The 72,089-nt window shown below is 35.2% G+C and overlaps 3 protein-coding genes and 1 non-coding gene across 4 annotated transcripts in view; 3 read left to right on the plus strand and 1 right to left on the minus strand.

Annotated features, from left to right (window-relative positions):
• Positions 1-513, plus strand: part of LOC107608582 (trans-resveratrol di-O-methyltransferase-like) — a 1,947-nt gene extending 1,434 nt beyond the window's left edge. The window contains exon 2 of the mRNA XM_016310333.3: positions 202-513. Coding sequence (XP_016165819.1) covers positions 202-513 — 312 coding nt within the window. The remainder of the gene's footprint in view (positions 1-201) is intronic.
• A 6,011-nt stretch (positions 514-6,524) lies between these two features.
• LOC148550565 (small nucleolar RNA R71) lies at positions 6,525-6,632 on the plus strand. Its single transcript, XR_015892688.1, has one exon. It is a non-coding gene; the product is annotated as a small nucleolar RNA R71 (small nucleolar RNA).
• A 22,041-nt stretch (positions 6,633-28,673) lies between these two features.
• Positions 28,674-29,504, minus strand: LOC148550566 (uncharacterized). Its single transcript, XM_088494540.1, has one exon. It carries the CDS (start codon positions 29,502-29,504, stop codon positions 28,674-28,676), a length of 831 nt encoding a protein of 276 aa, XP_088350666.1.
• An 11,933-nt stretch (positions 29,505-41,437) lies between these two features.
• LOC110264904 (rac-like GTP-binding protein RAC13) lies at positions 41,438-43,996 on the plus strand. The gene is made up of 6 exons (XM_088494541.1): positions 41,438-41,691; positions 43,226-43,247; positions 43,337-43,400; positions 43,565-43,631; positions 43,767-43,830; positions 43,898-43,996. Exons 1-6 carry the CDS (start codon positions 41,438-41,440, stop codon positions 43,994-43,996), a joined length of 570 nt encoding a protein of 189 aa, XP_088350667.1.
• Positions 43,997-72,089: the final 28,093 nt, after the last annotated feature.

A 72,089-nucleotide genomic window follows, 5' to 3' on the forward strand; every position in this document is an offset into this window, starting at 1 on the left:
CATCATTCTTTGTTAGCCATTAATTGTATTATATATCTGGCTAACTATATATGTAATATTCTACAGTTATATAAAAGTTAAAATAATCCTCACATTATCAGTTTATCACATAATTTTGCTAAGGTATACATGCATGACTGGATTTTTCTTTTATTGTTTTTTTTTTTATCATAACTTTCACTTTGAGTTGTAATACTGTAGTGGATTTTGCATGACTGGGAGGACAAGGAATGTTTGAAGATATTGAGGAAATGCAAGGAGGCAATCATGAATAATGGCAGCAAAGGAGGAAAGGTAATTATCATAGATATAGTGATGATGAAGGATGAGAAGAAAGATGATGATGAATCACTTCAAACACAACTCTTCTTTGACATGCAGATGATGGTGTTACACGCTGGCAAGGAGAAAAATGAAAAAGAATGGGTCAAGCTAATATTTTGTGCTGGTTTTAGTGACTACAAGATAACTCCAATTCTTGGACTCAGGTCTCTCATTGAGATATATCCATAGCAACTTAATGACACAATTCACTACAATAAACGCGGCAAATGACGGCAAATATGCGAGGCGTTGGTAATCGTTTGCTTTTAGCGGCGGTTATGGTTTAACCGCCGCTAAATAAACATAATTGGTGGAAGGAATCCTGATTCAACGTTTACTTTTTAGCGGCGGTTTCAATCCAACCGCCGTCATCTTTACCATTTCTATTAACTTCGATATTCGGATGTTATATCTTTTTAAAGACTAACAGAGTATAAACTACTTAATTTCTCACTAGTTTCTTCACCATTGTAATAGAAAAATGTTGTCTTTCATAAAATTAGAGTTTTCCATTAGTAATTAAATTGAGTTTGCCTGTATTTTAATTTTTGATATATTCTAATAAATTTATTTTGACAAATACGTCTGAGTTATTGTTACCTAAAACCATATCACTCGTTTTACGTTAAAAAATTAATTTAAGGGTATATTTAATTAGTTGAACAATCTTGAAAATGAGATTTTCTCATTTAGTATAAGAACTTCTATGTTTGTATTTGGTATGCGAAATTGCTACTCGGGTTGTGAATTGTTGTTCGAAATTGATTCCCTGGCAATGGCACCAAAAACGGATGCACAGGACCATGGTCTAAACATATCTTCACAACGTCGCATAACTAACCAGCAAGTGCACTGGGTCGTCCAAGTAATACCTTACGTGAGTAAGGGTCGAATCCCACGAAGATTGTCGGTATGAAGCAAGCTATGGTCACCTTGTAAATCTCAGTCAGGCGGATATCAAATGGTTATAGAGTTTTCGAAAATAATATAATAAAATAGGGATAGAAATACTTATGTAATTCATTGGTGAGAATTTCAGATAAGCGAATGGAGATGCATTCGTTCCTCTGAACCTCTGCTTTCCTGCTATCTTCATCCAATCAGTCTTACTCATTTCCATGGCTGGCTTTATGTGATACATCACCACTGTCAATGGCTACTTTCGGTCATCTCTCGGGAAAATGATCCAATGCCCTGTCACGGCACGGCTAATCGTCTGGAGGCATCACCCTTGTCAATGGCTTCATCTTATCCTCTCAGTGAAAATGGTCAACGCACCCTGTCACGGCACGGCTATTCATCTGTCAGTTCTCGATCATGCTGGAATAGGATTTACTATCCTTTTGCGTCTGTCACTAACGCCCAGCAATCGCGAGTTTGGAGCTCGTCACAGTCATTCAATCATTGAATCCTACTCGGAATACCACAGACAAGGTTTAGACCTTTCGGATTCTCTTGAATGCCGCCATCATTCTAGCTTACACCACGAAGATTCTGATTAAGAGATCTAAGAGATACTCATTCAGTCGAAGGTAGAACGGAAGTGGTTGTCAGGCACGCGTTCATAGGGAATGATGATGATTGTCACGTTCATCACATTCAGGTTGAAGTGCGAATGAATATCTTAGAAGCGAAATAAGATGAATTGAATAGAAAACAGTAGTACTTTGCATTAATCTTTGAGGAACAGCAGAGCTCCACACCTTAATCTATGGAGTGTAGAAACTCTACCGTTGAAAATACATAAGTGAAAGGTCCAGGCATGGCCGAGATGGCCAGCCCCCTAAAACGTGATCAAAGGATCATAAGGTAATCCAAAGATGCCTAATACAATAGTAAGAGGTCCTATTTATAATAAACTAGCTACTAGGGTTTACATGAGTAAGTATTTGATGTATAAATCCACTTCCGGGGCCCACTTGGTGTGTGTTTGGGCTGAGCTTAAGTGTTGCACGTACAGAGGCCATTTGTGGAGTTGAACGCCAGTTTTTGTGCCAGTTTGGGCGTTCAACTCTGGTTTTGGATCCTTTTCTGGCGCTGGACGCCAGATTTGGGTAGAAAGCTGGCGTTGAACGCCAGTTTACGTCATCAATTCTTAGCCAAAGTATGGACTATTATATATTGCTGAAAAGCCCTGGATGTCTACTTTCCAACGCAATTGGAAGCGCGCCATTTCGAGTTCTGTAGCTCCAGAAAATCCACTTTGAGTGCAGGGAGGTCAGAATCCAACAGCATCAGCAGTCCTTTTTCAACCTCTAAATCTGATTTCTGCTCAAGTCCCTCAATTTCAGCCAGAAAATACCTGAAATCACAGAAAAACACACAAACTCATAGTAAAGTCCAGAAATGTGAATTTAACACAAAATCTATTAAAAACATCCCTAAAAGTAACTAGATCCTACTAAAAACATACTAAAAACAATGTCAAAAAGCGTATAAATTATCCGCTCATCACAACACCAAACTTAAATTGTTGCTTGTCCCCAAGCAACTGAAAATCAAAATAGGATAAAAAGAATAGAATATACTATAAATTCCAAACTATCAATGAAACAGAGCTTCAATCATATGAGCGGGACTTATAGCTTTTTGCCTCTTGAATAGTTTTGGCATCTCACTTTATCCATTGAGGTTCAGAATGATTGGCATCTATAGGAACTTCAGATTTCGAATAGTGTTATTGACTCTCTTAGTTCAGTATGATGATTCTTGAACACAGCTTCTTTATGAGTCTTGGCCGTGGCCCTAAGCACTTTGTTTTCCAGTATTACCACCGGATGCATAAATGCCACAGACACATAATTGGGTGAACCCTTTCAGATTGTGACTCAGCTTTGCTAAAGTCCCCAATTAGAGGTGTCCAGGGTTCTTAAGCACACTCTTTTTTTTTGCTTTGGACCTTGACTTTAACCGCTCAGTCTCAAGTTTTCACTTGACACCTACACGCCACAAGCACATGGTTAGGGACAGCTTGGTTTAGCCGCTTAGACCAGGATTTTATTCCTTTAGGCCCTCCTATCCACTGATGCTCAAAGCCTTGGGATCCTTTTTATTTCCCTTGCCTTTTGGTTTTAAGGGTTATTGGCTTTTTGCTCTTGCCTCTTGGTTTTAAGAGCTTTGGCTTTTTCTGCTTGCTTTTTCTTTTTCTTTCTATTTTTTTTCGCCTATTTTTTTTTATTTTTTCTGCAAGCTTTGTTCTTTGCTGCTTTTTCTTGCTTCAAGAATCATTTTTATGATTTTTCAGATTATCAAATAACATGTCTCCTAGTCATCATTCTTTCAATAGCCAACATATTTAACATTCTTAAACAACAACTTCAAAAGACATATGCACTGTTCAAGCATACATTCAGAAAACAAGAAGCATTGTCACCACATCAATATAATTAAATTAAGTTCAAGGATAAATTCGAAACTCATGTACTTCTTGTTCTTTTGAATTAAAACATTTTTCATTTAAGAGAGGTGATGGATTCATAGGACATTCATAACTTTAAGACATAGTTACTACTACTAATGATCATGTAATGAAGACACAAACATAGATAAGCACATAACATAGAAAACGAAAAACAGTCGAAATAAGAACAAGGAATGAATCCACCTTAGTGATGGTGGCGTTTCCTTCTTGAGGAACCAATGATGTCCTTGAGCTCTTCTATGTATCTTCCTTGTCTTTGTTGCTCCTCCCTCATTGCTTTTTGATCTTCTCTTATTTCATGAAGCATGATGGAGTGCTCTTGATGTTCCACCCTTAGTTGTCCCATATTGGAACTCAATTCTCCTAGGGAGGTGTTGATTTGCTCCTAATATTTATGTGGAGGGAAGTGCATCCCCTGAGGTATCTCAGGGATCTCTTGATTTGCAGCCACATGTTCTACCACTGAGCTATAGATCCTTTACATAATTGTTTTACCACACCAAACTTAGAATGTTGCTCGCCCTCGAGCAAAAGAAGAAGGAATAGATGAAGAAGATGATGTGGAAAAAAAAACTAGGATTATGAGGAAGGAAGGTGGGGATCCTGTGGGGTCCACAGATCCTGAGATGATCCTGTGAGGTCCACAGATCTTGAGGTGTCAAGGCATTTACATCCCTGCACCAATTTAGGCATGTAAAATGCCCTTGCACACAACTCTGGGCGTTCAGCGCCAGGTTGGTGCCCATTTTGGGCGTTCAACGCCTATTTGTTGCCATTTCTGGCGTTGAACGCCAGAACCATGCTTGTTCTGGGCATTCAGCGCCAGGATGCTGCCCATTTTGGGCGTTCAGCACCAGAACCATGCTCTGTTCTGGCGTTGAACGCCAAGCAGATGCTCCTCCAGGGTGTGATTTTTCTTCTGCTATTTTTGATTCCGTTTTCAATTTTTATATTTATTTTGTGACTCCTCATGATCATGAACCTATAAAGACATATAACTAAGAAAAATATAGTTAGATAAATAAAAATTGGGTTGCCTCCCAACAAGCGCTTCTTTAATGTCAATAGCTTGACAGTGGGCTCTCATGGAGCCTCACAGATGTTCAGAGCATTGTTGAAACTCTCCAACACCAAACTTAGAGTTTGGATATGGGAGTTCAACACCAAACTTAGAGTTTGGTTGTGGCCTCCCAACACCAAACTTAGAGTTTGACTGTGGGGGCTTGGGTTGACTCTGCTTTGAGAGAAGCTTTTCATGCTTCCTCTCCATGGTTGCAGAGGGAGATCCTTGAGTTTTAAACACAAGGGAGTCCTCATTCCATTGAAGGACTAGTTCACCTCTGTCAACATCAATCACAGCTCTTGCTGTGGCCAGGAAAGGTCTTCCTAGGATGATGGATTCATCCTCTTCCTTTCCAGTATCCAGGACTATGAAATCAGCAGGGATGTAAAGGCCTTCAACCTTTACTAACACGTCCTCTACTTGTCCATATGCCTGTTTTCTTGAATTGTCTGCCATCTCTAATGAGATTTTAGCAGCTTGCACCCCATAGATTCCCAGTTTCTCTATTACAGAGAGGGGAATGAGGTTTATTCCTGAACCAAGGTCACACAGAGCCTTAAAGATCATGGTGCCTATGGTACAAGGTATTATGAACTTCCCAGGATCCTGTCTCTTCTGAGGCAATGTCAGTTGATCCAGATCACTTAGTTCATTGATGAACAAGGGAGGTTCAACTTCCCAAGTATCAATGCCAAATAATTTGGCATTTAGCTTCATGATTGCACCAAGAAACTTGGCAGTTTGCTCTTCAGTAACATCCTCATTCTCTTCAGAAGAGGAATACTCATCAGAGCTCATGAAGGGCATAAGGAGGTTCAATGGAATCTCTATGGTCTCTAGATGAGTTTCAGATTCCTTTGGTTCCTCAGAGGGAAGCTCCTTATTGGTCACTGGACGTCCCAGGAGGTCTTCCTCCTTGGGATTCACATCCTCCTCTCCCTCATTGGGTTCGGCCATTTTGCTTATGTCAATGGCCTTGCACTCTCTTTTTGGATTCTTTTCTGTATTGCTTGGGAGAGTACTAGGAGGGATTTTAGTGATCCTCTTACTCAGCTGGCCCACTTGTGCTTCCAAATTTCTAATGGAGGACCTTGTTTCAGTCATGAAACTCACAGTGGCCTTGGACAGATCAGAGACTAAGTTTGCCAAATTAGAAGTATTTTGTTCAGAGTTCTCTGTCTGTTGCTGAGTGGATGATGGAAAAGGTTTATTATTGTTAAACCTGTTTCTTCCACCATTATTAAAGCCTTGTTGAGGCTTTTGATCCTTCCATGAGAAATTTGGATGATTTCTCCATGATGAGTTATAGGTGTTTCCATAAGGTTCACCTAAGTAATTCACCTCTGCTATTGCAGGGTTCTCAGGATCATAAGCTTCTTCTTCAGGAGAAGCCTCTTGAGTACTGTTGGATGCAGCTTGAATTCCATTCAGACTCTGAGAAATCATATTGACTTGCTGAGTCAATATTTTGTTCTTAGCCAATATGGCATTCAGAGTATCAACCTCAAGAACTCCCTTCTTCATAGGCGTCCCATTATTCACAGGATTCCTCTCAGAAGTATACATGAACTGGTTATTAGCAACCATGTCAATGAGTTCTTGAGCTTCTGCAGGCATTTTCTTTAGGTGAATGGATCCACCTGCAGAAGTATCCAATGACATCTTTGATAACTCAGATAAACCATCATAGAATATATCCAGGATGGTCCATTCTGAAAGCATGTCAGAAGGACACTTTTTGGTCAGTCCTTTGTATCTCTCCCAAGCTTCATAGAGGGATTCACCTTCTTTCTGTCTGAAGGTTTGAACATCCACTCTAAGCTTGCTCAGCTTTTGAGGAGGAAAGAACTTGGCTAAGAAAGCCTTGACCAGCTTATCCCAAGAGTTCAGGCTATCTTTAGATTGAGAGTCCAACCATATTCTAGCTCTGTCTCTTACAGCAAAAGGGAAAAGCATGAGCCTGTAGACTTTAGGATCTACTCCATTAGTCTTAACAGTATCACATATCTGCAAGAATTCAGTTAAGAACTGAAAAGGATCTTCAGATGGAAGTCCATGAAACTTGCAGTTCTGCTGCATCAGAGAAACTAATTGAGGTTTCAGCTCAAAGTTGTTTGCTCCAATGGCAGGAATGGAGATGCTTCTTCCATGTAAATTGGAATTAGGTGCAGTAAAGTCACCAAGCATCCTCCTTGCATTATTATTATTTTCGGCTGCCATCTCCTCTTCCTGTTCGAAAATTTCTGAAAGGTTATCTCTAGATTGTTGTAATTTAGCTTCTCTTAATTTTCTCTTCAGAGTCCTTTCAGGTTCTGGATCTGCTTCAACAAGAATATTCTTGTCCTTGCTCCTGCTCATATGACAAAGAAGAGGGCACAGAAAAATAATAATAATAGAGATCTTTTATACCACAGTATAGGGATCCCTTTGTGAGTGGGAGAAAAGAGGGAGACAAAGAATGTAATGTAATGGAAGAAACAGAACTGTGAGGAGGGTAGAGATGTGAGATGAGATGTTAGTAAATGAATAAATAAATAGAATAAGATGGGAGAGGGAGAATTTTCGAAAATAATTTTTGAAAAAGAGTTAGTGATTTTCGAAAATAGTTTTTGAAAAAGGTTAGTATTTTTTCGAAATTTTTTTTTAAAATCAAAAATAAAAATAATTAGTTAATCAAAAAGAAATTTTTGAAAAAGAGGGAAGATATTTTCGAAAATTAGAGAGAGAGAGTTAGTTAGGTGGTTTTGAAAAAGATAAGAAACAAACAAAAAAAAGTTAGTTAGTTAGTTGAAACAATTTTGAAAAGATAAGAAGTTAGGAAGTTAGAAAAGATATTTTGAAATCAAATTTTTGAAAAAGTTAAGATAAGAAGATATTTTTGAAAAGATATGATAGAAGTTAGTTTTTGAAAAAAATATGATTTTTAAAATCACAATTAATGACTTGATTCACAAAAAATCACAAGATATGATTCTAGAACTTAAAGTTTGAATCTTTCTTAACAAGCAAGTAACAAACTTGAAATTTTTGAATTAAAACATTAATTGTTATTGTTATTTTCGAAAATTTGATATAAAAATAAGAAAAAGATTTTTGAAAAATATTTTTGGAATTTTCGAAAATTACTAAGAAGTTTGAAAAAGATTTTATTTTTGAAAAAGATTTTGAAAAAGATAAGATTTTCAAATTGAAAATTTGATTTGACTCATAAGAAACAACTTGATTTTAAAATTTTTTGAAAAAGTTAATCCAAATTTTCGAATTTGAGGAGAGAAAAAGGGAAAGATATTTTTTGATTTTTTTGAATTTTTATGATGAGAGAGAAGAACACTAAAAAGATGCAATGCATGAAATTTTTAGATCAAAACATGTGATGCATGCAAGAATGCTATGAATGTCAAGATGAACACCAAGAACACTATGAAGATCATGATGAATATCAAGAACACATTTTTGAAAAATTTTTAATGCAAAGAAAACATGCAAGACACCAAACTTAGAATTCTTTAATGCTTAGACACTAAGAATTCAAGAATGCATATGAAAAACAAGAAAAGACACAAAACATGCAAATGCAAAGATCAAACAAGAAGACTTACCAAGAACAACTTGAAGATCATGAAGAACACTATGAATGCATGAGAATTTTCGAAAAATGCAAGATGCACATGCAATTGACACCAAACTTATAACATGACTCAAGACTCAAACAAGAACACAAAAATATTTTTGATTTTTATGATTCTATGATTTTTTTGTATTTTCTTTTAATTTTTTTCGAAAATTATTGTGAAAAATAAAAATAAGGATTCCAAAATTTTTAATATGAATTCCAGGAATCTTGCCATGTTAGTCTTAAAGCTCCAAAATCAAAGGGTCAGGCATGGCTTAATAGCCAGCCAAGCTTTAATAAAAATATGAGTGTAATTCAGACATGACAAGCCTAACATGCCCTATCCAGAAGAATTGGGTATGACTCCATTGAGGTGATTAGTTGAAGACCAATCCCAAAGCAGTTTGGGTATGGCTTTACATCCAGATAGGCTTCAACATGCTTCATGAAACACTAGAATTCATTCTTAAAAATTCTGAAGAAAAATAATATTTTTGAAAACATTTTTTTTTCGAAAACAAGTGAGAAATTTTTGAAAGGTTTTTGAAAAATTTTTGAAAGGAAAACAAAAAGAAAATTACCTAATCTAAGCAACAAGATGAACCGTCAGTTGTCCAAACTCGAACAATCCCCGGCAACGGCGCCAAAAACTTGGTATGCGAAATTGCTACTCGGGTTGTGAATTGTTGTTCGAAATTGATTCCCTGGCAATGGCACCAAAAACGGATGCACAGGACCATGGTCTAAACATATCTTCACAACGTCGCATAACTAACCAGCAAGTGCACTGGGTCGTCCAAGTAATACCTTACGTGAGTAAGGGTCGAATCCCACGAAGATTGTCGGTATGAAGCAAGCTATGGTCACCTTGTAAATCTCAGTCAGGCGGATATCAAATGGTTATAGAGTTTTCAAAAATAATATAATAAAATAGGGATAGAAATACTTATGTAATTCATTGGTGAGAATTTCAGATAAGCGAATGGAGATGCTTTCGTTCCTCTGAACCTCTGCTTTCCTGCTATCTTCATCCAATCAGTCTTACTCCTTTCCATGGCTGGCTTTATGTGATACATCACCACTGTCAATGGCTACTTTCGGTCATCTCTCGGGAAAATGATCCAATGCCCTGTCACGGCACGGCTAATCGTCTGGATGCATCACCCTTGTCAATGGCTTCATCTTATCCTCTCAGTGAAAATGGTCAACGCACCCTGTCACGGCATGGCTATTCATCTGTCGGTTCTCGATCATGCTGGAATAGGATTTACTATCCTTTTGCGTCTGTCACTAACGCCCAGCAATCGCGAGTTTGGAGCTCGTCACAGTCATTCAATCATTGAATCCTACTTGGAATACCACAGACAAGGTTTAGACCTTTCGGATTCTCTTGAATGCCGCCATCATTCTAGCTTACACCACGAAGATTCTGATTAAGAGATCTAAGAGATACTCATTCAGTCGAAGGTAGAACGGAAGTGGTTGTCAGGCACGCGTTCATAGGGAATGATGATGATTGTCACGTTCATCACATTCAGGTTGAAGTGAGAATGAATATCTTAGAAGCGAAATAAGATGAATTGAATAGAAAACAGTAGTACTTTGCATTAATCTTTGAGGAACAGCAGAGCTCCACACCTTAATCTATGGAGTGTAGAAACTCTACCGTTGAAAATACATAAGTGAAAGGTCCAGGCATGGCCGAGATGGCCAGCCCCCTAAAACGTGATCAAAGGATCATAAGGTAATCCAAAGATGCCTAATACAATAGTAAGAGGTCCTATTTATAATAAACTAGCTACTAGGGTTTACATGAGTAAGTATTTGATGTATAAATCCATTTCCGGGGCCCACTTGGTGTGTGTTTGGGCTGAGCTTAAGTGTTGCACGTGCAGAGGCCATTTGTGGAGTTGAACGCCAGTTTTTGTGCCAGTTTGGGCGTTCAACTCTGGTTTTGGATCCTTTTCTGGCGCTGGACGCCAGATTTGGGTAGAAAGCTGGCGTTAAACGCCAGTTTACGTCATCAATTCTTGGCCAAAGTATGGACTATTATATATTGCTGGAAAGCCCTGGATGTCTACTTTCCAACGCAATTAGAAGCGCGCCATTTCAAGTTCTGTAGCACCAGAAAATCCACTTTGAGTGCAGGGAGGTCAGAATCCAACAGCATCAGCAGTCCTTTTTCAACCTCTGAATCTGATTTCTGCTCAAGTCCCTCAATTTCAGCCAGAAAATACCTGAAATCACAGAAAAACACACAAACTCATAGTAAAGTCCAGAAATGTGAATTTAACACAAAATCTATTAAAAACATCCCTAAAAGTAACTAGATCCTACTAAAAACATACTAAAAACAATGTCAAAAAGCGTATAAATTATCCGCTCATCAGTATTCAAGCATAAATCTAAAAGAAATACGTAAAATATGTATAAATTAATGCTAATTTCAATTGAGCATATGTTTATAATAGGCTTCTTCGAACTTATACCTTACTAATCATAAATCAATTAATTGTTAAAGTAGTGAAATAGGTAATACTGCAATCCGGACCATTAAATTAAGAGACACAATGTAAATTGTTTAAATAAAAGGCCAAATTTTCTCGTCAACATCATATTGACCTGGCCAGAAATATTCTGTCAGGAATCTACTGGCTTCACGTGGCATAGGATCTGATAGGTTTCTCACCATGACGAATCCAAACAGTGTACCCGGGAGGAAAGGGCCTAAGCAATAGGTGATCGTATACATCTTCTCTTGTTTGCATAAGTTGGAAACCACACTTTGGACACGAACATTTAATCATTCTATCTGACGATGCATTAGTAAAAGCAAAGTCTAAAAAATTATTCACTCCTTGCTTATATTATGTACTATCTCATGACTCTAAAATCCAGCTTTATCCATATCTAGTATATAGTTAAAAAAATTTCACAGTAATTATCAAAACAGACCCGTTATTGAAGAAATAAAGATTTAAGTAAGTAATGACAAAACTTTATCCATGCACCTAATGGTTTTGTAGATATCATGTTTATTTTCAATATTTGACAATGTAATTGAGAAAATTATCTACATTATATTATTAGTATTTAAAATGAGAATCTTACAAGTTAATTAGTTAAAATTTATTTCCTATTTTGAAATGTTTGATTATAGACATATTGACATCATATAGCTATTCAAATTGATTCTCTAAGAAAATTGTTATTTATCTAAGTAATTGTTACGGCCTAGCCCAAACATCACATGGACCGACCCGACCCACGAATCACCCGATCCGAACGGTCGGGTGCGAGGCGTTCAAGTACCGACTCGGACACACGTCCTAGACAGCTATCTACTACAGCTGTATGGAAAAGCTTTGAGGAAGGTGGGTTCTGCCCTTGTGGGACCCGCCTCTGACACGGTATATATAGGGAGGGTCCTACCCCTCCCCCAAGGTACGTCACATACCATTCTCTCACTTTTCGCCTGCACACTTGACTGACTAGAGCGTCGGAGTGTCTTTGAAGGTGACACCCCCTCTCCACACGAAGAGCTTGGGAAGCCGGTTACCCCTCTTCCCATCCAGCAACCCGGAACCAGGCGATTCCCCCTCTCATCAACTGAAGTACCAACCCGAACCGTCCGGTACCCGACATACCGTACATTTGGCGCCGTCCGTGGGGAAGCTTGAATGGACGTTGTACTGGACCCAGGAGGAACAGGCCGCGAGGCCGAGCGCAGAGGGGAAGCCTCCGTGGCTTCCTCCTGGGAGCGCACGAGGTCCCTTCCATGACGAACCTCACGATCTCAAGAAAGACGCCCCTTTGGGGGAACAGGCGACAACAGCGCCAGGATAATGCAAAAACTGTGTCACAGGATGCAGAACCTGGAGTGTCAGCTGGCAGATTAGGAACATCATCGACGAACTCCCGAATCAAGCTACTCCCGGTCTCTTCCGAGAAGTCACTCCCGGCGGACACCGAGCCCACGATCTGAACCCAAAAGTGCCTGGGAGGAAGGACACCCAAGAAGATGTCGCGACCCCATCATATACACCAAACGAGAAAGGAGACGCGACCGGGAGGACGGACGACGGGAAGATGGCAAGGGAAGACCAAGGAGAGCACAAAGACCCGTGATAATGGGCGCAACCCAATTCCATCGTTCCATCCTCGAGGTCCGGCTGCCAAAGCACTTTGACAAGCCAACGGACATGAGGTACGACGGAACACAAGACCCACAGGAAAATCTTACGGCCTTCGTGGCCAGAATGAACCTGGAAGGAGTGGGTGACGAGGTAAGGTGTCGCGCCTTCCCGGTCACTCTCGCGGGACCTGCAATACGGTGGTTTAACAGCCTCCCGCAGGACTCGGTGGCCAGGTTTTCAGATATTAGCCACGCCTTCCTAGCCCATTTTACTACCAGAATCGCAAAAGCAAAGCACCCGATCAATCTGCTCGGGGTGACGCAGAGGTCCGGTGAGCCGACCAGAAAATATCTTGACCGGTTCAACGACGAATGCTTGGAGATCGACGGGCTAACCGATTCGGTAGCTAGTCTGTGTCTGACAAATGGACTCCTGAACGAGGACTTCAGGAAGTATCTTACCATGAAGCCGGTGTGGACGATGCAGGGGATCCAAAGCGTAGCCAGAGAATATATCAACGATGAAGAAGTCAGTCAAGTCGTGGCTGCCAACAAACGGCAGCCCTCCTACAACCAACCTCGGCAGCACGGTGGTGGAGAAAGGCAGAAAGAGCACGCCAGAGATGGCGGACTGGGCAAGACGCCCAGGCCATCCCCTCGAGTCGAGAAGTTCACCAACTACACCCCCCTCACCGTCCCCATCATAGAAGTTTATTAGCAGATAGCCGAGAAGGGAATTTTGTCGAAGCCCCGACCTCTGAAGGACCGAACCGGGGGGAACAAGAGCCTCTATTGTGATTATCATAAGGGCTATGGACATAAGACACGGGACTGTTTCGACCTCAAGGATGCATTAGAACAAGCGATCTGGGACGAAAAACTGGCCGAATTCTCCCATCTCATAAGGGAGCCGAGAAGACGAGATCGCGACCGCGAGGGAGAGGACAAGACCCGCGCAGTAAAATGACGTCACGACCAAGACGACAACGAACAAGGCCTCACCATAGTGAACGTGGTAACAGCAAGAGACGCACTTCCAAGGTCGAAGTCGGCACACAAGAAAGATGCCAAAGTCCTGGCGGATTCCTCATCTTCCGCGCAAAGCCCCAAGAGGTCGAGGTCGCCACCGATCTCATTCAGTCTGGAAGACCAGTGGTTTGACGAAATTGCAGAAAGCCCTCCCATGGTCATCACGGCCAGAGTGGGAACCGGCCTCATCAAGCGCATCCTCGTAGACACCGGGGCTGACTCAAATATCATGTTTCGCAATGTGTTCGATGCCTTGGGTCTGCGGGACACCGACTTAAAGACCCACTAGCACAGTGTTGTAGGATTAGGCGGCCACTTCATCAAGCCAGATGGGATAATCTCCCTACCGATATCAGTAGGACTAGGACGGGAGCAAAGATCGGTAATGGCTGAGTTCGTGGTTCTGCGCGACTCCACAGCCTACAACATCATCCTAGGGAGGAAGACCATCAATGATCTTAGGGCAGTGATCAATACAAAGATGCTGGTAATAAAGTTTGTGGCTGATGACAGATCTGTGGGATCCATAAAAGGAGATTTGGAAACGGCAGTCGCCTGCGACAATGCCAGTCCCTCCTTAAGGAAGAAGTCCAAGGAAGCATCGGGGGTGTTCCTTGCCGACCTAGACGCTAGAGTCGAAGACAAACCCAGACCCGAGCCGGAAGGGAACTTAGAGAAATTCAGAGTCGGCGACACAGAGGAGAAGTTCACTTTTGTGAACAGAAACCTACCACACGACCTGAAGGAGCCCCTAATGGAAATGATCAGGGCTAACGGTGACCTGTTTGCTTGGACGCCAGCCGACATGCCGGGGATAGACCCCCAACTCATGTCACACCACTTGGCCGTCAAGGCGGAGGCTAAACCAATGGCTCAGAGGAGAAGGAAGATGTCACAAGAAAGAGCGGAGGAGGTGGCCAGGCAGATGGCCAGCCTCCATGAAACGGGATTTATTCGAGAACTCGACTACTCAACATGGCTGTCGAATGTAGTTCTAGTGAAAAAACACAATGAAAAATGGAGGATGTGTGTGGATTACTCCGATCTCAACAAAGCATGCCTCAAGGACTGCTACCCCCTACCCAACATTGATGCCCTCGTCGACGTAGCAGCGGGATATCGGTACCTGAGCTTTATGGATGCTTATTCTGGCTACAATCAGATACCGATGCACCGGCCTGATGAAGAGAAAACAGCATTCATAATGCCAGGAGGGATATATTGCTACAAGGTAATGCCGTTCAGCCTGAAGAACGTCGGGGCCACGTACCAAAGGCTAATAAACAAGATATTCAGTGACCTCATAGGCAAAACGGTAGAGGTGTATGTAGATGATATCCTTGCAAAGACCACACGGCATGAGGACCTCATAAGCGACCTGGAAAATGTGTTCGCTTCTCTCCGGCAACACGTCATGAGGCTCAACCCACTCAAGTGTACCTTTGCCATGGAAGCAGGAAAGTTCCTAGGGTTTATGATAACCCAAAGAGGGGTGGAGGCCAACCCTGAAAAGTGCCAAGCAATACTCCAAATGAAGAGCTCAGGCTGTGTCAAGGATGTTCAGAGGTTGTCAGGAAGACTCACCGCCTTATCCCGTTTCCTCGGAGCGTCGGCTGCCAGGGCGCTACCATTTTTCAACCTTATGAAAAAGGGGATAGCGTTTGAATGGACCCGGGCATATGAGGAAGCATTTAAGCATTTCAAAGAGATCCTCGCAACACCACCTGTCCTCAGGAAGCCCAAGGTCGGAGAACCACTCTACCTGTACCTAGCCATAACGGATGAAGCGATGGCAGCGGTTTTGGTACGGGAGAAAGGGAAGGTTCAACAACCAATCTACTTCGTGAGTAAAGCACTGCAAAGGGCAGAATTGAGGTACAACAAATTAGAGAAGTTGGCACTTACGCTCCTAACCTCTTCCCGTAGATTACGACAGTACTTCCAAGGTCATCAGGTAGTCGTGAGGACAGATCACGGAATCTGCCAGATACTCCAGAAACCCAACCTGGTGGGAAGAATGATGACTTGGGCCATCAAGTTGTCCCAATACGACTTGCAATATGAGCCCAGGCATGCGATTAAGGCACATGTCATGGCTGATTTCTTGGTAGAAGTAACAGGGGACCCAGCCGAGGCAACGGGCACACGGTGGAGGCTCCACGTAGATGGGACCTCCAACCAGACGTCCGGAGGTGTCGGGATCATCCTAGAAAGCCCCGCTGGAGTCATATATGAACAGTCGATCAAGTTCGAGTTCCCAATATCAAACAATCAGGTAGAGTACGAGGCCCTTCTGAGCGGTTTAATCTTAGCACGGGAAGTCGGCGCTACCAGGCTAGAAGTATGCAGCGACTCACAGGTCGTCACTTCACATGGGCCGACCCGACCCACGAACCACCCGACCCGAACGGTCGGGTGCGAGGCGTTCAAGTACCGACCTGGACACGTGTCCTAGATAGCTATTTACTACAGCTGTATGGGGAAGCTTCGAGGAAGGTGGGTTCTGCCCTTGTGGGACCCGCCTCTGACACGGTATATATGGAGAGGGTCCTACCCCTCCCCCAAGGTACGTCACATACCATTCTCTCACTTTTTGCCTGCAGACTTGATTGACTAGAGCGTCGGAGTGTCTTTGCAGGTGACACCCCCCTCTCCACACGAAGAGCTCGGGAAGCCGGTTACCCCTCCTCCCATCCAACAACCCGAAACCAGGCGATTCCCCCTCTCATCAACCGAAGTACCAATCCGAACCGTCCGGTACCCGACATACCGTACAATAATTATGTTATTTAATATATTATTATTTATTGTTAATATATTATTATTCTTAATTGGTATTCAACTTTCTGACTTTGAACATCCTGTCACGATTTGTCTTTAACATGTTAATTATGAGGAGAGTTAGGAAATCCCAAACATGTTCTTCCCTAACTTGTCAATTATTTTGTTAAAAATAGATGTAGATGTATTAATGATTTTTAAATCCATATTTATAGTGTGCAAAATTATTTCTATAACCATATATAAGGGAAATAAGAGAGTTTAGTGTCCAATTTCCGGTTTTCCATCTTAATCCTATTAATAAATAGTGTTTAATAATATTGTCGTCTTAAAATTTGGTCAAAAATATAATTATTAGTTAATTTTCTTTTATTCTTTGTATAGTTACCTTTTTATTCTACACATAACTTCTACCCATGCTGTCTTCTTTCTTATTCTATGGAGTACATGTTGTACTCTCTCCTTATCTTTATTTTACTTAATTAAAAAAATAATAATAAATATATATATATGGAGAATAGTAAAGATAATGAAAATAAAAATTAAAAATTTTTAAAAAATAATTGAACAAAAGATGATTTAAGATCTTGAATATAAACTTAAAAGAAAAAAATTTTAACAATTAATATTATGTGAGAAGAAGAGTTCGTTAAATTTAAATTTTTATATCTGCTTCAAATTAAATAAGATTGAAAAAATAAATAAATTTATAAATATTTATAAATTTTTATCTTGATTGTTACATATAATAACAACGTAATAATTTTAGTATTATACTTAAATTAATTTAAATTTTATTATTCTATACATTAAAAAAATTATAAGTAACTTATAAAATTTTTATTTTTATTTTTTGTAACTAATTTATTATTTATTAAAATTTTTTTATCTTAAATTTATAATTTAAAAAACATAAAAATTAATTTCCTAAAAATATTAGAAGAAAAATAACAATATAAAAATTATAATTTTGTGTTGAAATTAAATGAAACTTAAAAATCACAATATAAAAATCTTAAAAATTTTATTAGTTAGAGACATAGAAGTTGACATATTAGATCTAGAGAAAGATTAAGAATTATTACAAATAAGTGTTAAGAGAATAAAATAAGGCAACATAATAATAATGATAAGAGAAAGAATAGTGTATAATATGATGAGATAATATAATCAAAATAAAAATTAATAATCTTAAAAAATAATAAAATTAAAGATAATTAAAGAAGTTCAAGATAAGATTGAAAAAATATATTTTTTTATCTTTTAGAATTATAGATAAAGATAAAGAATGTTTTGGATATAATTTTTTAAATTTGCTTCTAATTAAATAGGATTGAAAAAATAAATAAATTTAATAATATTTATAAATAACTAATCTTTAAATAATATTAGTAAATTTTTATATTGATTTTGTTATACATAATAACAAATTAGTATTTTTTTTTAATTTTATATTTAAAGTTAAATTTGTTTATTTTAACATTTTACATGTTAAATTATTCAAGATATTTTATTTTTTATAATTTATTTTTAATTATTATTAAATTTATAATTTTAAAATAAAAATATAAAATTATTTCCTTAAACTCAATAGAAAAGCGGCTCAACAGGGATAATGCTTGGTGAGCCACTAGTTTTTTTTTAACACTCTTATGACTCATTTTTAAAAATATAAAAAACTTAAGTTTTTTTAATTTGAAATTTAGTTGAGGTTTTGAGTTTTTTGTTTTCAATATTTTTTGTTTATTTAATTTGGTCTCTCTAATGGAATCCATAATCGAAATTATACTAAGTTATGTTGTTATTTTTAATTGAGTTTATGCAGTTAAATTTGGTACCTGTTCATACCCTGGGTCAAGATGTCCGACCCGAGATGTTTAGCGACAAGTCGACCGACCTCTTCAGGTCAGACTATCCGACATCTTCTCAAAGAGCTCGGCCAATGACCGACCTCTTCACAAAGAGCTCGGCCAAAATGCTACAGAGGCCCAATAAGGGCCCAAATAGAGGGACACAGCCCAATCTAAAGGCAGCCAAAGCCTAGAAGGATAAAGGCGGTTCCCCAGAAGATAAGATGACATCACTTAAAGATAAGATAAGATAAGATAACTATCTTATCTCCAGAAAGGTCACTCTACACTACTATAAATACACTGGAGCACCCAGGTATAACTCATACTCTGATTCTACAATAAACCTGCTTAATACCCGTGCTAACTTAAGCATCGGAGTCTCTTGCAGGTACCCCCCACCCTCCGGTGACCAAGGATCAGCAGTGCAGCAAGTCCAACAAGTCGGACACGACAGCTCCGGCCGCCACCAGCCAGCTGGACACACCATCTCCGACCAATACAGAAGATCTCGTCCGAGATCGACCTACAATTTCAGGTAACCCTCGGAACATTGGCGCCGTTGCCGGGGAACCTGGAAGTCATCCCATCACCATGGCGGATGAACAGGACAACGACCACGACTCAGATATAGAGGATAGAACACCGCACAAAAATGCAGACACTACACCTAAGGATACTCCTCAACTTAACAACGAGAAAAATTCTCCAAACGCAGGAGCCATGGAGGCGCTTCAAGAGCGTTTAAAACAACTTGAAAAAGAAGCCCTACATCAACGAGAGGCTGAGAAAAACCTACAAAGGGAAGTTAGGCGACGCCGCGAGTTAAAGGACAAGCTCCTAAAACTCGAAGCAGATCTCAAAGCCAAAACAACTCGATCCAATCACGAAGACAGCCCCCACAAAGATCAAGACCCATTCACCAAAGAAATCATGAAAGCTAAAGTCCCAAAGGACTTCAAAGCTCCCGACATGACCCCGTACGATGGCACATCAGATCCAAGCCATCATCTTAGCAATTTCAGAAGCAGGATGTATCTCACGGAGGCCTTAGATGCAATCCGTTATTCTCCATCCAAAAAGATAAGGCTAAGAACGCCCCAAGTCTATTAGGAATCAAGCAAGGAGATCGGAAAAATCTCCACAGCTACATGGAAAGATTTAACAAAGCATGCCTTGACACACAAAGTCTTCCAACAGAAGCGGCCATCATAGGACTCATCAATGGCCTAAGAGAAGGATCTTTCAGCCACTCAATATCCAAGAAGTACCCAACATCTCTAAACGAGGTTCAAAAAAGGGCAGAAAAATACATCAACATGAAGGAGAACTCTCGGCTAGGAGAGGGCTCAGAAACCAAATTCTCCTAACACAGGACAAGGATAAATAGTCCAAGAAAAAAGAAGATCAAGCCGGGAAGCCTAGAAAATACCGCAATGACACCCCTCTTCGGGTGTCTCTTAAATATGCAGCACTGAGAAGATCTCACCACCTCGCCCACTCAAAAGCAAAAAGGAGAAAGAGGTTGAACGAGTTGAAGGTCCACCTCACAACAAAGAGGTCGGACAAGTTGAAGGTCCACCTCACAACAAAGAGGTCGGACAAAGGTCCACCTCACACCAAAGAGGTCGGACAAAGGTCCACCTCACAACAAAGAGGTCGGACGAGTTGAAGGTCCACCTCACAACAAAGAGGTCGGACAAGTTGAACGTCTACCTCATCCCCCCTAAGAGACGTGTTCATATGATAAATGGAGGATTCGCAGGAGGTTCGATCTCCAAATCATCTTGCAAAAGACACCTCAAAGAGGTATATTAAGGAAGGGAGAGAGGTTTGAAAAGGACAACAGAATGCGAACAAGCCTTCCGAGATTTCAAAATTTCTTGGGGCAACCACCCATTCTTACCAGACCACAGAAAAGTGAAGAACTCATATTATACTTCGCAGTGGGAAGTCGGGCAATAGCCTCAGCACTAGTCAGAGAAGACGAAAGTGGGCAACAACCCGTCTACTTCATCAGCAAAGCTCTACAAGGGGCCAAACTAAACTAGCAAAAGATAGAAAATGTTCGCCTACACCCTCGTACTCACCTCTCAACGACTCCACCCATACTTTCAAGCTCACACTATCAGAGTTCGGACCAACTAGTCCATAAAAGGTATCCTACAGATAACAAACTTAGCTGGAAGAATCCTACAGTGGACAGTCGAGTTATCCCAATTCGACCTCCAATACGAAGCTCGGACAGCCATTAAATCACAGTATCTAACCGACTTCATTACAGAGTACACTGACACCCCGGGAACTCCTACAAAAGGGAATCTCTATGTGGACGACTCTTCAAACAAAATCGGGAGTGGTGTAGGTGTAATTATAGAAAGCGATCAGGGAAGCCAAATCAAGCTAAATAACCAAGCTGAATACGAGGCACTACTGGATAGTTTAAGGTTGGCTAAGAAGGTAGGAGCTTACCGTGTCCAGTGATTCACAAGTAGTCACCCCACAAATAGAAGGGAGCAACCAAGCTAAGGATCCCACCATGAAAAAATACCTCGGGTAATTCGGGGGACCCTGGACAAAACTAGAGAACATCTCGGACAAATCGGGGGATCCTGGACAAAAATAGAAAATAGCTCGGACAATTTGGGGAACATGAAGTCCGACACATACCTCAGGAGCAGAACGCCCGAGCTGATGCACTCTCAAAACCAGCCAGCACCAACAACTCGGACAATTCGAGGAACATGAAGTCCGACACATACCTCAGGAGCAGAATGCCCGAGCTGATGCACTTTCAAAACTAGCCAGCACCAACAACTCGGGTAAATAAGGAAACAACTCGGACAATAACAGCAAAACATCAGGTGTCAGATATAGCAGTAAAAGGAAAACCCCAGGACTCACACAAAAGTCCAGGGGCACTCTTTGGAGGCAATAACAGAGCAAAAATCCAAATACAAAGTCAAAGCTTTACATCAAAAGCATGCCAACTTCCACATTGCCCCACCAGAGGAGCTCATCAGTGTAACATCACCTTGGCCGTTCGCAAAGAGGGAACTTGACCTCCTCGGACTATTTTCCAAAGGATCGGGACAAGTCAAGTTCTTCATTGTAGGGGTGGATTACTTCACAAAATGGATTGAGGCAGAGCCCCTAGCTAATACCACTGCTAAAAAATGTCAGAAATTCTTGTACAGAAACATTGTTACAAGGTTTGGGGTTCCTTACTCCATCACCACAGACGATGACACTCAATTCACGGACACAGGTTTCAAGAAGTTGGTGGCTGACTTGAAAATAAAGCACCAATTCACATTCGTAGAACACCCACAAGGCAGTAGACAAGCAGAAGCTTCCAACAAAGTCATACTAGCTGGGTTAAAATGACACAAAGGGAGCTTGGGCTGAAGAGCTCCCACAAGTCCTATGGGCATATCGGACAACTCCACACTCCACCACAAAGGAATCACATTTCCGATTAGCTTACAGAATGGAGGCAATGATCCCAGTGGAGGTCGAAGAAGGATCGCCCAGACTGATCTACTACAGTGAAGAGGCCAACTTCCAACTTCAAAAGGAAGTACTCGACCTACTTCCAGAAATCCGAGAAAGAGCTCGGACCAAGGAAGAGGCGTTAAAACGTCGAATGGCCTCAAGATACAAAGTGTCCGACCTCGAGGGGCGAGAGCTACCAAGGTCATGACATGCCTACAATCTAAGAAGGGCGCCAGACCAAGATCTAAGAGATTGCCCGACCTAGAAAGGTAAGTACTAACATGTACACACTCTTATCTTCATTTTATTGTTTAAAAGATTGCAGATTCCCTAAAAAGTTTCCTACCAAGACGCCCGACTACGGCAGGTCGGCAAGGTGAAACACCAAATTCACCGCCCGATCACGACAAAGTCGGCAAGATAAAAACCAAATTCATCATTATAAAGCGACAAGTCGGCAAGGTGAAAACCAACTTTACCGCCTGACCACGATGAAAACCGAATTCATCATTTGATTTCGACAAAGGTCGACAAAGTGAAAATAAAATTCACTGCTATACCAAGACGCATTAATCTGAAACGCAAATTTCACTGCCGGATCACGACAAGGTCGGCGGGGTGAAAACCAAATTCACCGCCCGATCAAGATAAAAGTCGGCAAAGATGAAACCAGAATTCATCGCCTGATTTCAACAAGGTCGGCAAAAAAGTGAAAGCAGAGTTCATCGCCTGATTATAAAGCAACAGATCGGCAGAAAGTGAAAAACAGATTCACTGCACGATCACGATGGAAGACCAATAAAGATGAAAACGCGATTCATCTAAAGGTCGACCAAAAAAAAGACAACCTTCTATAAATCGGCAAAGATGAACACAGAATAATGTAAGAAGTTATCGAAAGTGATCCGAAAAAAGAACCTGACGAGGTCTTATGGATTGCTAAAATAATAACTTAAAGACTGACCAACATGGAGAAGTCGGACCAAGTCAACACAAGTTATCAGCAAATCCCTGGAAAGAGGTCTGGCCAACCTTATAAAAGAGGAATTGCTATAACTTAGAAGAGATCGACCTAACGAAGTCGGTCTCCTACAAAAAACAAGTTATAAAAGTAATCCCTGAAAGAGACCTGACAAAGGTCCAAGAAAGAGGATTACAAAAATAACTTAGAAGGGCCCGACATGATGAAGTCGGCCCAAAACATAAAGTTACAAAATTAATCCCTGAAAGAGACCTGAGTAAGGTCCAAGAAAGAGGATTACAAAAGTAACTTAGAAGAGCCCGACCTGATGAAGTCGGACTCCTACAAACAAGTTATAAAAGTAATCCCTGAAAGAGACCTGACAAGGGTCCAAGAAAGAGGATTACAAAAATAACTTAGAAGAGGACGACGTAAAGAAGTCGACCTCCTACAAACAAGTTATAAAAGTAATCCCTGAAAGAGACCTGACAAAGGTCCAAAAAAGAGGACTACAAAAATAACTTAGAAAAAGGACGACGCAAACAAGTTATAAAAGTAATCCCTGAAAGAGACCTGACAAGGGTCCAAGAAAGAGGATTACAAAAATAACTTAGAAGAGGACGACATAAAGAAGTCGACCTCCTACAAACAAGTTATAAAAGTAATCCCTGAAAGAGACCTGACAAAGGTCCAAAAAAGAGGATTACTAAAAATAATTTAGCTTGGACCGACAAGAAGAAGTCGGACCAACGAAAGCTACAGATTAGACCGACAAGAAGAAGTCGAACCAACGAAAGCTACAGCTTGGACCGACAAGAAGAAGTCGGACCAACGAAAGCTACAACTTGGATCGACGAGAGAAGTCGGACCAACGAAAAATGTGCACTAAAAGGGACATAGCTTTGCCCAAAAAGCCACGGCTCCACGACAAGGCTATCAAAATTGTTCAGAACAACTAAAAAGGTTCTACCAAAGAACACTAAAAAGTTGTCGGACAATTTAGCCCCAAAGGACCACCTCGACCAAGCAGAAAGTGGACAAAACAAAAAGAGGTCGGACAGCAAAGTACCAACACTCTATAAACATCTCACAAAGGCCAAGGAAAAGTCAAAAGACCAAAGCCAGAAGTGCTTCGCTGAAAGGTACGAAGTCTTGAAAAAAGACACTATTTAAAAAGCGGAAAGCACGGCCTCAAAGACGGAGCTAAAAAGTCGTCCAAACAAACTATGCCTAAAAGTTATTGGATTATGACTAAAAAGCCCAAACAGTGAAGACAAACAAGTCAGAAGAAGGCTGAAAATACCTCTCAAACAAACTAAAAAAGGTAATACTAGACTCGCACAAAGGAGAAACTACTCAAGATCGACCAAAGTCAGGATGCTTGAGCACGACTTCCTCAAAGAGATCGAAGCTCCGAAAGCATGATCTCGCGAAAAGGTCCAAACTCAAGCAGGGGCAAAGTCGTACAGGTTGACGTCAGCTAAGAAGAGGCGCAAGTATGATCTCAAAAAAAGAACAAGCCAAAAGGTTGAGAAACAACTTAAGGCTCAAATGTGCTTAGCTAAAAGGGATACAACTCCACTCAAAGAAGGCACAATCTCAAACAGGGCTACGTACGTCATCCGAGACTAAAAAGGTTCAATATAAAGAACACTAAAAAGTCATTGGACAAGTCACTAAAAGCCCGGATATCAAGCCGCAAGGATAACTTCGCCAAAGCAGAGGGTTGTCAACACAAAAGCAAGGCGTGATCCAGAAGGCAAGGGTAGAAAACCCACACTACCACTCAAAAGAGGACAGACTGTGAAGTACCAAACCTCTAGAAAATCTGCCAGAATTGCAAAGCAATGAAGAAACAAGCCAGACAGATGCTTGAGCACGACTTCCAAAGAGATCGAAGCTCGATCTCACGGAAAGATCAAACTCAAGCAGGGGCACTGTTCATACCCTGGGTCAAGATGTCCGACCCGGGATGTTTAGCGACAAGCCGACCGACCTCTTCAGGTCAGACTATCCGACCTCTTCTCAAAGAGCTCGGCCAATGACCGACCTCTTCACAAAGAGCTCGGCCAAAACGCTACAGAGGCCCAATAAGGGCCCAAATAGAGGGACACAGCTCAATCTAAAGGCAGCCAAAGCCTAGAAGGATAAAGGCGGTTCCCCAGAAGATAAGATGACCTCACTTAAAGATAAGATAAGATAAGATAACTATCTTATCTCCAGAAAGGTCACTCCACACTACTATAAATACACTGGAGCACCCAGGTATAACTCATACTCTGATTCTACAATAAACCTGCTTAATACCCGTGCTAACTTAAGCATCGGAGTCTCTTGCAGGTACCCCCCACCCTCCGGTGACCAAGGATCAGCAGTGCAGCAAGTTCAACAAGTCGGACACGACAGCTCCGGCCGCCACCAGCCAGCCGGACACACCATCTCCGACCAATACAGAAAATCTCGTCCGAGATCGACCTACAGTTTCAGGTAACCTTCGAAACAGTACCCTTTTGAATTTTTTATCTTGAGTAGTCGTTTATTTATTTAATTTGCTTTTTCTAATAGAATCAATAAGTAAGATTATAAAAAGGTATATTATTTCTTCCATATTAAAAATTAAATAGATATAATTAACATGATAAATATAATAAAATTTGACAACAATAAATATTTTGTAATCACTAATAACAATTACTTCCCACTTAGTCAAAAGAAACCTACGCAAATAAATTACGTGGACAGCTTTATACATTAGTTTTAATGTATGCATATTAATTTTATTTCTGATAAATTTTTTATAATTAGAAAACTGAAAACATATTTTTGTGGTTGGTATTGACGTTCTTAATAACACTTCCTCCCCTAACAAAATGGTTGCACAAACCAATAGTCAGTTAACTCATAAAATTAATATCACAGGTTAATCTTAAATAAGATTGTAAGACTAAAGAAAAAGAAAAAATTATAGAATTAATCAAACGGTATAATCGTTAACAGGATTTTCAGCATAAACAAATTAAGCAAAAAAAAAATGGTGTGAGTATATATCATTTTATAGCATTATAAAAAAGGCAATTATTTGTTTGTGTTTTTTTTTTCTAAAGATAAATATTATTTTATTAATATAAAATAAAAGTATTTCCATAAGGAAGTACAAAAGAATTGGGTATTCCCATTTATCATCAGCTGTGACTGAAAGACTAAGAGCTTAAAGAAGAGTAAAGTAAGAGTAAAGAAAAAGTAGCATCTATCAGGTATGGTTCACGAGTTCACGTACTAAATTGCTAGCTTCTTTCACTATCTCTGGTGCTGGGCTTATTACCTTCTCAAAAACACACCGATTCCTCGCTTTCCAAGTGCTCCAACACAGCGCCGCTATGAGGATGGTCTTTTGTCTACCGTCGAATTGAGCCGCTGCCCAGGATAAGACTCGTTGCCACCAATTGAAAAAAGTTTCTTCTTCTCTCATCCATAGGTCAGGGGTTATTAAGCTTAGGCTCCATATTATTGAAGACAGGGGGCATTGGAACAAAGCATGAGAAATTGATTCAGCCTTCAACATGCATCTTGGACAAGTGGCAGGAGTGGATGCGAACCGGCTGTGAACTTGTTGCAGCACCGGAAGCTTTTCATGAAGACTTTTCCATAGAAAAATCTTAATTTTATGTGGTAATTTCAACTCCCAAATGCTATTCCAGACTCTGTTGTGTATGTTCTGGGACCTCAATGAAGTAGGAGAATGAAAGAATCCATAAGCAATTTTGTATCCTGACCCAACTTCATATATACCAGATTTTGTCCAGCACCAATTAACTTCATCCTCCTCCTCTGTTGGTTTGATTGAAAAAATTTTATTGCATATATCAACTGAAAAAATCGACTCAATCAGATTTTTATTCCAACTTCTATCAGGATTTAGTAACGCACTAACGTAATACACTTGCATATTTGGCGGGATTGTGAGTGCATTTTGAGGGACATTAAGGGGCACTGGTGGTGGGAGCCAGGGGTCATGGAAGATACAAACATTAGTGCCAGAGCCTATTTTCCATAACAAGCCTTTCTCGATCACCTTGCGCCCTTCAAGAACACTTCTCCAACCCCACGACGGTACACTTCCTATCTCTGCATGTAGGAAATCTGTATATCTGAAATATTTAGCTTTGAGCATTCTTGATATAGTAGAATTAGGGTATTTCATTAGACGCCAACATTGCTTGCCCAATAAAGCCAAATTTTGCGCCCTTAGATCCTTGATCCCCAGCCCTCCATCTTTCTTTGGTCTCGTCATTGTGTCCCATTTAATCCAAACCATTCTTCGTTCTGCGCCTTTTTGACCCCACCAAAATTGCGAGAGCATGCTATGAATCTCATTCAACAGCGTGTCCGGGAGCTTGAAACAAGAGAGTGTATAAATAGGAATCGCTTCCCCCACCGCTCTCAATAGCGTGTGCCTGCCACCTGATGACAATATACTTCTTTTCCAACCCATAATCCTCTTCTGAACTTTATCCTTGATAGCTCCAAAGGTTGCTTTCTTTGATTTTTGAACTATAGAGGGCAGTCCCAGGTATTTGTCTTGTGCTCCGATATGTTCAATATTTAGTGTCTGAGCAACTGCTAGTCTTGTGTTCTGAGGAGTGTTGTGACTGAAAAAGATAGCCGACTTATTTAAATTGACTTTTTGCCCACTAAAACCCTCATAGGTCTCTAGCAATTCTAGAATGCTTTGGCTTGTATTAGGTGCGCTCTTGCAAAAAAGGATTGAATCATCAGCAAACAAAAGGTGATTAATTGTTTGGCATCTCCGATTAACTTGAACTCCTTGAATTAATCTGTTTTGCTCTGCCTTGTGTAGCAAGAAGGAAAGTCCTTCTGCACAAAAAAGAAAGAGATATGGAGATAGGGGGTCACCCTGTCGGATGCCCCTATTTGGCCTAAAATAGCCAAATGGTTGACCTTCCACAACAACAGAGTAAGAAACAGTCGTTACCAATTCCTTAGTCCAGTTAATCCATTTAGCATCAAACCCCAGCTTATCCATAATATACCATAGAAAATGCCATTCAACCCTATCATAAGCCTTGCTCATGTCTAGTTTAATAGCCATCTCATGCTCTGCCCCACTTCTCTTATTTTTCAAATAGTGCATACATTCGTGGGCAATTAGAATATTATCTGAAATGAGTCTTCCTTTGAGAAACGCACTCTGATTTGGACTTATAATTTTATTCATAATACCTTGTAATCGGTTTACCATAACTTTAGAAATAATTTTATACATAACTGAAGACAAGCTGATCGGTCGTACCTGAGTCATGTCACTGGCATCTGGCACCTTTGGAATCAAACAAATTTGAGTATGATTGAAGCTTTTTAAAATTCTGCCACTGTGAAAGAAACTTCTCACTGCCTTAAAAACGTCACCTCCAACTATATCCCAGAAAAAGTGAAAAAACTTAGCTGTAAATCCGTCATCACCAGGAGCACTCTGAGCATGAACACTAAATGTAGCTCTTTTGACCTCGTCCATAGTTACTGGCCTTTGGAGCCTACGGTTCATGGAAGCTGTAACCTTAGACTCCAAATCCTCTAAGTATGGATTCAGATCAGCCGAACAAGAAGAAGTAAAAATATCGCAAAAGTAGTCCTCAGCTACCTTTGCAATATCCTCCGGTTTCGATGCAATCTCATTGTCCCTCCCCACTAATCTCCAAATTCTGTTCCTTCGCATCCTTGATTGAAATTTCTAGTGAAAGAATCTAGTGTTCTGATCTTCTTCTTTTAGCCACTTGATTCTAGATTTTTCTTGCCAATAGCTCTCTTCTTTCAAATATGCCAGCTCCAATTTCTCTTCCAAACTGGTAACCTCCTCTCCCCCATTGATTCCAGCCACCCGCAACTCCTCTAGTTTAGCTTGAAGGTCCTCAATTTCTTTCCGGGAGTTTGCTTTGTGAGTTTTCTGCCATTGAACTAGTCTATGTCTACAAACTTTCAACTTTTAGGCCAAGGAGAACATAGCCGAGCCTACAACTTCCATTCTCCACACTTCACTGACAATTCTCTTGACATCCTCTTCTCCACACCAACGTTCCTGGTATTTAAACCGCCTTTTACTATGCCAGGATTGAGGTTCGGTTTCCATCAAAATTGGAGCATGATCCGAGCCTGACTCTGTGAGCCTGTGCACCACTGCATTCGAAAACTTCAACTTCCATTCCATCCCAACTAAATAGCGGTCAAGCCTCTCCTTCACCAAATCCTCTCCTTGTCTTCGATTTGTCCACGTGAAAGGGTGCCCCACCATTCTAATATCCACCAATTCGTTACTGTCAATAAAATTAGTGAATGTTGCAATGGTGGTTGCTGATTTTTGGCCTCCACCCTCCTTTTCCGCTTGGCTTGTTATAGCATTAAAATCGCCTGCTATTACCACTTTTCCTTCCATGTGTTGGCTCATTGTTATAAGCTCCTCAAACTGTAAGGATCGAATTTGTTCTGAACAACTCAAATGGACACCAACGAACGCCCATACCTCACTGCTTCCGACTTCCTTAATTTCGGCTGCCACAAAGAATTCTCCACTGCTAATAATTTGAACACTGATGATGTCCTTCCAAGCTAGCACAAGTCCTCCTGCCACTCCTGCCGGGTTAACAATATGCCAGTTTTCGTAGCCGCATACCCGAAGTTTTGCTTCCACCTGTCGAGATTGGTTCTTTGTTTCACTTATAAACACAATCTCGGGGGAGTGGGATTTACAGATCCCTTTCAAGGTGTGAATTGTCAGGGGTCTCCCCAAACCCCGACAATTCCAAACTATAGTTCTCATGGCGCCTTGGGTGCCATTTGTAGGCTGGCACCCTCCACCATCTGTTCAACTGCATTTTCATCATCTGTTCTTGCTTTCTTTGTAGTTACTTCAGCTATACCACTCATCAACCTTTTTTTGGGTTCTCTTTTAGTATCTGACTCTGCAGCACCTTGTCTTGCTAACCTTTTCCACTTCCTACCTTTTTCTGTGGTGAGACACTCCCCAATAGCGAATTGCATAAGCTGCCCTTCATCCTCCTTGGTATTGGACTGACCAGCTATGATAATCTCCATGCATTCTGTTCTAGAATTGGCTGATTGAGGTGACTCAGGTGCTGCCCTGTTACCAGTGTCTTGTGGTTTCAAACTTTGTTTCCCTTCTTGCATTGACATCCCTGCAAATTCTTCCAATAAGCAGTTTAAGACCGGTTTTTTCTTACGTTGAGTGGCCTTATTCTGGTTTTGGGTTGAGTTGTTGAATGTTCTTTCTCCTTCAGAGTAGATTCGCGTTCCCACTTGACTAGCTTTAACCCATTCGCCAATGTCATCCTCTTTTACCATCTCACTCTCTGTGTCCTTTAGCAGATCATGGCAATTTTTCACCTCGTGCCCCAATTTTGCGCAATAGGTACAGAACTTTCCAAGTCTCTCATAGTGCAGTGCCACTTCTACCTCCTTTTTATTAGGTCCTGCCACTATTAACTGATCTCTCACTTGCCTGGCAGCATCGATATTGATTTTGGCTTTCACAATCCTAGTTTCTCTGCCTCGCATCTGAAATTTACCTACCTCCAACACTGTGCCCAGATTCTCTCCCAATTTACGTCCAACTTCGAGGGTTTTAAACGATTCTAGCAAACCCCAAAATTGAACCCAAACTGAAAAATTGGAAATAATCTCTTCATCACAGTTCTGATCTTCCTTCCATCTCTTGACATGGAGCACATAATCTTTGAATAGCCATGGAGAACCACGTTCAACACGCAAGACATCCACTTCTTTATTAAAAAAGAATTGGAAGGAATTATCCCCTTTGTCACTCACGCTAAATCCTTCCGAATTTCTCCATATAGCCTTTAAAGCATTCCCCATGGTTCCAATTGAGAAGGTTTTGGAAGCAAAGAGTCTGCCATAGAGACTATTGGAGCAAGCGTTAATACCTTTTGATATGTCTGCCTCTTCCAGTAGAATCACATTCCTACCTCCTTTCAGGTTGTCTTCCTTGATCCGATCTTCATCCCTCGTTGTCTCAGCCATGCAGATTAAGTAGACTTGTATTGAGATTTAATTGATCTTGACAATGTAGCCTTGACGGCACTAAGAACTCCGTTAAGAAATTCTAACAGAGCACTAAGAAATCCTAATAGAGCACTCTAATTATTTGTTTGTGTCTTAAAATTAAAAAAATGTAATACTTAATTAAATTAAATTAAAAAAATACAAACAAAATTTATAAATTGTTGCATTTATGAATTGTAAAAAACTAAATAATTAAAAACCAACGTTAATAATTTAAATAACAATATTAAAAACCAACGTTAATACTGAATTATCTGAAAGAGAGTAAGAGAGAAGATGATTTAGAATTCAATACATTTGTGTTATAACTAAGGGTGATTGGAATAAACTTACGTGACCACTTTCTTCACTTCGGAGAATGAGAATTTTAAAAATACTATGCAAATTACAGGTCTTTCTTTATATACGCATAACGAATGCAACTTTTTCTAACGGTTTAGATTTGGTGAAAATTAAAGTCAAATTAAAATAACAGATAAGTACCATGTTCGCATTCTAATATCAGTTACGCAATATATAAGAGAATTAGTTTATGCAAAGCTAAGATAATAGATGAAAACTCAATTTTATATGAAGTTGTTTTTTGATGAATGACACGTGTTACCATTTGGTTTAAAAAAAATCGATTTATTTTATACAAATAATTTAATTAAAAAATCAATTGATATAGCTATAATGTTAGATTTTTTATCATATTTTATTTTAAAAACAAATTGACTAATTTAAATTGGGAAATTATAGTTAATTGTTTATTATATAATTTTTTTAACCAAAATTATAATTAAAAATCATTAAAAAATAAAATTATCTAGTATATTAGACCAACTCAATGTTAATCAGATTTTTTATTTCTATTATAAAATATAAAAAAAATTAATTCTAAAAAAAATCATGTTATTTTTTAGAATTTAATTTTTTTTATTGTGTTTTTATAAAGTTTGTACACAATTCACCTATCACATTGACTAAACTTATTTATTTACGTAAAGTTTGTTTATGAACTCAACAAACTTGTTTACGTTTTAATAAGATTTGAATTGTATTAGTATATTTTTACTTATTTAATCAATTTAATTTTATTTAAATAATTAAAATTTTAAATTATAAAATTTGTATTAGTTTGTAATTTAAAATTTAAATAGATATAATTTAAATTAATAATTTATAAAATAGTATGTATTCGTATTATTTTACTCATATGATCAATTATATTTATTCGATTTTAAAAAAAAAATAACGGTTGTTAATTTTTAACTAACAAATAAATACACTTATATTATTTTTAAATTAAAATTTTTTAAATAAATTTACTCTTATTATTTTAAATTTTTAATTTAAATAAACATATTCGTATTATTTTAAATAAAATTTAAAATTAATATAAGTAGGTTTATTTAAAATTTAAAATTTTAATATTTTAAACAAACATACTCTTATTATTTTAATTTTTTTTAAATTTAAATAAACGTACTCATATTATTTTAAATAAGTATATTCTTTTAATTTAAAAATAATATGAATGTATTTAAATAAAAAAATTAACAATCGTTATTTTTTTAAAATCGAATAAATATAATTAATAATATGAGTACAATAATACGAATACATACAATTTTATAAATTATTAATTTTAAATTATATCTATTTAAATTTTAAATTACAAAATAATACAAATTTTATAATTTAAAATTTTAATTATTTAAATAAAATTAAATTAATTAAAAAAATATACTAATACAATTCAAATCGTATTAAAACATAAACAAGTTTGCTGAGTCCATAAACAAACTTCATGTAAATAAATAACTTTAATCAATGTGATAAGTGAATTTTGTGCAAACTTTATGAAAACACAATAAAAAAATTAAATCCTAAAAAGTAACATGTTTTTTTTAGAATTAATTTTTTTTATATTTTATAATAGAAAAAAATCTGATTAACATGAGCTGGTCCAATATATTAGATAATTTTATTTTTTAATAATTTTTAATTATAATTTTAGTTAAAAAATTATATAGTAAATAATTAACTACAATTTCTCAATTTAAATTAGTCAATTTTTTTTACAATAAAATACGGCAAAAAATCTAACATCATAGCTATATCAATTGGTTTTTTAATTAAATTATTTGTATAAAATAAACCGGGTTTTTTTAAACCAAATGGTAACACACGTATCATCCATTCAAAAATAACTTCATGTGAAGTCGACTGCAGGTGAGTTTCTACCAAGATAATAATATTTTTTTTTGGTGACTGAAATAAATTAAACAAAGAAAAACAAAAGAAACAAAACAAGGAACTGCTTAAATAGAGGGACAGTCCCGTTTAAGACTACTCTTAAACTCCTCCCAAGGTGAAAGAAGCTCCACATGCGAAAGTTGTAACTTCATCGCCATCTTTGCCATAGTATCTGCCACCGTGTTTGCATCTCTCATAATCAAACGAAAGTCAACACGCCAATTCCAATGCATGATATCTCTTATTTTGAGCACCAGTGGATCAATAAACCCAAAACCATCTTGAGTAACAAGATTAAATGCTTCCACACAATCCGTCTCACAAATAACATCTCGTTGACCCACATCCCAAGCTAAGAGATATCCTCTCCAAATAGCAAACAATTCTCCTTGAAGAATACTATTACTCTCAATCATTCCCAAACACCCCCTTTGCCAGCTCCCATTACAATCTCTAATAACACAAGCAAAACCAACACTATCACCCAAACCAAAATAACTAGCATCACAATTAATCTTAAAAGTACCAATGGATGGGGGATTCCAAAAACCATTTAGAGTAGAGGGAAGGGACATACGTTGTAATTCAAAAATATTTCTAAGCTCCTTTTCTGAAGTTAATGCCAGACAAATGACTTTTTCCGGAGGCCAAGTTTCATGGGGATTAAAGATGTCGTTATTCCTTGCTCGCCATATCCACCAAAGTCCCGAAAAGAACTTGAACGGGTGCTCTCTGCTATGATACAAGAACCAGTTCTTCAAATCCAAAGGATGACAAGGAATATCCAACCTTTGCCAGACAAGCTGAGCTTTTGGACAATCCCGAATACAATGTATAACCGATTCCTGGCTAGAAAGACATCTTGGACACCTATCCGATGACGACATCCCTCTTCTAAAGCGAAAACTTGTAGTAGGAAGAGCCTCCTTAAGACACAACCAAGCCAAAAACTTATGCTTTTCCGGAACAAGCTGACGCTAAAGCCAAAGCCAATTCTCCCTCTCCTCCCAACCAAACAGCTGCTTACACAACCACAAGTAACCATTGCGTGAGTCATAGACTTTGGCAGCAGACCCACTCCAATACCAACCCACTTCCGGACCTGCTTGTTCATCTGGATTGTAAGAGAGAATATTATCTTTCAGATTTTGAGATAAAGGAGAATAAAGAGTATCCAAATGCCACCTACTAACCGACCAAATATCCTGTATCCGGAGATTCGAATCAGAAATGTGGACATAATCCATCTCATTAGATAACCGTCCTTCTCTCCTCTAGCTAGAAAACCAAAAATTCTGGTTCAAATCTCCAATACACCAAGCAAACCCATCCTTCAACACTTTCCAAGCCTTGCAAAGACACCTCCAAATGGGAGAGTCCTTGTTCTTAGGATAACTAAAACAGTCATATAGAGATGATCGGTATTTGGCATCCAATAATTGGACCCATAGCTTGTTTGGCTGCTGGAAAAAAGTCCAAACTAGCTTCCCAAGAAGAGCAATATTTACACAATAAGGATCTCTAATCCCCAAACCTCCATATTTTTTTGGAGTAACCAGAACCTTCCAACTAACAAGATTCAATCCTCTTCCATCAACTTGTCCTTTCCAAAGAAAATTCCTCATCATAGACTCCAATTTACTAATGATTCTTTTGGAAAAAATAGAGACCTGCATCTGGTACATGGGAATAGCAGCGGCAACAGAATTAACCAAGCAGAGTCTACCAGCCCGATTGAGTAAACTCCCTTTCCAGCTTGCTAGCCTACTCCGAATCTTATCCAGGACACCATTGAAAGCTGAACGAGTCACTCTAGAATGGCTAAGGGTAACTCCAAGATACTTGCCCAAATCCTGGACAAATCTGATAGAGGATACCCCAGTGAAAACCTCTTTCTTTGTTGCAGAGACATTCTTGGAGCAAAGCGCTTTAGACTTCTCCACATTAATCTTCATCCCAGATGCTTTGCAAAAAGTCTCTAAAACCAACATCACATTTTGCACTTGTCTCTTTGTAGCTTTACAGAATAGAAGCAAGTCATCCGCAAACATTAAATGGGATATTCTTGGTCCCCCTCTAGAAATAGCAACCGGCTCCCACAAGCCCAAATCAACCTGATGACTAATAAAGCATGCCAGTCGCTCCATACACAACACAAAAAGATAGGGTGACATAGGGTCTCCTTGTCTAAGACCTCGGCTAGGAGTAAAGCCATTCAGACGACTCCCATTCCAAAGAATAAATAAGGAAGAAGCAGTGACACAATTCATAATCAAATTAAGTGTAGGAATAGGAAAACCAAAGCTCTTAAGGGTATGAGCTAAAAACCTCCAGTTAACTCTGTCATAAGCTTTCTCCAGATCAATCTTAAAGGCCAGTGTACCTTTCTTTGATTTAGTCTTCTTCATAAAGTGGAGGACTTCTTGAACAATAATGATGTTGTCAGGAGTTCCTCATCCCGGAATAAATCCTCCTTGAAGCGGGCCAACAATCTCCGCAAGATGAGGACGAAGCCTATTAACAAGGACCTTCGTGATGATCTTGTAAACTACATTGCAGAGACTAATCGGCCTGAAATCTTTCATAGATACCGGTGATTCAACCTTTGGAATGAGAACCAGTAAAGTCTCCAATATTCTCGGATCAAGAGTAACACCGGAGAATGCCTGCTTAACCATCTTCCAAACATCAAGACCAATGATCTCCCAATATTCTTTGAAGAAGAAAGCTTGAAACCCATCAGGACCTGGAGCTTTAAAAGAGTTCATGTGAAAAACAGCTGTTTTGACTTCCTCCATAGTAACTGGTGCCGTAAGATTATTGCAAGCTTCCTCATTCAGAGAAGGAAGAGGCACATCACCAAGGCAACCCAAATCAACATCATCCAAATGACAGAATAAGCTTTTATAGAAAGACTCTGCTTCTTGACTCAGAACCTCTGGATCAGTTTCCCACACTCCATCCTTGAGAAAAAGGCCATGAATCTTATTATGCTTCCTTCACGCAAGAGTTTGAATATGAAAGAATCTTGTATTCCTATTCCCGAACCTTACCCACTGCTCTCTGGACTTTTGGAACCATAGGAACTCTTCTTGCACTAGAGTATTATTATAATCATCAAGCAACTGTTGCTCTTTCTGACGCAAATAAATACTATCCACCACTTCCAAACGCTTTTGTAAATAATTAATCTGCTGCTCTAATTCACATTTCTTAACAAAAATGTTACCAAATACCTTCGAGTTAAACTCTAGTGAATTCTTCTGTACTTCTGAAAGCTTGCCATGAATTCCTCTATTACCAGACCACCATGACTGGTTCACAATATCTTTATACCCAGGATGAGTAGCCCAAGCAGCAACAAATCGGAAAGGTCGATTCCCTTTAGGCTGAGGACGACCTTTACAACGCACCAGAATAGGGCAATGATCAGACTGAAGCCTATTTAAAACTTCTGCATAAGCCTCTGGAAAGATAGATAACCAACTACTATTTATACAGACTCGATCAAGCTTTTTTGCCACGTCAACATAATTTTTCACCCTCCTGTACCAAGAAAACTGCCTCCCGATAGTCTTTAGATCAAACAAACCACTATCCCCTAATGAAGTAGCAAACATGTCTGCTCTTTGATGAGAAAATTGACAGCCCTTAGATTCATGAGAAAATTTGACTTCATTAAAATCACCAAGAACAATCCAAGGTCCTTGAAAAACCATGGATTGTGCAACAAGATAATCCCAAAGGAGAACCCTTTTATTAAATTGAGGACTGCCATAAATACCACTACACCTCCAAATTAAATTATCAAAGTGAACCTCAACAGTAACACCCTAATCAAAAGCATCAATGAACTTACAACAAACACCCTTCATAGAGGATAGAAACCAAATACCTCCCTTATGCCCCTGTGCCTCTACTATACCAACAGAGTGATACCCCAACCTTTCCCAAAATAATTTTAAATGCTGAAAAGGGGAGTGAGTTTCAACCACAATAAAGAAAACAGGTCTAAATTTTCTAACAAGTTCCTTACAATGCACCCGGGCTAACTTATTAGAAGCACCCCTAATATTCCAAACAATCATATTTAAACTATCCATAAATAATAGGGACAGAATAAATAAGAACATAAACTCTAAACAGAATCACCAACCTCAATAGGTGGTTTGTCCTGCGGTACTGGCACACTCTGATCCTCAATAATTGCCACCTTTGGACCCCCTGACACTGCACTCGCCATGCTTCCATCTACTAAGGTTTCCTCCGTTGTGCCACCATTTTTATCAACTGGCGAGTTCTGCAAGGAGGAAGGCCGAGGACGCTTCCGTAGAGAAATTCCACGACGTGCAGGAGTTCTGCGCGATGGAGATGGCGCAATTTCATGTTTTTTTTGCTTCCCCATCCTAATGCCAAGATAATAATATGGTAACAAAACTAACTATTTAAAATTTAAATTGAATTCTCACTGGTTATAGATTGTTAGGAAAATTAGGATCGTTATTGTTTTCGAAACTTAATTTAAATTTTAAAATTGAAATTGTCGTTCCTCAGATATGGTTAGTTAAGAAATTTTCAAAATATAAAAATTAATTAATTTCAAAAGCAAAAATTTTAAATATTTAGTTAAATATTAGATAAAGTTATGGTGGCTTCAATTAATAAGTCGCCTCGTCACAATAATTATTGTAAAGTATTTTTTTTAAGAATAATTATTTAGATGATAAAAGATTTACAACATCAAATTAAACGAGCAAACCCTTACTTGCAGCATAGTGAACAATGCATAAATCAACCACTATTATATTTGTTTAAATTTAGTTGACGGAAAATTTTAATATCCTCTTATAATATGGGTTTCAAATTATTTTTTATTTTGGTAATCTACTTAAAACGTTACACTAGCCTTGAATTACCTTAAGCCAAAATCATATTAATCAGAATTTTAAAAATGTGTATAATAATGTCAACAAATTATTGTAATTAGATCACCTCGTGTATCGTAAGATATGTCATATTTGCATTAAATAATAAATATATAAGAAAGGATAATAATAAGGTAGAATTTGGAAAATTGAATACAATTTCAATCTAAAAATTCTATGTATTCTTTCAAGACTTAGTTGAGATCAGAATGCATGGCGAAGTTAGTTTTTTGGTTGGTGACCTCGCCTAAGTGGGTTTCCGGTTTCAAAAACTTTTCCTCTAATCCCATTTGTTGTCGTTCCTCTCTTTTTAGGACATTTTTGGATTCTAATTGTCTTTCTCGTTGTCTTTCTAGTACACTACAAAAAAATTAGATTAAAACGGCATTAATTTTATGACGGCTTTACAAAACCGCCATTTTTTCCACTAATTTCGGCGATTTTAGATTGTGCCATAATGTTTGAGACTTTTGTGGCGGTTTAAAACCGCCACTATCATTTTTTTTCTTTTGTCTTTTTAACTCACCTGATGTATTGTTGTATTTGACTGTATGAGAGAGATCGAGAGTGATATGTGTGATTTCTCAATAAAAAGTGAATGCCGAACCCTAATCCCTAATCCCTTGCCGCCGTTCATCTTTTGCCACTGTCATTCATCTTCTCGCTGCCACTCATCCACTCGTTGCAACTCACATCCTTGCCGCTGCAAGAAACGTTGTTGTTGTTGCCTTTAGCGAGTTTTCGATCTAGTTCTCGATCTGGCCTCAATCTGAAGGTTTGTCGCTACCGCTTATTTCATTGCCATTGTTCATCTCCTCGTCTTCACTCATCCCCTCACCATATCAAGCAACATCGTGTCGCTACCTTCAATGAGGTTCTGGCTTCGATCTGAAGGTTAGTCACTGTCACTCATTCCGTTGCCGCCTTTATTTATCACCTCGCCGCCGTAAGCAATGCCGCTGCTGCTACCTTTAGCGAGCCTTTGTGATTTTTTTCCACCTTCATCTTCTTTTGATTTTTCCTTCCTCTTCACAAATTTTAAATCTAGTTCATGATCTAGTAGGAAGAAACAGAGAATGCTTGTTTTTTCTCCTTTATTTTTACTTTGATTGATCTTCTGCGTTGTTGTTGTTGTTGACGAAGGTGCCAGAGGTGGTGAAATTTTACTACACGTTGATGAGGAGAGAACCATAGCAACTGTCTTGATGCGAATACAGCTGAAACGGAATCCTAGAGGCCGTGCTGGCTCCGGCAAATGCACGTGACATGATCGATGAGATTGAGATCCGCTCTTCTCACTTGCTCGCGGTAAGTGCTCTCTGATTTTTTTTCTCATTCGCTAAATTTACAATTATGCCCCGCAAAGAAGGAGGAATAGATGTGATTGAAACCTGTGTGTTTTGGAATGTTCATGAGCCTTCCCCTGGCAATGTACCTCACCACTCTCTTCTTCTGAATTATTATCATGTTTTGTTTTTTCTTCTGTGTTTCTCTCTCTCATTTGATCTTTGTTTATTGTGTTTTCTTCATGCTACTCAACTCAGTAAAATTTTGAAGAGACTAATAGATTATTATAAAATCTCCATTCCAAGAGACTCGACTGGAAGGGTGAACAGTTTCTTATTACAAACATTTAGTAATAATGCACTTATTGCACTCTATGTGTTTGTTATTTTGCTTCTTAGAAATTGCTTCTGTTAGTTCTGTATTTGGTTGTAGCTCCTGGTTTAAGTCTTGGAGTTTGTTCTTTGTTGCATCTGAGTTTCAAGGATTTCATGATTTAACTTGAATTCTGCTTGTTTAAAGATGGATAAGTTATTGGTTGCTTGAATTACATAGTAGCAGCATTGGGGTTATTTATGAAGACAACGTAAAATTGAAGATGTGATAGGTAAAGCAAATTGGGATTATCTTTGTATTTTAAAGACAATGTAAAATTGACAGAGGGTGTTTTAGAATTACAGTCTAATTTATGAAGATGTGATAGGTAAAGCAAATTTTTTAACTGGTTTCTTGTTGCCTTTAGGGTTATTTCTGTAGACTCCTCATATTTGATAACATAGAGAATGGAAGCTTAAAGGAGCATCTCAATGGTAAATTTTGAAAGAAATTAGAAGGATTTTAGAGGAGCCTCTCAATAGTAATTGGAACTATTTTTATTTATTTATTTATTTCAATATTTGAATGCTGGTAGATCCCTTGAAGACTCCCTTAAATTGGAGGACGAGGTTGCAGATTGCTAATGAAGTTGTAGCAGCACTGGTAAGCTCTTCAAACAAAATCTTATCAAAGAACCAAATTTTCCTAATGTGTTTTGACTTGAAATTGTACTCTTCTTATCATATTTTTCTAATGCAAGTAATTTGAGGACTATGAAAAGTTAATGTCTCATTGAGTTCATGAATTGCTATTGGATGCGTGACATCCCTGCTAAGCTGTAACTGTTTAGCATTTCTCATTCTTGGCATTTATGATAAAATAAATATTGGAAACTATGGTACTTGGTTTCATGGAAGCAAGTGTTAATTAGTTTCTACATATATATATATATATATATATATATATCAATTCTCCTACCTTAAAACATGTTAGTATATAGGAAGATTAAAGTTTTTACAGAGTTTCCAATAGTTGCATGTTTCATTCAAATTGTATATTATTATATTACAATTTTTTATTATATATAATAGAGATAAGAGAGAACTAATTAATAGATTTTATATACTAAGAGAAGAAAGTATAGAAAATTAACTTTTAGCTAGTTAATATTATATTTTATATACCAATTTGTTTCTTCTGGTTCATGTGTTCTAACTTTGTTTTTTTTTTTGTTAAAGGTGGTTTATGCCAGTGAACATTCTCATTACATTTATAATAAGGTCAATTTTGGGATGGATCCTAGTCAAAATCACAAGGGCTCCCAAAAACCTAGCAGGTTTGATAATTGGTGTCTGTTCTGCAGGTATAGTAATTACTAACCCTCTAAATTCTCTTAATTTGTATAATAATAATTATTAGCACTAATGGATCTGAGAAATTTTAAATTTTTCATTAATGTTTGAACAGGAAACTTAGGAAACTTGCCTATAATCATTATCCCAACTATATGCAAAGATAAAGGTAGCCTTTTTGGAGATCCTGATGTCTGCTACAAATATGGGATGGCATATGCTTCACTATCTATGGCTGTATGTAGCTTCTTTATCTCTTTTTATTATGATGTTAATTTGGGACTAATTCTTGTTTTGTTTTGTTTGTAATCTCTAGATTGGAGCATTTTATATATGGAGTTATGTTAGTATATATGTTGCCAATGAAAAACAAAAGCTTAAATGTGTATCTGCAAGATAGTTCTGTATGACTTGGCCTATTTCTGAGTTCTTTCTTTTGACCAATATGAATAATATTATATAATTTATTTTTAATATACTTTAATAATTATTTTCCTCCATGCATTACAAAGCTAACTCTGTCAGGCATCACTTGCATGAATGAGGATGGGATGAATGCTATGGGAAGTCTCACTAGACTTCGAATTTTGAGATTATATGGGGGATATTCTTCAAATGATTCCTTTGAGATTAATTGTTCTGCAAGTAATGGATTCCCACAGCTACAGGTGTTCGAGATGAAAAAGTTGAAAGTTCATAACTGGAAATTAGCCAACGGTGCAATGCCATACCTTCAGCACTTACTGATTGATTTTCGTCGACAGTTGGATGATCTCCCAAATGAAATGTGGTCTTTGATTGTCTGAGACAAGTGCATATTTTGCTACCCTCTGAAGCATTGTCTCTCAGACTAAAAGATATTGAAATGAAGGATGGGTGTGAGCTTATAATCAGAGAGGGTAATTCCTATTTCTCTGGAATTTAGAACTAGAGATTGTTGTTTGAATCTCTTTTCTTTTACTCTCTTTTTTTTGGGGGGTGTGTGTTTGAATCAATAATATATGTATTATAAATTCTTGGACCATTTCATCCACTGAAAATCATAGGTTTGATGTACTGCTTTCAACTTTGTGATTTTAATTTTGAAAATCAAGAGTTCAATTTTAATGTATTACTAGTATAAGTTTTTTCTTTGGTGCACCATGCCTTCAAAGGCTGCCTGTTGATAGATGTGAGATGTCGACCTGTCTTTGAAATCCATAAATAATACCCAAATTTCTATTATATTATATAATGGTCAGTCTGTTAAATTGGCTTTCATTTCTTAACAATACCTCAATTTTCAGAACTTTATGGAGTTTGAAGTCAATCCCTGAAGATTTGAAATAGCAAAATCATTAGCTTATGGAACTTATAGGAGTGCATTCGCTGTTGGCCGTCAATACGGGTTTCAATATTACTATGAGGACCAGCTGAGGCAGAATCAGCTTGAACTTGAGGCTGCACGACGTAGCCTTTGGGAATTTTGAATTATGCAAGATATACATAACCAGGCAATTGTTGAAGGTTACCATGCTAGAAATGAAGGTGTTCATGATACTACTGAGCAGACAAGTCTTTGTTTTTCTTCATATAATTTTGACTTATATTATTGTACGATCATGTATTTACTACGTAACACCTTAACCCATAGCGCATTAGGAAGAGTAAAATGGATATCTCTTTGCTCTTCAGCCAGGAAGTCCGAAAGCAAGTAAGTTGTAGGACAGGCACCTGTAGGTTCCTCTTTCTTCAAAGAGTGGCTAATTCCCTTCTTCCACTTTGGTTGGTTTATCCTATCCCTTACGTAGTTGATCGGATCAGATAGCCCTTTGGGCAACCAACCGCACATCAAATTCCGATCAATTGGAGGTCTGGCTGAGTGGCTTAAGGCATTGGTTTGCTAAATCTACATACAAGAAGATTGTATCATGGGTTCGAATCCCATTTCCTCCGGCACGGAAGTGGAACGGGCGGGCGAAATTACGTGAGAGAAAGAACCTAACCTCTTGGTGTTGGTGGAGTCCCCCGGAGGACAGAATAGGACCGAATGTGGGACTTACCGTCCATATCCATCAAATGATAGGCTCCGTTGGGCAGTCAAGTTTGGATCACAAAAGGGCCTTCCCAAGTTGGGGACCATTTTCCAAGCTTTTGATCCTTTCTTTTGTATCAAGTACTATAACAATATTATTATTCATATCTATAAATTAAAAATATCACTTATACTATTGTACTATTGATAATATAATGCAGGACTCTTTCATACTTGACTTGGGAAGATTTTTCACTGGCTATGGAATTGGAGTTATATAATCAAATAATCAACCCGTTAATTAAGCCAGTTATGAGAACATTTCCAAAAAGGTTTTTTCTTTTCTCAAATCCTTATCATGCAATTCAGGATATGATTTTTTAATCTGCAACCTTTTCAAGTCTTTTTTTTTTCTATACAGTGGATACCTGAGCTGAGACATTATGCTCCAAATGTGCCTATTGTGCTGGTTGGAACAAAATTGGGTAAGATCAAAATTCCATCGAAGTAGTATTAAAATCATAAAAGACAATCTTGTGCATATTCTCATTTCTCAATATTTATCATGTTATTTATCACTTTCTCATTGTGCATTACTCTAATTCTACATCAATTAACTTTTGCCAATTTAACTCGGATGCATACACAGATTTGAGGGAAGACAAGCAATTTTTCGTTGATCATCATGGAGCTACAAGAATAACAACTGCTCAGGCATGTCACAAACAATATATATATATATATATATATATATATATATATATATATATATTAAATGCATGCATTAAGAGCTTGAATTTTTCTGTGTGGATAATGGAGTTGACAATGCTTGTGGTGTGCACTCTGCGGGGTGAAGAATTGAAGAAGATGATTGGTGCAATCACCTACATACAGTGCAGTTCTAAAACACAGCAGGTTAATGTTACAACTTAATTGGATTTAAGGTAGCCATAATTCTCACCCTTTTTTCTTCATATTGCAGAATGTGAAGATAGTTTTTTACTCTGCAATAAAAGTTGCACTGAGACCACAAAAACCAAAGAAAAAACCACGCAAGAGAAGGACTTGTTTTTTCTTCTAAGTAGTATTTCTTATTCAATTGTTCTTATTGTATTTCTGAAATCATTAATATAACAGAATCGAAAACACTAAGCTTTACATGGTACAAATTTGAGATCATTTTTTTATCTTCTGATAGAGATGAAGATTCCTTCAAGGGTTAATTTTCCAAGATGCCATGGCTTGCTATTCCCTTCTCGAATTCTGAGACCATTAGTAGCCTCAAGAAGCTGTTTCAAGTGAGGGGGATTCCCAGTCTTGTTCTGCTTGATGAAGCTGGTAAACTTGTCACTAAAAGTAGGGTTATGCTTATGAATGAACATGGGGCTGAAGCATACCCTTTTACATCACAAAGGATCCATGAGCTAAAGGATCAAGAACAGGAAGCCAGGAGGAACCAAACCTTAACATCAATTTTGGTCTCTCGCTCTCGTGATTTTGTCATATCTTCTGATGGGAAAAAAGTAAGCAAATAAATTCATACTTTTGGCTTGATGATTACCATAACATGCACAGTTTGAGCTTAATTTTGGTGTATACCCTGCAGGTACTTGTATCTGAGCTTGAGGGTAAGATAGTTGGTCTATATTTCTACTCTGTTGTATACAATGCATCGGCAGATTTTACTCCAAAGCTATTGGAGGTATACAAGAAGCTAAGGGAAAAGGGTGAGAAGTTTGAGGTTGTGGGAATACCCTTAGATAGTGATGAAGAATCATTCAAGAAAGGACTTGAAAGTGTGGTTGGCTATCCTTGCCTTTCAATGACAAGAGCATTGATAAGTTGGCAAGGGTGACAGGAATTTGACGAATGTGCATAATTTGTAAATCTGTTTTTGTATAGGAGTTATTTTTTTGTATATGAGTTATTACTTTTGATTTTCAATACTAAAATATTATATATTATGTTTAATACTTTATTTATGAGTTACGTAATATTTTGTTTATGGGTTATGATTTCTTGTTATTGTAAAATTTTAAACAAAAAATTGTTTGTTTAACATAGTAAAAACGACGGTTGAAACTGTCTTTTTAAACGATAAAAAATGTCACTTTTATCCGGTAAAAACTACAATTTTAAACGATAAAAAATGTCACTGTTAGGGTTAAAACAGCGGTTCAAAAATGACATTTTAACCAACCAAAAGCCACTCTATAAGGGTAAAAATGGCGGTTCAAAAATGCCATTTTAACCGACTGAAACGCCACTATCAGGGTAAAAAATGGCGGTTCAAAAACGCCATTTTAACTGACAAAACCAAAATGCCACTCTGTGAGGGTAATAATGGCGGTTTAAACCGCCATTTTAACCGACCAAAATGCCACTCTGTGAGGGTAATAATGGTGATTTAAACCGCCATTTTAACCTGAAAATAATGGCGGTTTGAACTGCAATTTTAACCCAGTAGAAAGCTGCCGTTTTAACCTCAGGAAATTGCGGCGATTTTTAAAAAACCGCCGTAATAACCAAAATGGCGCTCTGAATTACGGCACTTTTCAAAACCGCCGTACTTGGTAATAATGGTGGTTCAAACCGCCATAATTACCCAAAAAAGTGCCATTTTTACCAGATTTTTTTTTGTAGTGGTACATGTTCGAGTTGTTCCACCCGGCCTTGATGTCCGTGGACAAGTCCCATAAAATTAGTGGGATGTCTTGGCCTGGATGCTTCCGGTCGGTGTACTTGTGAGCGTAATGCACACTCGTTGATATGTCTAGGGGTGTTCAAAAAATAACCAAAATGTGGTTAACCGGTTAAAAAACCATAACCACATTTTGGTTAACCAGTTTAATAAAACAATTTAAAAACCATATCCATATTTTTTAGAATTGGTTAACCAAAACCAAATTTAAAAAAACCGATTTTTAACCGGTTAACCAAAACCAAAACCAAATTAAAACTAAAACCTAAATCAAAACCTAATTTCAAATTCACTCTTCGGTTTCGATACTTCGACAAAACCCAATTCTCCAGTTCGCCGCCGTCAACAGTTATCCTCCTCCGCCTCTCGCAGGAGCTCGCTGGTGGCTCATCAGACCTCTACCTTTACCTCTTTGATTCGCGACTCTATCTCTCTGCCTCGACCTCCCATTCTTCTTTCGTCGGTGGCTCGCCGGAGCTCATCAATTGAGGTAATCCCCCTCCTTGCCCTTGGTTCTGAGTTCTGAGTTGGATTTGTTATCTGGGTTTTTTTCTATTTTGTTGATTTGTTTTGTTTTGTTTCTTCATTAGTATACTTCTGACTTCTTCATTTTAATGGATTGAAAATGTGCAGATTTTAAATCTCTCAGTATTGAACTCTTCATTTCAATGGATTCTACTGTAAGTTTTTTCTTCACTATGGTTCACTTTTTGATTTGTTAAGACTTAATTAATTTGTATGAATTGAATGGAGAATTATTGTTCTAATTATCTGTCTCATTGAATGGAGAATTGTTGTTCTGGCTGCTGCATTATGCTATGTTTCTGCACCATTAAACTATAAATTGAATGGAGAATTGTTGTTCTAATTATCTGTCTCATCATGCATTATTCACTCTATTGCAACTTTATAGCTACAAATTTCTTCACTGGGCAACATTTTTTATTCTAATCTTAGAAGCATAATAACTAAACTTTTAGCATTCATTTCACAGAACATGGAATATAATGGTCTTTTCTAATAACAGAGAAAATATTGTATAGAAAGTAGAACTAATGAACTCAAGTTCTTTCAGATATACTAATTTCTTAATCTAAATTTAATTAGCTCAAAATTCCAACAAATTTTCCATCAGCTTGTATAAAAAATAATTTGTGATCATGTTAAGATTTTCATTACTAAATTTTCATCATTTTAGTTTGGTGGGAGACTTTGACACCTTTTGCTAGTGGTCTAGTATTCTAGAAAGTTGAATTCCTGCTGGGTATGATAAGCTACACTTCTATTCATGGGGAAAACACTTGATATGCTTTCATTTTAATATGCTTTCATTTTTTATCCATTCCTTTTAATGTGCTTTTATTTTTAAATATAAATAAGTATTAATCCTTATTGATTAGGTCAGCTATTAGAACATGATTAGGTCAGCTATTAGATTTTAATCCTTATAGGAACAATACAGGTTGCTTCTGTTTTGCTTAATAATGATATACTTTGGATGTGCTTCTAGCAATTGTTTTAGGAAGGATCAGTATTCGTATGCTTAAATCAGTTACTTTGTTGTAATTAAAAGTTCTAATACAAAGTGAAGATAAAATATTTTCCTATTCTTTTATCTTTTTTTATGCGATCATTCTCAATAATTAGTTATATATAAAATCTATCGAAAGCAAAAGCAAGTAATTTTGGTTCCAGACCTCTGTTTTGACTATTGTTAAACTCTATAGTTATATTTAATTGTCTTGGTTCTGTTTTATCTATGGAAAAAAAGGCAACAGAGAATGCATTTTTATTCATTTTTCAAATTATTTTATTTGGAGAGATACTTCATTGTATTTTGGTGTGATTTATGACTAATATTTAATTTGTTTAGAGAACAAAAAGTGTCTGATTGTGTGTCATAGAAGAAGAATGACTTAATTTTAACATGCAACTGAATGACTGATACATGTCTATAATTTACTATAACTTTTTTAATCCCATAAAATATAGTGGTCAACAAAGGAAGCTTATGTTCTATACTCCTATTCCTGTTTTTATATCAGATTGGAACATTTGATGGCTTGGATTAGAATGTACTAATAAGTAATAACTGCATTATCATCATTTGGTAGTGCATTCTAATATAATAGCTAAACTAATAAGTAGTACAACATCCATATGGTTTATCTCCTTTGGTAGGAAAGTAACCAGAGTTGCATGTCATCATTTGGTAGTGCATTCTAATATAATAGCTAAACTAAGCCTTGTATTCAGTGGGATCAACTATGTAGATAGCACGATGCCGTTGTACTTTGTATAAAATTATATCTGTGTTTACCTAGTTATATTTAAAAGGAAATGAAAGCAAACCCAGTTTAATAACAAAAAATATAAACAAAAAAATATAAAAAGGAAATGGAAGAGGGTCATTAATGTATATGTTATCCATTAGGCATTAGCACATATATTGTTTATATTGTGAACATCAACATTTTGAACACCCTTGGAATCAGTTTCAAAGTATATGTATATATTGTTTGAACTTGGCTTTGTGCTTGATAACTTTGCTTTGTTGAAGTATTTAATAATTAGATTTTATGGCTTCTTATTCAGAATGAGGTAGCCGATCGTGATGTTCCCATGTTAGAGTCTGCAGAGCATTCGGCTTCTACATTACCTCCTCTCCCAACTACATCATCTGAACGCAAAAATCGATCAACAGTTTGGGACCACTTCAAGAGAACATCTGATGATGAAAATAAGGCTCAATGTCAACACTGTATGAAAGTGATCAAGTGCGGGAATGGAACAAGTGCAATGAGATCACATTTAAAGATTTGCATAAGCAATCCTAGTTCAGATAGAGGCAAATGACAGAAAACAGGCACATCGCCTAGCCCAGAAGCACAAGTGGGTAGGTTTGATGTAGAATATACCCGGGAAAAATTGATATCAATGTTTGTTCGTGAGGAGCTTCCTTTTCGATTTGTAGAAAGTCAAGGTTTTAAAGAATATTCGGCGGCTCTACAACCAGGATTCAACACTCTTTCACGTATTACATTGGCACGTGACATCTTGATGCTCTATGAAACAAAGAAGGTTCAACTTCAAAAATACTTTTCCAAATATGGAGGAAGAGTTTGTCTTACAACTGATAACTGGAGTTCGTGTCAGAATATGGCGTATATGTGTTTGACTGTTCATTTCATTGATGTGGATTGGAAGTTGCAAAAGAAAATACTAAATTTTTGCCAAGTCACCGGCCATACGGGAGAGATTATGGCTCAAAATGTTGAAGCTTGCTTGAATAGCTGGAAGTTGAACAAGATCTTGAGTTTGACAGTTGATAATGCATCGTCTAATGATGTAGGAGTTATGTATTTAAAAAGAAGGCTGATTTCTTGGAAGAGTTCAGTTTTGAATGGAGAGTATCTCCATATGCGGTGTTGTGCACATATTTTAAACCTGATTGTGAAGGATGGATTAAAGGAGATTGATGATTCGGTCTTCAAGATTAACTAGGTTCAAGGCATGTATTACACAAGAGAATATTCCACATAGGAGTCTTGTTTGCATAGATGTTGAAACGCGATGGAACTCTACATACTTAATGTTAGTAGCAGCCTTAAAGCATCAGAAGGCATTTGAGCTATTAGAGATGCAAGACAAAAAATTTGTTGAAGAATTAAACAAGGGAAGAGGGGTACCTTTAATCCAAGATTGGGATTATGCTAAGTCCGTCTTACCATTTTTAGAGATGTTTTACGATGCTACATTTCGCATCTCTGGATCCTTTTATGTCACCAATAACTTGTACATGAAAGAAGTGTTTGCTCTTGGAAGGAGGATTCAACAATATCGTGATGATGATGATTTGAGCATAAGTCTTATGGAAAGTAAGATGAAAGCAAAATACAACAAGTATTGAGGAAATGCAAAAACTATTAACATGTTGTTAATTGCTGTAGTTCTAGATCCTTGCCATAAGTTGGATTATGTTGAGTGGTTCCTAGTTAATTCTTTTGGTGCGGAAGTGGGAGGTGAATTGAAGACAAAGTTGTCTTCTTGTCTTCATTCACTTTATAATTTATATCTAGGTGCAAAAGAAGGAAACCAAGATGATACCCTCTCCCAACCAAGTGCAAGTGATAAAGCCAAAGACATTTATGATATGGGGTTATATCACCGATCAACCGGTCGCAAATCCAATCTTAAATCTGAGCTTGATCATTATTTGAATGAAGACTGTGAGCCAGATGATAAGCCTTTGGATATTCTAGGATGGTGGAAGGTTAACTCGAATCGGTTTTCCATCCTAGCAAATATGGCACGGGACATATTGGCTATACCAGTTTCAACAGTGGCTTCTGAGTCCGCTTTTAGTATGGGGGGAAGAATCATTGATCAATATCGTAGCTCATTGACTCCTAAGATGGTAGAAGCCCTTGTATGTACTGAAGATTGGCTTAAAGGATACTTTTTCTCTTCTCATGCACCTGAGAATTTCGAAGATCTTGAAAAGGTCGAGCAAGATAAATTGAATATTAAATGTTTCTTAAATATATCATATGATTTACTTAGAAAATGTTTTAGTTTAACTTATAATTATAATTTTTTAAAATTTATAAATATAGTTTTTTTGTGTGCAGATTTGATTTTATCAGAGGACATTACTTGTTCAGTGGGCCCAGGTTCAATTGCGCTTGAGGATGACTAGAAAGTCTTGATTGTTTGTTTTATAAGTGGTGAAGAGATTAGACTTACTAAGTTAATTGTTGATGGGGTAGCTTTCCCTAGATGAGAATTTCGGGTTCTTTTCTTTGGTGCTCATTCTTTGCTGCTTCTTTTAGTCTTGCAATGTATGATAAACTTGTCAAAAATTTATGCCCACTAATCTATGATGTTATACACCTTGTCTTGTCCACATTTCCAACTGTAATTCCTGAATTTAGGTATTGTTCGCATTTTCCTTTGTGTATGCACTTTGTGCAAGTTGACCCAGAAATGATTCTCATCATTAATCATGATAGATTAAACAGGGAATGCTCTTGGGACCATTATTTTTCTTTTATCACCCTATTAACCTGCTTTACCAACTATTTTTCTACCCAATATTTAATGTTTCACTTCCATTATCTTTAGTAGGTGTATGTGATAAGTATTGCCACCAAAAGTTTAGAAAAGTAATTATAATTTATAATGGAAGGAATTTTATTATTTACAAATGTTACTTGTATTATTTAGAAAGAAAAAAATTAATTTTTAGATTAAAAAATAATTTAAAAGAAAAAAGATAAAAAATTTGGGTTTTTATATGTAAAAAAATTAATTTTTGTATAAAAATTGGTTTTTGGGTGTAAAAACCAATTTTTTGGTATAAAAACTAATTTTTTAGTGTAAAATTTTTTTTATATAAAATCGGTTTTTCTATATAAAAATTGGTTAATTTTTTAAAACCAGTTTTTGTTTTAATAACCGGTTAAAAACTGGTTTTGAATTTTACTAACCGATTAATAACCGGTATTATCATATGAAACCAATTTGGTTAATTCACCAATACTATATTTTTGGTTAACCAAAAAATTGGTTTGGTTTTTGGATTAACCAAACCATGAACACCCCTAGATATGTCGCCCATCTTCTACGGCTTTAGAGTCAGAAACTACAAACAAATCTTTATTAGGGATGTCGTCCGCCATGACGCCGTATTGAATTCAAGGTCTCTAGAAAAAACACCAATGCTTATATTAATTATACGGTGCACAGCTACAAAATTTAGTTAAGCAAATGATAATTTATTAAACATGAGAATCATTTAAAAAACATTGACTTCATAAAGGTGTTTTATAGTGAAAATTTATACTCATTAAGAGGGAGTAAATAGATAATTCTCTTAATTAAAATAATAAAATACACTCAAAATAGATACAGTACCTTTGAATTAAATTTATTTTTTCAGAAGTTGAAAATTCAGGATTCATGATTTCAAGTTAAAAAGAGATCCATGAGTGTTCATTCAATATTTTAAATTGAGGATTAATATATGAAAAATGAGTTAAAACAAAATTTGTGTTACGTAATATATTAGTGACTGTGGTTTATGAAAGTTAGTTAATATTTATGTCATGGTGGTGAAATAGTAATCATAATTAAATAGCTATGATAAATATTATTTTTTTTGATAGTTAAATAATTAAAGTATAAAAAATTCATTTTAATTTTTAAATTAAAAAGATTTAATTACAAACTAAAAAACATTAACATGGCACATAGAGTCAATAGAGATGAACATAATCAACCTAGGTCATAAACTTTATAATCATTAATTAGAAAGCAAAAAACATGTACCGCTAATGGTAACGAAAAATTATGAAGAAGATAATCAAAACATTTTCAAATAGTTAATTGAAATATTAGAAAAATATTAGCAAGTAAAATAATTTTTTCGAAAAGATATTAGCCTAAGTTAGGAGTGAAGAACATAATTTCACATGCAGAATGAATTTAACATATAAAATTAACACCTGTACCTGGGTGAATATGACAACAAAACCAAGAAAAAAAATGAAAAGTAATAGATGTTGACTTTAGGGAATGGAATTTGAATTAAAGAATATAGTTCATAATAAGAATTCCTCTGTCTTAGTAGAAGAATATAGAAGTATTTATATAACCTTTACATAACATAAAATATATCTGTTCATATTTGGCTTCAAATTCCTTAGAAAAAATAACAATAAATATTTAAAAAAAATCAACATTCAAAAAAGTTTAAATTTGTTGTGTAAGCATTCTAAATTTTAATATTTAAAATAAATTTACTAAAAAGATAAAATAAAAAATATGACCAACGAAGAATTTAAATCTATTTAATAGAAGTAGTTACACGTTATATTTAAACTTAATTAACAACGCACAATGCATTACTATGCTGAAGGATAATCAATTAACACAAATATATTTTATAGAAGTCTCATTTAGTGTAACGGCACAAATCAGGACCAATATTCCAGGAAAGATTTTTGTAACAAATCCAAAATTTTAGCTTTAATATTCCCACACGTTTATACCCCTCAGCACACACTGTTTCACTGAAAACCCTAACTTTGCCAAACCAACTTCTCCTCATATTCGTACACCTAATTTGGGGCCACAAGCCTTATTTTATCTCGCCGTACCATTGCGCCAGACTCTCCTATATACACTACGCTGCGCACTTCTGCTATTGTTGCTCCTCCTCTGTTGCAGCTTGGAATCGTGTTTTGTTGACCAGATTAATACGTTCATTGTATTCGTCATTCCTCTTGGCTGTACTTGTATAAGGTCTTTCATTGTCTTCGGTTGGTCTGGTCCTTGTTGAGATCACTCCTTTGCTGCCTTTGTGGTGAGTTATTCTATCATTATTAACTTTTCAATTTATCCAAGGAATATTCTATCATTATTGTTTTATTTAACATAATTTAAGTGCTTAAGAAATTTGTTGTATATTTACTAAAGTCTATGAAAATTGATAGTACGCCTAATGTTAGATTTATGGGGTATTGGATAGTCAGGAAATTTTGTTAACCCATTAAAATTGATAAAAGCTTGTAGCTATTTTACGTTTTCTTTGATTGAATTCATTTTTTATTTTTAGTTAATTAAATTCAGTAAATTATTGAGTCCTGTTAAGGGCTTCCTTCACTTAGAATAAAAGAGAAAAAATGAAAAGAAACAAATTTTAAAGTTTGACTAATATTAAATATATTAACTTTATTTTCAATAAATTTTTTAATATTTGTTTTGTTGACCGAAGACATTTAAATGTGATAAAAATTACATATTAAAAGAGAAAAAGGGTATGGTAGGTAATTTAATGGCTGAAATAATACTACTATAAACAGAGAAAGTTGAAACTACTGTACTAGTGCTGCTTCAAATCACAACCCTTCCTTAACTAACTTGGATTGCAATCTTTGAATCTGTTTTTTTTCTCAAACACTTCTCATTCGATTTAAACCCTTGTTAGGAAGCTCATCTTATGTGTTCTCCTGCACAGTTTTCATGTTGTCAAATCTATGGTGTCATTTTGATTGCAAAATTTTAGTAATAGATGTGATTTTTATGTAAGGCATGTAATCTATTTAGTTACACTGAAATTTTAAATTTATTCCATTTTTATCATTGGCTTTTGGTAGATTTTACTATCTAATAAGTGTTACTAGTTTGCTTGAAGGTTTGAAAATATGCCTAGGAAACCGCAGTACAACTGTATCTCCAACGCTGGCACTGCTGACAAAACTCAGCATATCAATGCTGAGACTGAACATGTTGCTGAGCCTGCCCAAAGTTCTTCGGATGATGAAGATTATGATCTCGAGGCTACTGAGGTTGACTCATGGGATGATTACGTTGATGACTTATATGCTGAAGAAGAAGCTGTACCCAGTGACAAGTCCAATGGTCGCAAGGATACAGATTATTGGAGTGTTGTTGTAAGCGGTAAAATTTCTATCTTTAGTCTGGATTATTTAATTATAATTGGATGACTTTGGTATTCTTTTTAATTTTAAGGCAACACTAATGCAATTAATCCTTGTAATTTGTTTCTTAGATGATGGCGTCACAAGAACGATGAGTTTGAGTGTCAAGGAGGCTATAGTACTTCCTCCTAGCAGACAAATCATTATGGAGTTTAATGAAGAGTTGCAACCAATCGGTCAGGCAGCTGGATTATTGAGTGGGTTTCTAGGGAGTCTGGGTGCTTACTTTCAACATTTTCCCATCAATGCAGATAGTTGGAAAACAATGGACAATGCTTTAAAGGAACATGCATATGACACAATTAAGGTATGATATTAAAATTTGGAATTTATTATGTTATGTAAAATTAGATCAAATTCTTACTTTTCTATTTGTGGACGTGCATCGCATTATGTCTCAAACTTTTAGCACACCTTTTGGTATGAGGAGGATGACAACGGAAAAAAAAGCGGGTAATGATTCAAAGGCTAGGAAAAATTTGGAAGGAAGCAAGAAACCACTTGTTCCACAAGGTTTATGACGAGGAAGAGAGTTTCGAAGAAAATGCCAAGCGTAAACCATCAAGAATAGATGCACAGCAGTGGAGATGGTTTCTTAACTATCGTTTGAAGGAATCTACGAAGGTAATTAATATTGAATTGGTACTCCATTTAGTGTTGCAATTTTAAACATTTTTAATACCTGAATAAAATAATTGATTGAAAGTGATAGAATTAAAAAGCCAAAAATCAGTCAAATAAGTTTCAAACCCTAAAAAAAATCCGGGACACTATGAAGGGGTCATTACTTTAAAACATTAATTGCATGATCAACTGTATTTGTGTCTTTATTTATAGAAAAAGTGTAGACAAAATGCTCTAAATCGGTCGAAGCAACTATATACACATACTGGGGCTCTAAGACAACGGCAAGGCTAAAGGATGAAGAGGTAATTATGTGTGTATTATCTTTGATACATATTTTTGTGGTTTGTCATATTCTTTTGTAACATGTATGATTGTGTAAATATTTAATGTGGTTATAGAAGAAAAAACAGCAAAGACGCATTAGCAGAGGAGAGATGTTTATTATGACTCATAAAAAAAGGATGGCTCATATATGAATGATGATGCACGTGTTGTTGGAGTAAGTATTGGTTAAGAATGAATTACATCTCTTGCTCTATTCATGTTGCTAACTTGGAAAACACAAAAACTTAACTCTGGTATGTCTGTAGGAAGTGATTGCGAGTATCGAGAGCCAAGGTGAAACCTCGAAGGAGATTTCTGTTACTGATTCGCTTGCGCAAGTCCTTGGAAAGGAGTATTCAGGACGAGTTCGGGGGTTAGGTTTTGGACCATGTCTAACCGAAATTATTCGTAAGACTACACAATCAAATTCTGGAGTGCAAATTGAGGAGTATCAAAGAGAGATTACAGAATTGAAGGCAGTGGCAGCAGAACAAAAGGCGAAAATTACAGAATTCAAGGCAACAGTAGCAGAACATAAGGCAGAGGTAGTAGAAGACAAGGCAAAGATACAGACCATGAAAAACCTGGTAAAATACACCATCCAACAGCAAGGACATACTTTACCACATGAAATTGATGCACAGTTGAAGTCTTTGGAGAGTGGAACAAAATAGGAATCTTAAACACAATTTATTTATTTTTTTCCTTTGTGAACAGTGCACTTTGAGAACAAATTGTTATTAACTATTTTCTTTTGTGATCTATATATCAGTTGGAATACCTTAGCATTGTGTTTTAAGTCAAGTATTTTCTTTTACTGTAATTCTAAACATAATCAGTTAAATTAATACGTAACATTTTAAAATTAAAATATTTTTTAAATATTAATTGTGATATGAATCCAAAATTCAAATAATCAATTTAAATGAAAAAAAATTGAACTTTTAGTGGCGGTTACTATGGAACGCCGCAAAATCCTATTTTTTAACTAAATTAAATAGCGGCGGTTATCTAGCCGCCGCAAAAAGGGTCTAAAATCAGACCTGAAAGATAGCAGCGGTTGCTAACCGCCGCAAAATGTATTCACCGCGAAACACAATTTAGCTGCAGTTATTCCGGCAGTCATAAAAAACCGCCGCTAAAGGTTTACTTGCACCCTTATTATCAACAGTCGACCAACCGTTGCAGAATATTTAGCGGCGGTCAGAAAACCGCCGCCATCTGCCGCGTTTGTTGTAGTGATTATGGATGAGAATATTTTAGAACTCTATTTCATATTCATATATACGTACTCGTTTAACTGTTTAACATCAAAATTATAATTCATTAATGTCATTCTAGATTCTTAAAAAATTATTTTTTTATTGTTTGAAAATTAATATATAATCTTTATTAAGAGTCGATTTTTAAATTTTACTGAAAATTATTTTTAAATACAAAGATATTTAAATAGTCGAATATAAATAAAAAATTATAAAAATAATGTGGAAATTCTATTATTGTAGCAAGTTTAGAAGCCCTAATACCACTAATACACATACAAGTATTAGTCACAACTCTTAGTTCTTACTCTCTTAGCCATGGCCATCGTACTCCAACCCCCACCAGTGTCCTCCTCGTTGTTGTACAGCTAAAAATTGTCACAGAAAATATTTTATACGTAAAACATTGTTATCGCTTTTGTAATAAATTTTGTTGTTATATTAAAAAATATTATTACAAAATATTACCATATATAATAATAATTTTATTTTTTGTAAAAAGACCTATCATAACAATTCTCTAATAGTTTTATGGATTTTTTTAAAAAAATAATTTAAATATTTTATTTACAAATATAAATAATTTATTACATATTTACCAATTTTTATTTCACTTACATATTTTGTTTACAGTGTAAACAAGATATATAAAATTTGACAAAATATGCGTATTTCGTTTAATGTGTAAACAAAATATGTGTATTTATAAATATCAAAATATAATTTTAAAAATAATAAAAATATTAATAATTTAATTTGAATTAATTTAAAATATATATATATATATATATATATTTTGTTATTCTTTAAATCGACTTTGATTAATTTATATTTCATCTATATTTTAAATTTTAAATTAATAACTTTGTTTGTTTATACTGAACTCTTAAAAATATAACATTTCAAATAATAAGAAAGATGTGCGATTTCAGATAATAAAAAAGATGACAGTTTCAAAATAATAAGAAAAATGGGCGGTTTCAAAGATGTTATTAAGGGTTCAGTACAAACAAACAAAGTTATTCATTTAAATTTAAAATATAAATTAGATATAAATTAATTAAAGTCTTAACAAAATATATCGATTTTTATTTGTTAAAATGATCCAAATTAAATTAATAATATTTTTATTATATTTAAAAATTATATTTTTATATTTATAAATAGACATATCTTTAGATATAAACAATATTAATTTATTTACAGGTAAACAAAATATGTAAGTAAAATAAACATTGATAAATATGCTATAAATCACCTGCATTCCTAAATAAAATATTTAAATTATTTATTTTAAAAAAATTCCTAGTTTTACTTGTTACAAAATTGTTTTGTAATAAAAATACTATTTTTTCCTTGTAGTAGACATAGCAAGAGATAGAACCACCAAGAGCCAACAAGAAGAAAAAGAGAGGAAGAGACGTTATTAGATTTGTTAAGAGTGTATTTAGGGGAGTTAAGTCCGACTTTGGTAGACCTCCGACCGATTAGTATAGTGTGGTATGTGTATAAGGTAACCTCGAAGATGTTGGTGAGGAGAATGCGAGCAGTTATGCCAGGACTAGTTGACGAGACACAGAGTGCTTTTGTCAAGGGACAGAAGATACATTATGGGTCCTTATTGCGTGCAAAACGATTCAGTGGATCAAACTGAGGAAGAAGCAAGTGGTAATAATAAAGTTAGATTTTCAGAAAGCTTATTATAGAGTCAAGTGGAGTTTTGTGGACCTTATGCTGCAAAAGATGGGGTTTGGACGAAGATGGAGGGGATATGTTATGGAGTGTGTCAGTACGTGCTCAATGTCAATATTGATAAACGGCTCACCTTCTAAGCCGTTCAAGATGAAAAGGGGCTTGTGACAAGGTGATCCACTGTCTCTATTTTTTTTGTTCTTGTTGTTGATGTCCTACATAGGATAATTGGAGAGGCTGTTAGAAATGATCGCATATCTCCGTTGTTGGTTAGGAGAGATCATAAAGTTGTTACATCTTCAGTTTGTAGATGACACAATTTTGTTCTGCCCTCCCGAGGAAGAGACCATCAAGAACTACAGGAGGCTGCTTCGTTGCTTTGAGCTGATGTCGGGTTTAAGTATTAATTTTAATAAATCTAGCTTGATTTCTATTAACTGTGACGAGTAGTGGATACAACGTATGTATAGTGAGCTGGGCTGCAAGGAAGCTACTCTTCCAGTCAAATATCTGGGTATCTCGCTAGGAGCAAACCCGAGGTTGGTTAAGACATGGAAGCCAATAATAGACAAAGTAGAGAAGAAGCTTTGCCTCTGAAAAGTCAAGCCTCTCAATAAAGCCGGTAAGTTGATGCTTATCAAATCTGTGTTGAATAGTCTATCGGTTTATTATTTGAGCTTATATAAGATACCAAAGGGTGTTGTAGAGAAACTAATTTCTTTGCAGAAAAAATTTCTATGGAGTAAGGAGGATGGGAGGAATGGTATGGCTTTGGTTAAGTGGGAAGTGGTGCAGGCTCCTAAAAGGTTAGGCGGGTTGAGAGTTGGGGATGCTATGATTCCCAACACATCTCTTTTGTTTAAGTGGTGGTGGCGTTTTTTTAAGGAGGAATGGCCGTTGTAAAAGAAGGTGGTTTGCTCATGTAATAACCTGAATCCAAATGAGCTTCTATCCACCCAGGTACTACCTGCTCAGGGGATCCGTAAAAGGGTATTTGTCAGTTACAGTTCCCGAATCAACAAGTTAGATAGAAGTTGATTACTGGTTTGTCTATGGAGGTCAATGATGGGAGAGGTACTCGATTCTGGGAGGATGTCTGACTTCTTGGAGGTTATTTGAAAGATCATTTTTCAAGACTCTTCTCAGTTTCAAACCAAAGAGGATCAGTGATAGGAGATTGTGGGTTCTGGGATGGGTTTGAGTGGATAAGAAACTTCCAATGGAGGCGAGATCTCTTCCAATGGGAGTTGGATCTAGTAAACCAGATGCATGATACGTTAAGGCTGGTCAAACTGGCATATGGTAGAGAGGATAGAGTGGTGTGAAAATATGATAAACAAGGTATTTTTTTTTACTAACTCATTTGTGCAGGTGTTGCAGGCGGAATTAGTCCCAGACAATGTAACAAGCTACAGCTTTACTAGGGCTATATGGAAAGGGCTAGTGCCACCAAGAGTGAAGTTGTTTGTCTGGTTTGTCTTGACTGGCAGGGTCAATATGAAGGAGAGACTGAGTCGATTTAAGGTTATTAACCAACAAGATATTTTATGTACATTTTTGTAACGAAAGTGTTGAAAATGGACACCACTTGTTTCTTGGCTGTAGTTTTTCTTGGCAGTTATGGTGTGCATAGATATCATATGTTGGTTGTCAATGGTGTTATCCAGGTACATTAAAGGAACATTTCCTAAGCTGAACTGAGATATGAAATAGGAAGGAAGAATGTAAGAGATGGATGGTGTGCTTCTATGCGATTTTTTGGAACATATGGTTGGAAAGAAATAGAAGAAATTTTCAAAATAAAGAAATAGTTGAGGAGATAATTAACATGTCTTTTCTGAACAAGGAGTGGCTAGGTGCTGACTCCTTTTGTTGTTTATGACAATGGCAGAGATGACAAGGGGATATTCTTGTTGTTTGCTTGTTTTGTTAGACTCTCCTTTAGTTATTTTGTTTTGTATTACCTGTGCTATTATTCTCTGTGCTCCACTTTTGTGTTGAGATTTTCTTTCAAAAAAAAAGTCCGACTTTGGTCTTAGAGATTGGGGAGTTGCACTGATTTAGTCTCTGACTTTTTAATTGCTACAATTTAGTCTTTCAAATTTAAAAAACCGCACCAATGTAATCCCTCGTGTATTTTTCAGTTGCCGGAGCTCAACACCGTTAATAACGTGGCTCAAGTCTTGTCACGCTAGACATATTAAAATGACGCTATACGGGTTTTGATGCTTAAGAAGGCACTAAACTTCATCGTTTGAGGGTTTGAACAATAGTTTTAATATTGTTCAAACTCTCAAACGACGAAGTAGTTTAGTGTCTTTTTTAGTACTAAAATGCATACAAAGTCATTTTAATATGTTCAGCGTGACAAGGTTTGAGCCACGTTATCATTAGTGTTGATTTCTAACGACAGAAAATATACAAAAAAAAATTACATTAATGCACCTCTTTAAATTTAAAAAATTAAATTATAACAATTAAAAAATTTAAAATTAAATTAATACAACTCGTCAATCTTGAGAACCAAAATAAAATATAACTCCGTGTTTAGGATTTGAGGACTTGAAATTGATTTTTTTCTTCAAATCTGAACTTGAAAAACGGCACTTATTCAACCGCTTTGCCGTTTTTCTACTTGTTTTATGGACTTTTTTTTACTGATCTTTTTGCAAATAGATTTTATGTGTGAACCAAATCGGGGAAAAAAAAACCAATTTTTAGTTCATTTGATTGAACTAATCGGTCCGATTTTCGTAACATTGAGCACATGTAGCTTCACACTAAAGATAAAGAATTTGAGTTGATGCTAATGAATTATAGTCGGTGGCAAATTAAACCTCATTCATTGCGTATTAAAAGTCATAACTCCTAATTAGTCTCAATACTTGTGTTTTGACTAGGTTTCCACCTTACCTAATTATCATTATTAATGAGTCTGTGCATATGAGATTTTGTCTGAAGGGTACCTTTCCCCGACTTCACAAAAATTTTAAAAAGAATGATAAAAGAAATCATCCATCACAAGTATAACTTCTAGAAAATAAAATCAATCAACACTGGGCTTTGTGTATATTCATATTAAAAAGAATGATAAAAGAAATCAACTATCACAATATATTCATATTAAAATATTAAAATTTTACATATTACAAATTATGAAGATCAATCATAATGTATTGGTCATTTTTTTATTTTTGACTATGATATAAATTTTTCTTTTTCAGTCAAGAGTCCAATAACATTTAATTGAACAAAAAAATTTAAATTAAAAATATCAAATTAAGAACAAATGAGTAAATAATATAAGAAATTATAACTTTGTACGTGTATAAAATAAAGAAAATTTACTGATTTATTTTATGTTAAACGATACAACTAACAATAGTATATTAATAAAAGGATATACCTTTAAAAAAAATCACAATACAATTTTAAATATTTTCATAAATAAACTGTTAAAATTTTTGTTATGGATAAAATGATACTATTATACAATTTTTTGGCAAAACTTAAAATTAAAAGAAAAATAATTTTGTGTGGGTTAATATAAATTAACTACGTACCAAATAAGTAGAATCGTTCATTTGTTTATTTTAATATATCGGGCAAGTAAATCTAAATAATTATCCAAAATTTTACGATCATCGACCATATTATATACTATCATCGACCATATTATATACTATACGTGACTCCTTCTTAAAAGATATTTTGCACGTGTGTACGGTCAGAAGATATATTCCGCTTGATTTTTCAATCTCAAAATTTGAGAAGACATAGACCTTCCTTTTTACCAAATCATTCTTAAATATTTTTGTCAAATAATTCTTTATTGGACAATGAATTTTATTGTACTACAAAATAAATTAAATATAAAAGCTATTAGCATTTACAAAGCTATTAAAAAGAATTGTCTTTAACTTGTGAAATGGTGTACTTATAAAATCTATTATATATTTTTAATTTTACAACCAAAATGTGCTACATGTCACTTTCTTATTGTAATTGGAATTAAATCTTTTCCTCCAAAATTAAAGAATTCTTCCCTCCTTCATACTAATTTTACAACCAAAATGTACCACATATCACTCCCTCATTGCAATTGAAATTAAATCTTTCCCTCCAAAATTAAAGAGTTATTCCTCCTCCATACTAATTTTACAACCAAAATGTGCCACATGTCACTCCCTCATTGCAATTGAATTCAAATCTTTCCTTCCAAAATTAAAGAGTTCTCCCCTCCTTCCTCTTCCTTTCTCTATCTCTCTTATTCCTTCAACCACTCTATCTATTTTATATATCATTATTAATATCAATGACTAATTACTAATTTGACAATCAAAATATGCAACATGACATTCTTTAATTACATTAAAATTAAAATTAAAATATTAAAATTAAAATTGAAATATACCTATATTATGTATCATATATTACTATCTAATATAATAATCAAATGTGTCACATAACACTTTCTTATTAAAATTGAGCGAAAATATTTTTTTTTCAAAATCAATAATTAAACTCCCTTCCTAAATTCTCTCATCTACTTCTCTCCATTTTTCTATTTCTCTCTACCATTTTACTCTATATATAATTTATATTTTATATTAGTAATTTTGACAAATCAAAATATGTAATCCAATATTTTTTATTACAATTAAAATAAAATATTTTCTTCTAAAATTAACAAACTCTCACTCTCACTCTCATTCTTCATCTTTATCTTTCTCTCTCTTTTCTTTCATTCTCTATTTTTTTTTGCCTTTCTGTTCTACAGAAAACAAAATTAACAAAATAATATAATTCAAATAAAAATTATTATTATTATATACATATTTTTTTATTTTTAAATATTCACCACTTATCTTTCTAATCTATATTTTCATTTCTCTTCTTTCAAATATTTATTAAATATAATTTGGAGAAAATACTAATGTTATAATTAAAAGTTAGAATCAAAATTCAATTGTTTTAAAAAAATTAATTTTGAATTAATTTTATAACTATCAATATAATATTTTTATGCTAATATCTAATTATATTTTTATATACATAGAGAGAAAAATATTATTTTTTAATAACAAGTATAAAAATTAATTATTTCTATTTGTGCAACAGACTTAACACCTAATTAAATATAAAAGTATACACATTAAATTGTTTCAAATTTTAGATACAATATTAAAATTAATTATTAATAAAAAATTAGACATTTTCATATAAAAATAATAACTAAAAATCTTTTTATTTGATTTTTATCTATAAATACCTTGGACTTTTTAGTCAGAAACTTTTGTCAACCTACGACTTTTTTTATAAAAGTAGTTTGATTTTATAAATCTTTTGTGTCATGTATAATTTATATTGTCAGAACAAAGTGGACTGTAATTTTAAAAAAATGTATATTCTCGTAATGTTATTATGGGTAAAAGTACTAGTTAACTTAAAATATGAACTACAAATATTTATAAGAATTTAATTTTGATGCACTGACAGTGTAAAGTAATTTTACATATGCATCCAATTATGTAATGACACATCAATAAAAATAAATACCTTTCTCATTGACCACGTAAATGGTCATCCAAAAGAACGGATGTGATTGCACGACTGTGTAAAACGCTTTACACTGTCAGTGCGTTATAAATTGAACTTAGCATTACTTGAAAAAATTTAGTAAACGAATCAACTAATCTTATCATCTATTAGAACTATTTCTATGTAAGCCATCTTACTCTTGTCAAACTTGGATGGGAAACTTTCTATAGCCTTATAATTTTTATCTTTATTTTCCATATTTTTTCTTCGTATAATCTACTATAGGTGATACTATTGATAGGATCGTAGCTAGTAGCCATTAGGTATGAAAAAAAATAGAATAAAGACTATATCAAAATTATAAATTTTTTAAATGATAAATATGAGAAAAAATTTACTACTATTGTTTATTATATATACTAATAATATGTCAATAATTTTAAAAATATACTAATAATACTAATAGTTTAAAGATAATTATACTACCGTTATAATAAATTCAGTTATTACTCTAAATAAATAAAATAAATAACATTTGAAAACTAAAGAAAAAAGGATTATGTTTGGAATGTTTTCATATTTTTTTATTTTTTTTTGTTTGCCATTCTTTCACTGTAATGTTAGATAAAAAAAATTCTAAATTTAAAATATAATAATAATATGTCATGTGATAGAAAAATAATTAGCTAAAAGGATATATATATATATATATATATATATATATATATATATATATGGAGTCGATACACAAAGATATGTTATTGTAATAAAATATCACACTATGAGTAATTATATTTATCAAGAAAATTTATTTATACTCTATATTATTATATTATTTTATGTAAAATTAAAATCTACTCTTCTAATTTAATATTTTATATATATATATATATATATATATATATATATATATTTGCTTCCGATGTTGTTTAAAATTAAATTGAAATTATGTTTAAAGTCTTAATAAGGTAAACGGAATATAATTAATATCTAATATTTTAATAATCAAATACCTAAAATAAGTTAATAAATAACAATAATTAATACCTAAAATATTCATATATATATATATATATATATAATTAATACCGTAATTAAAGTATAATTAATATCTAAAATTTTAATAATTAAATACCTAAAATAAGTTAATTAAATAACAATAATTAATACCTAAAATATTGAAAAGGAATTTTTGATAAATGTAAGAAATAAAAATAAAAAAATAATAAATAATATTAGTGTATGATTAAATGAAAGAATTGATAAAGAATAATAATTATAAGTAAAAATAGTATTTTTATTTTAGAAAAAAAATACATCAGAAATTGTTTAATAATCCGTATCATGTACATGATAATAAATTGTTCAATAACTCGTACTATGTATGTGATAAGGTTGAAATTATAATTTTATTGTAATAATTTGATTAAAAAAAGTAACATATTATGCGTTCATTTTTTCTTAATCTAGTGTTAAGTGTATCAACTACTCTAATATAATTATTAATCATTTTTGTTAATCTATTTTTTTCTAAATTTATGATAAAAATAACAATTATAAATATTAATAATTAAACAAATTATTATATTATAATTATTTACATTTTATTCCCAAAATTAAAACATACTATTTCTTTTTTATTTAATAATTTTTTTTATTTATACTACCAGTATATATTGATCTTTTAGTCAATGATTTTTTTTATTTGTAGGATATATTTATTTATTTTGTTTAAATAATTTTAAATCTTTTCTTATTTAAATATACATATATATTAAGTCACATATGTTAATTATTTTTTAATTTTTTTATTATAAATATTTTTTTAGCTACAATCATTCAATGATTTTGTTATTCCATTAATACCATTATACGCATAATAATATTCATATATAAATCATACTAATTTCTATATATATATATATATATATATATATATATATGTGTGTGTAAATATATTTAAATCGCATATATTAATTATTTTTGCATATATTAATTATTTTTTGATCATGATTAATTTTTTTTGAGTCTACAATCATTCAATAATTTTTTATTTTTTATTATTAATGTCATGTGTAATTTTCATAATTTTTGAGCCTACGTATTGTGATTCTTTTTCTTTTTTCACGCCTTAATCTTAATTAATCAACCACTATGTCCACACAATATAATTAAACTTTTAATCATTCTAATCTGGTAATGAATTACCTTCTCTTAATAATTACATTACTAATCTGAAATACAAAAGAAAAAAAGTGATACATATATCCAAAAAAGAAAACAAACTTAAAAATAAAAAAATCCATATTAAAAAGTTTAAAAATAACATATCCAAAAAAATAGTCATAATATATAAATTAAGACAACAATTTAAATTTCTCTAAAACTAATTTAATCAAGAGTAATACTATGTGTACACCAAAATCAACCACTAAAGTCAGCCACCAATATAACATACATGTTAGAATATAAATACACATTAAAATAAATTAAACCACATTTGTATTTTTACACAAATATATTGGTGGCTGATTTTGGTGTACAAATAGCATTTTTGTTTAATCAAATACTAATATTAGAACTAAATTATTTAAATAATATTTAATCTATTCTAATCCTTAGAACATATAATTAGAGTCATTCTCGTAACAACCAACCGAAATAACATCATAAGATCGAACATTTAGAATTCGTATAAATTCAGACCATCTTCTTATTAAAATTGTCAAACTAAATTGACTTTTATTCTTCTCAATGGCATTGTATTAATGCACCAGAAGGCTAGTAGTTTCTAAAAAAATCATAATATGTTATAGAATTATTTTTAATACAAAAAGCTTAAGAGAAGAAAATTTAAATATAGTACCAATTTTGAATTGCATCTTCAAGGTTGACACGAATTTTTTAAAACTGAACCTAAATTGAGAAAATTCAATCTCATTATATGATCCACTTCAAATATTTTCGGACAAACGTAGAAATCGTGGAAGGGATGAGACTTGAACTTGACCTATAAAGCTCCTTGGAAACAATTGTCCAGTCAAAGAAGAATAACAAATTAGCAAAAAAGAATGCTTTGACTCTTAGATTTAGACTCAGGAACCACAAAAAAATACTATATATAGCCTTTAGTAGTGCAAAAATAATTATAGAAATTAATTATTGCAATATCAATTTACCACTATCAACGTTAGTATCATATTTATGGCAATTAGAATTATATATTTATGTTTAATTTTTTATATAATTATAATTAAGATATTTTTTAAATTAGTATAATTATGCATTATTTATTAAATGCTAATTGTAATATAATTCTAATAAAGATATTTTTTAAAATAAATTTAGAAGAGAGAATAGTGCTTTTATTTTGAAAAAAAAATAAATTCATGAGGAATTAACACGTTACTTTCATTAGTTGGGAGAAAATCCAATTTTAGTATATTAAGTAGATTATTTTATATAATTATAATAAAGATATTTTTCTAAATTAGTATAATAATACATTATTCATTAAATGCTAATTATAATATAATTATAATAAAGATATTTTTCTAAAATAAATTTAGAAGAGACAATAGTGCTTCCATTACAGAGAATAGTGCTTTCTAAAAATAAAGATATTTTTTCTAAATTAGTATAATTATGCATTAGTACTTAAATGCTAATTATAATATAATTATAATAAAGATATTTAAAAAAAATAAACTTAGAAAAGAAAATAGTGAATTCATTTTGGCGGAAAAATAAATTCACGAAAAATTGACACCTCACTTCCATTAGTTTAGAAAAAACATAATTTTAGTATATTAAGTAGATAGATGATTTCTTCCTCTTCTGATCTTTATATCATTCTTCTTCGTTGTGGATCTATTTCTCTTATTTTCTTTTGTTCCTATAATTAAAAAAAAGCAAGAAAAAAAAAGCAAGAATAAGAGTATAAATAAAAAAATCACGAAACTGAAAAATAGAGTAGTAAAAGAAAAATTAATGTAGCAGAATTGATAAATCATGAAATTATTTTAGTTATTGTCTTATCCTTAAATTGTAGCAATAGAAATAAAGACGATGACAAAACGATATATTTTGGTTGGGCCTCCAAGTACAATAAAATTTATATCTAATTTCTACCAAAAATTATGGTAAAATTTTACTATATTTAACTTGATTACAATGTAAGCTCAACCTAATTTTCTAGACACTATAAGAAATTATTTTAATACTGTCAGATATAGTGACAGATATTACTGGCGGATTTTTTGATAGTTATAAGTGAAAATTCGTTCTTGAAATAACTTACCGTCATATTTAAAATTTCGTAATTAAATCCAACAGTAACACAAATTAGTGAAACACGACGTTTAGTTAATGACCAACACCTTATCTTTGAATTTATCTGGCAGTAAATCTGATGATGCAATTGTCCTAAATTCAAAATATAAACCCCTCACTTCTACAACCTCTCCCCCTCCCCTCTCTCTTTCTCTCTCACCATTTTCTACCTCTCCTCTCTTTTTCTCGCCGTTTTTATCGCTGGCCATTGTTCCTTTCCTTGCAGCAATGTGCGTGTCTTCTCTGCATCAAACGAGTCCCTTTTCTGCATTGTCCTAGCCAAGCCACCAGAGGTCCCGACGTTGCTACCAGGGTCTGCCACTGTCATCACTACTTCATGGGTCATCGTCATTGTTGTTCATCGTCGTTCCTCCTCCAGGTTAGTGTAAATCCTTCCTATTCTTCAATTTGTTAATTTTTTGTTAAAAAATACTGACACTACTCATTAATGGTAGAGGTGGGAGAAGTTTGACATTACCACTGCACTGTGAACTGTGTAACACCCTAACTTTTAGCACCTCATGATCGTACTAAAAGTCCGAGTGCTACTTACCTCTAACCTTTTTTATTATATACTATCTTTATTTAATATTGAGCCTTCGCGAATACGAACCGAAACTTTAATTAAGAAAACGAAAAGAGACTTTATTTTAAACCACTAAATCACAAAAGTGTATATATTCACATAGTATTAAATACATAGACTTATTTCAAGATTCCCAAAAAACAAATCCTACCCCTCTAAAAACTCTAACTAACAAGGAGAGGGGAAAATAAATCCTAACAACTCAACTCTTAAACATATTCCTCTGTGCTCCTGCAGCTTCGCAATGAGCCTTTGCACCTATAGTTGAAAAAGGTGGAGATAGGGGGTAAAAACTGGGGAGTTCTTAGTAGGGTCGGGATTAGAAGTTAAGTGCATTTTATATATACTTGGTCAGCAATAACAGTCAACAAGGGACAATTCAATTCAACAATTATAGAACACATAATTCAGACAACCATTTAGCACACCCACAATCACAGGAAATACACTCACAAATAAATATGCGCAAATAAGTATGATGCATGTCTATTCCTATCGCAGGTAATGAGCTCATTTGCTGGTTTCGACCCGCACCCGAAGCAATCCAACTCGCAAGTCAGATAAGGCGTTCCAGCGGCATAACCTCTGTAAGGTTTCAACCTCTTGCAGGCACTGATTCTCCAGCTGAAGTATGCCGAATGTAACACCCTAACTATCAAAATGTCACACTTCCGGCTGCGCCACTCTGATAGCTCGGGTATTACGACGACTCTTATAATATTTAATACTAAAATATGAGCCTGTTTAAAACTTGAACCGAATTTAAAAAAAAAACAAACGTCTAGACATTACAATATAATTTACAATACTCATAGGATATATATATATATATATATATATATATATATATATATATTAATTTACAAACATCTCATATCAAAATCCTATCCCTCTTACAAGACTTGCAAAACTAAAGGCGAGGGAAACATAAATACTAAAACAATACAAAAATATCGTCTGACAGAAAATAAATAATATCTTCTGAACTTTGTCGTCTGCAACCTGAAAAGAGAAGATCTGTAGGGGAGTCAGAACATCATCTTCGAAAGGGTTCTCACTATAGGGTTGCAGAATTACTCTAATAGGATACGCGAGATAAAAATCGTTATAGTGATTAATAACTGCCTTATGCATTTTTTTTTCAAAAGCAAAGGTTTACTATAAAAGAAAATCTGAAATCTTTTCTGAAAGAGGAACTGTTCATTTCTTAAGATTCAAAAGCCTTTCAAAAGGTTTATCTATGCTGAGCCAGATTAGTTTTTTATATTTTTCCAAACCAAAAATATCAACTAGACATGGTCTTTGGCCCACCTCATGATCAACCACGGCCCTAGGCCCAAAAAACCTAAACAACAACCAATCACCACAGTCCAACAGAGTTTCAGTCGCAAACACAAATAGGAAAGTTCAAGCACAAACAAACAGTTACTGCAAGTAGGACAATTAGCAGTTAATCACAAGTAATCACAAAGGCAAACCAAGTACAATATGCACACCCAAACAATGTCACATAAATGCATATGATGAATGCCTGTCCTAGTGGCTGATGATATCATCTGTCGGTTATAAAGCCAACCCGACAAGTCCTGGTAGCTAACCATTGGATTGTCCCTCTGTCGTGCATCCCCAACTTGAGTTATTCACAATCATAATCATAATTCACATCCAACACCCTCACTGGTGTTTATTCACGGGGGCGAGCTCATCCGGAACTTTCACAGTGTTCGACCACACTTACGACATAGGATCAGCAGAGTATCGAGTCTCAACCTGGAGCACGTGGTGGCTAGCCACTGCTTTCACCCAGGGAAACTTGTATCTCAAATAATTGGAAGTGTAACAATCACTTTATTAGCTCAAAATAATTCATATTCATACTCAGCCATCTGGCTCATAACATATTCCACAATTAGCCATAATTCATTATCATATACAGCCATTCCGGCTCATAACATATTTCACAAATCAGCCATAATTCATTATCATATACACCCATTCCGTCTCATAACATAAAAGCACTTCCACCATCCAGCATCATCAAACTCATAAAATCACCATTCAAGCCATAAATCACTTTTTCTTAATTCAATTTACTTTGAAATCGAAAATCAATTCTTTCCAGCCTTGGCTTTAAAATCTCCATTTCACAAATCTTTTTAGGCTCATAGTCACTTTTCCTCAAATGTAACTTTCTCTTTTCTAAAACAAAGTCACCCTCAGCATCATATTTCCAAAATATCAAAACCAGGCCAAATTAAAATCTCCTTTGAAGGATTCAAAATCATTCATCCTAATATAGGATTCGATAATAAAATTTCTCAGCCGAGTCTCAAGACTTTAGGGAAGGACAACCTATCTCATTTTCTTAAAAATTTATTGAAATTCTTAAAATCATAGATCCTTGGTTTAAGCAAATAAAAACAGAGTTTATTATAAAACCGGATCATATAAAGTCACAAGTCCCAACCCAATCCAAAGTCAATTCACTTGAAGTGGAACCGATTCATTTAAATTAAAACCACTTTCAGGTTCCTCCTTAAAACCAATTCTCTGACTTCTTCCAAAATGTCACAAACACAATTATTCAGTCAAAGTCCAATTTCCTTTAAAATCACTAAAAGCTCCTCTGAACGAAACCTTTAAGTCTAACCAAAAGCAAAAGTCCTTTTTTTATTAAAACCAATATTAGAGCATAATACTTTCCTTCAGTGATTCAAATGGTAAAATAATTCATTTCTAAATAAATCGAACTCAAGACATATGGTTTACTAAAATAAATTAAGCTCAAAAACATAAATATTTTCTTAATAAATCAAATAATACCATTTCTCAAATCCAAACCTTTCTAAATAATTTTTCAAACAAAGTCTAAGATTTTTATAGAAATTTTGGCAGCACCTCTCCTAAAACTTAGACTTTGCCACTCGGTTCGGGTCCCAACTAAACCATTCCACAATCTTTTTCAATGGTCCAAAATCCAAAATCAGTTCAAAAGCAAGCTAAATCCAACAGTCATCTCATTTTCATATCTCAAGGAAACCATTTCAAAATCAATTCATTATCAACCGTTTAAACTCATTTCCAAAACTTTAAAGAAACAGTTCAGCAATAATTCATTTATCAAAACCAAACAATAATCTAATCAAAACATATAATCATATTCATCCAAAGTAGCCAAACAATACATAATACTGGTACAATCACTAAAAGTATATAATTCTCACACCAATATCCATTTATAATAATTCCAGTAAAAATAGCTTTTTAGAAAAGCCCCTACCTCAGTATGCAAAACCATAACCCAAACACGTCACAGGAACCTTCTCTCTCAACCCGAAATCACCGACAACCGCAACCTCAGCTCCAAGCCACTTCCGCAGTAACCACAGCAACTCTAATCGCGACATACAACAACCGAAACTCAATCTTATAGCAATTAACACCACACACCTCAGCGTACGATAACAGAACAGTAACTAAAGGGCTTTCGAAACGAAAACGCTTACCGAAACTAAGAAGGAACGACTGAATCAAGCAGCGACAGCCCCAGCAGTGGCTTCGGCAACACCCGAGCTATGCCCGGTGACTAGGGCGGCAACAATCCT

Source organism: Arachis ipaensis, chromosome B7, assembly GCF_059453495.1.
Source record: "Arachis ipaensis isolate K30076 ecotype BB chromosome B7, ASM5945349v1, whole genome shotgun sequence".
Lineage (NCBI taxonomy): Eukaryota > Viridiplantae > Streptophyta > Magnoliopsida > Fabales > Fabaceae > Arachis > Arachis ipaensis.

Coding starts and splice junctions, on each gene's coding strand:
- LOC148550566 (XM_088494540.1), bottom strand. CDS start 29,504: ATGAGAACTATAGTTTGGAATTGTCGGGGTTTGGGGAGACCCCTGACA.
- LOC110264904 (XM_088494541.1), top strand. CDS start 41,438: ATGAATGAGGATGGGATGAATGCTATGGGAAGTCTCACTAGACTTCGA. Junction 41,692..43,225: donor GATCTCCCAAATGAAATGTG/GTCTTTGATTGT, acceptor TAATTAAGCCAG/TTATGAGAACATTTCCAAAA. Junction 43,831..43,897: donor GCAGTTCTAAAACACAGCAG/GTTAATGTTACA, acceptor TTCATATTGCAG/AATGTGAAGATAGTTTTTTA.